The 72089-nt window shown below is 34.2% G+C and overlaps 1 protein-coding gene across 2 annotated transcripts; it reads left to right on the top strand.

Moving 5' to 3' along the window:
• Positions 1-27961: 27961 nt before the first annotated feature.
• On the top strand, positions 27962-63773 carry LOC129224422 (cytokine-like nuclear factor N-PAC). 2 transcript variants are annotated; one of them, XM_054858869.1, is made up of 6 exons: positions 27962-28021; positions 32125-32368; positions 40864-41378; positions 48398-48514; positions 53877-54160; positions 63055-63773. In XM_054858869.1, the coding sequence occupies exons 2-6, from the start codon at positions 32129-32131 to the stop codon at positions 63513-63515; spliced, it is 1617 nt and encodes a 538-aa protein (XP_054714844.1). In that variant the 5' UTR covers positions 27962-28021; positions 32125-32128; the 3' UTR covers positions 63516-63773. The 2 variants fall into 2 exon arrangements, with proteins under 2 accessions (XP_054714844.1, XP_054714845.1); XM_054858870.1 differs by lacking the exon at positions 27962-28021 and adding an exon at positions 28203-28221.
• The last annotated feature ends 8316 nt before the right edge of the window (positions 63774-72089 follow it).

Genomic DNA, 72089 nt, shown 5'->3' with positions numbered 1-72089 from the left:
TAAATTCACTGCAGAATAATATGATTTCGAGTATTGTTCTTACAGCACCAGAAGCAGATCAGTTGTCTCATAATCCTTGCAATCACACGGTCCCTGTACATTTCCTTTTCCAATTTCAGTGGTTAGAATATCCAATGAAAATTTCTTATACCATCACCATCATCAAACATACAAGTATACGATATGTAGTGCAACGTTACATACGGGAAGATTGTAATGATTAGTGGGAATTGTATGTTGATCTCTCTTGATCTGAAAATGAGATAAGCCATTTTATTTCAAGCCTCATAAAAACGAAAACAAATATTGCGTACTATTAATTTTCAAATTAAATAATACCTTTATGATATTTATTTAAAATAGATAGTTTTTTTTTTTAACCCGAACTAGGTCGGGACAGGTCTCTAGTAAAGCAATATTTTCGTTGAAATTTTTGAGATGAAATTTAAGATTTATTATTCGTTTTTTTTTTTAGAATTAATGTATTGATATTTTTATAAATTCCAAAACTAAGTTGAGGTGTCACCCACCAGATGGGTGTCACCCGGGAAGGGAGGGGGGAGACCGCCCTCTCTCAAGAAAAGTTTTTTTGATTTAGCAAAGATTTATTATTCTCTCTCAAGTTACTGCTTTAAAAAAATTGAAAGCACAGGATTAGATCAACATCTATTTGTTAAGCATTAAAACGGAGCTAAAAAAATAAATAGTTTTCTTTTTTTTTTAATAGAATTTTTAAGTAATTTCACTTTTATAATCACAACTCTTGGATAATTTGATTTCCAAATTGAATGTCTAACTTGTATGCATCTTAGGTTTACAATAAAATGCAAAGCGAAAATTTCATAAAAAGTAATTAATATTTCAATATTTGTTTAGGGGGTTTCCCCCTTCCCATGAGGGGGGGATGTGAAAAAATAAATAAATAAGTAAAAAAGCCGGAGTCGGACGCTTCAAAATCCAGGAGTCGGAGTCGGCCAATTTTCATCCTACTCCGCAGCCCTGGTCTTCTCCAATATGAAACTATCAAAGACTAGTATGAAATCATCAATAAGTGCTCAGACAGTCCTCGCCAAAGGTTTCGACAGTCTCCACCTTAAGAAACCAGCATAAAACCATCCACGAAATGTTCAGGCAGTCCGCAACAAAGATTTCGTTGCTGTCTCCACCTGTATAAAACCAGCATACACCAGCATAACATCATCAATGAAATGCTCAGCTAGTCCATGACAAAGATTTCGTTGGCGTCTCCGCCCCCCCCCCCCCTCCGGTAAGAAGATAACATAAACCAACATTGAAATGCTCAGGCAGTCAAAGACAAAGGTTCCATTGCTATCACCACCGGTATAAAACCAACATAAACCAGCATAAAACCATCAATGATGTGCTCAGACAGTACTCGGCAAAGATTTCATCACTGTCTCCACCGATATGAAACCAGCATAAACCAGCATGAAACCATCAATGATGTGCTCAGACAGTACACAGCAAAGATTTCGTCACAGTCTCCATCTGCATGAAACCAGCATGAAACAACCAATGATGTGCTCAGATAATACGTGGCAAAGATTTCGTCACCGTCTCCACCGGTATGAAACCAGCATAAAACCATGAATGATATGCTCAGAGGATCCACGGCAAAGATTTCGTTGCCATCTCCACCAGCATCAAACCAGCATAGGATATTACGCAAAAATATCAACGCATGAAAATAAAGTTCTCTAAATACCACCGATGTAATTAACCTCCTGCAATCTAAAATGCCGTTTAACATTAGCTCAACCGTAAGACATTACCTCTCAGCACAAGCAGTGAGTTTAATTGATTTCAGGCTTGTGAGAAATTGATGTGTAAATTCTTTCTCCCTCCGCTCTACTCAGAAATTCGTGCCCGAGAACTGAAAAGAAAAGAAAGCGAAAATGCATCCCTAACTATTCCAGGCATTTCTTCTCCTTCCATCCCGTGTGGAATATATTGATCGTTTTCGGGAGGGGTGCAATCAGTGGCGGATCATGGCATTGTGAGGCCCCAGGCGCAGCCTGATCCGAGGCCCTCTATTGACACAACAAAAACGATATAGTTTATTAATATTAACAATGCAGAAAATCATTTTTTTTTTTTTTTTTGAATAAAAAAAACAAGCTTTGGAGGAGGTGGGGGGCGCAATTACATTCTTATTTAAAAAGGAAAAAACGACATTTCTGACAAAAAAAAAACATTATATTTTTTCGTAATTTAGTCAGAGCAAGGGGAGATTTCCACCGAGCCCCGATTTCTGGCATTTAGCAAAATCTCAGTTTTACCTTGTTTTCCAATGCAAGTGTAATTCAGTGGCGCAACCAGAAAAAAGTTTTTGAAGGGCGGGGCACTTAATTAAAAAAAAAAGAGGAAACCTGTGGTCTGATAAGCGAAGGGTGGTCCGGGGGTTCTCCCCCGGAAAAATTTTGAAACTTGAAGTTTTAAAAACGTAATTTTAGACTTTCTTTGCTGATGTTTGGAGACAAAAAGGTGCAGGTGTCTCAGCGGAAAGTAATAGAAATTGAAGCCTTACAAACGCCATTATAGGCCATATTTATTTCCGTTAGGGTAAGGGATGGAGCCCAGAGAGTGACCCCGATCAATCTTTTTTACAAAATAGACCGAAATCAATTTCTCTCTCAACCCCCCCCCCTTCCCTTTTCGAAATTGAAGTTTCAAAAACGCAATTGTAGACAAACTTTACATGATAAACAATTTTTCAAGAAAGAGGTGCTGAAAAATTATGGCCCTAAAAGCTTCAGCAATTTTTTTTTTTTTTTTTTTTTTTTTACTCAGGGGCTATTCCACTTTTTTTCTAAGTGTAGTTCAAAAGATTTGATGTTTTTATAATATTAAAGGAAGGCAGTTCGGGGACCCTTGCTCGAATATTTCCTGAAATTTAAGTCTTAAAAAGGCGATTCTTAAGACCATATTTTGTAACATTAGGGCCAGTAATTTTTCGAGGGTCATTTAATAAGTCATCAATGAAGCCCTTTTATTTTCGTTCCTTTATTTATTTATTTTTTGACTTCAGTTGGATGATGAATTTCTTTCGTAGTACGTTTACAGAATGAAGAAAATATGAAAGAAACATCAAAATTTCTGAGTATCCAGATTTTTTGACAGTATTTTCCTGGAATTATTTATTTTCTTCTGAAATCCAAAATTCGAAAATCCTTATTCTGCAGAAGTTTTCAAGTAAACCTTAAAGTCTATGTTTTTCTTTTTTTAAATCATTACCATCATTTTTTTTTCGAAGCATTAAAACACGCTCTTTACCTGTGCAGAATATGGCATATATACACTCCTGAAGATAAAACTGAAGCACTTCTATAGTTGGGGAAAACCTAACCTGGCAGCTTTGTGAAAGCTACGCAGATCTAATTCTTAATTATAGCATTACGACGCTGTCAGGTTAGGTCTGCCCCAACTACAGTTTATGTACAGTGGCTCCTAAAAGTGTTCGTACACCTACGACTTTCAATGAAATAGGCCTCCATCCATTGGTTAGAATTAATATTTCGGAACAAGTATTTAATTATAAGGTCTATGATTTATTTTCAACAAAACTACATAAAATTATTTTTAAAAATATTAAAACTCAATTTTTTAAAAAGGAAAAACCAAAACGTGCCGGAAATTTTATTTCAAAGAAGTCTTCGTACACTTAAAAAAAATTCTATATATTATTGAATAATCTAACTTTTTATTAAGTTATTAATTAGTAGAATATCATGCAGTATCAACAACACCTTTTAAACGTCTGGGAATAGATTTCATTGTTTTTTCTTTCTTTTTTTGCGTAATTTCAGAGTAAGTGTTCAACCACACATCGAGTCTTACTGTTTCTAGCTCTACTTTCGTTTCAAAGCCGTATTTTCGTAATGTAGCCTCCAGATATCTCTAAATATGTTAGATTAAGTTTAAATCTGGAGATTGAGGGAGTATTTTCTAAACGTTAGGACAGTTTTCGAAGCACTAGACGGAAACGTTGAAAACCATGTGCTCCTTATAGTTAATTTGATAAAAATCAAAGTTGTTTCCGATAACCAAATTTTTGGCTTAGAGTTTAAAAATGGTTTTTAAAATATATTAAATGATTCATTATTTCATCAAAAAATTCCAAACTACTGAGTCCTGATGCTGATATGCACCCTCACACAAGAACACCTTCACCGCGTCCTGATTAACTGATTCAACTAAGTTCTCAAGATTAAGTTCCTCATTTTTTCTTCTATTTACAATTATGCAACAATTCAACCAAAAATGTTAAATTTATTTTCGTGTGTAAGTAAGACGTAATTCCAAAACGGTTTGAGCTTATTTATCATTGATTTCGCAACGAAAAGCATAAGCTTTCTGTTTTTCGCACGATCAAGAAAATTTCTGTGGGAAGAGGTCCCATTTAATCCAGCTAATCAGAGAACTTGGTGAACAATTTTAGGTGAAAATTAAATGTAAAATGTTTCATTTAACTCTGCAGAAGTTTTTACACTACTCAAATGGTGTATTTTTTCTTACATTTTTTAACTTGAAATCTTCGATCACGCTATTTGCAGGTTGACCTTTTCTTACCTTGTTTTCGGTCCGATTCCTTTCTTTAAAGCATTTTCATCAAGCACTTTACAATAGAATGGAATAAATTAACTAATTTAGAGACATTTCAAGCCAATTTACCGCTACTGTAAGGAAAAAATTCAAATTTCGAATGGTGTTTGTTGTTTTTTTTCCCGAATACCAGCCATTTTAAAGAAATAAGCACAATATTAAGGAATAAATAGACAAAAAAATTAAAGCCAAATGACTTTTAAGGGTCAGCACAATGCAAAAATAATAAAAACACAACATATGATAATTTTAATCATGAATTTAATCAAAAATATTTGAGTGTACGATGACTTTTGTGGCGCGTTATTTCTCTGTCTCTTCGTTTTTTGACCCATTTCAAAAAGAAGATCCGTCAATATTTTGAAAAAACTACTGGGTTGCAATTAGAATGACATAGGCATGATGTGAAAAAATATTGGACTTCATATTCGAATTCACTTTCGCGTTATTTTGGTTTTACTAAAAAATTTCAAAGTGTACGAACACTTTTGGGAGCCTATAAGACGTTTACCTTTAATGAGTAAATCCAGGGGTGCCCACAGGGGGGGGATTATGGCGCAAGTTGCGCCATCAAAATTTTTGGGGGGGATTTTTTTTCCCAGATGGTTTTTTATTTAGAAAATAAAAGTTTTGAATTTTGGAAAGAAAAAATATTTAAACTCATTCAACAAGAAATAGAAGCATTAATTATCCTTTTTCCGCGTACTTTTCAGGGCCGTCGCCTTACCAAGCCACCCCCTCTCCCCGTTTTTCAGAAGTGTGGCCGCCAATTTCATTTTAGCGATGCAACTGCAACTAACGAAGAAAAAGAAAAACTCTTCGTTGTTTTAAAAAATTAAAATAGTAATTATAAATGAACAAGTGAAATAATAGTGACAAAAAGGATTTTTTCTGTCAAATTTGAATAGAAAATGTAATTTTAAAATACAATTTAGGAACAACCATGATTCTCTTTTATCAAGAGTAAGTAAGGGCTGCGGAAATATACACTTCAAACATTTTTATTAACACACAAAAAAAGTATTCAGTACAGTACACTTCACTTCTCCGCAGAGTGCGTATATCTGCCAATTCGGAAACTATGGGTTCGGCTCGAATTAAAAACATTGTGCATAGAGTAAAATGTGAATAATGGGAGGAAGGACAGGCGACCAAACTAACATGTTCCACACCTTGTCTCTCGGCGACCCTGGTTGTACAAAACCATGCTTCATGGTTCTGCAGTTAAAAAAATAAAAATAAAAATACATAAGTAAATAGGACAGCCCATAGGATAGGGGTCGCCGAAACATTCCCATATGAATATACTTTTTTTTTGATGAAAAATGTTGTCCTGAAAATCATTGCTAAGTGGAGAAAAATGTATTGGTCGCCGAAACAAATTTGAAATAGAGAGATAGAGAGGAAAAAAAACAGTTAAATGCAAAAAGAGATTTGAAGTATTATAATGAGTACTCACATCAAAAGTTCTAAATGTTTGAATGTAAAAATCGTAAGTAAATCAAAGTTTGACCAAGAGATGCAGGTGGCACATTTAAAATAAAATGAAGTGGAATAGAGACCTAAGGTATCGCAGAAAATTACCACATCCGTTCAAAATGTTAAAAGTCCTTTTTATAAGGCCGCAAATGCTTGTATTGCAAGAAAACAAAAATATTGTGCGGGAAATTGAAAACTTTATTATGGAAAATCCAAGCAAATAATTGTGTTTGGTAAATGAAAATTGGGGAAAAAATATTACCACAATATGTTTATCAATTATTGAAATTTACAATGGAGATAGGAGGGACGTAGCCAAACTGAAAGGAAGAGTGGGGAACTCCAAACCTTTCTTTTTGCGTTCCCAAAGCTGGCCTGGAAGTGAGTTTTTAAAACTTAGGTTTTGAAAAATCCCGGGAAAACGTTCTCAAACCACATCCCTTACCATAACGTCATTAAAGATAGCCTTTACCTAAGTATTTAGGACTGCAATTTCGAAAAGCTGTGAGAGTGCTCCCAACGTAACTTCCGAGAAACGCCCTCTCAATTAACCATTCATCATCATTCAAGGTCGAATAAATTTCGTCTTTTGGACTTTAATTTTTAAAAAACTCCCTGGGGTGTCCCAAAACTGTCGTTCTCCAAATATTACCGACGATCCTCAAAAATTTCATAGTTAAGGCTTCAATTCAGAAATTTTTTCGGGGGGAGATCTCCAAAACCTTCTACTCCTCTAATAGTATTTAAAATCGTCTACGATTGCGTTGATTGAATTTAATTTTGAAAATTTGCTAGGGGAGGACTTCGAATCTCTCTACCCATTAACAATACCGAAAATCTTCTAAAACTGAGGTTTCAACAGACCGAATTTTTTCGAGAGGATTCTCCCTCCCCCCTCTCTCTATCTCTCTCTCGCCAGCATCATCGAAAAATGTCTTAAATCTCGCTTTTAGTGCTTCAATTACGAAACATTTCTGGTCTCAAGCCCCTTCAAAACTCCCCCTTTCATCGAAGGTTGCCTTAAATTGCGTTTTCGGAGCTTTAATTTCAAGAAACTGGCGGTGTGTTAAATTTTAGCAAAAAAAAAGCTTACAATCGCGTTTTAAGGCTTCAAAATTTCAAAAAATTTTCGCGGGGGAGGGCACATCTCTCTCCTCCTTAATATCAAAATAGATCATCTAAAACTGCATTTTTCAAACTACAATTTTCAGATTTTTCCCGGAGGAGAGCCCCCAGACCCCCTTTAGTATCACAATCACAAATAATTCACAATTGGGAATGCGTGCTTGAAGTTTGCATTTTGAAAAATTATAGAACGATGACCCCGAGTCTCTTCCTCCCTAACATCACCATAGGTCGTCTAAAACGGTGTATTTCAAATAACAATCTTGAAAATTCCCGGGGTTGAGTCCCAAACTCCCTCTTCTGAACATAATTAAATATAACGTACGGTTGTGTTGAGAATTTAAATTTGGAAAAATTATCGGGAGAGGCTATCCTGGACTTCCTCTCTCCCTTCCTCCCAAACTTAAAATATAGTCTAAAACTGCGTTTTTCTATCTTCAATTTCGAAAAAAATGCAAGAAGGTAGCCCTCCGACACCTCCTAATTCTGACTGAATATTATCCTTACGATTAAATTTATATTGCTAGTACTAAGGTCAAGTAATATGACTATCCCTACTAAACCAGAAGCCAAATCTCTCTCTCTGCATATTGGAACATGCGTTTGAAACAATTAACGGGCCGCCAAAAGCGTACTCCCCTCCCCTCCCCAGTTTTTTTGACCTAGCGACGGCCCTGGTACTCCCTTTCCAAAATTTAATGACCGTGTCTCTTTTTCAATGAAGGGAACATCACAGACGGCATGGAGTTAGTGTCCGTTTCAAAGCTGGATCAGACGATTTGATTTCTTTTCAATTTTTTAAATAAATTTTTATGGAAGTAGCACAATTCTGCATGATGAATGCGTGTGTAAAAATGATGAGAGGTAGAGAGGTCAAAAATGTTTTATTGTTTAATAATTCTGACCAGTATGCTCTAGTCCTCCGTTGATTCATTTGCACCTCGACAATCGTTAAGAACTAGTTTTGAAGTTTGCGATTAACATATTTTTTATCCCTCCAATTGACAATTAATATATTTTCTTCCATTAACGAGCTTAAGCTTGAGAAGAATTTTTCTCCTTTCACTTTACTCCCATCTTCTCTATCATTTTTAAACTAATTGTTTCAATTTATCATTAGATGATTTTTATTACAACTTTCAGTGATGTTTGTTCCAACAGTCTGTTCTTAAGGTGCTTAAACTATGTTTCGTAAATCATATTTACTTCCTTCTATATCTGATATGTATAGAAGGATATTTGAATCATTAAAATTCTCGAGTTCTGATTTTCGATGTGTGCTGAATAGCCGAATCCATTTTTAAGGATTTCCGAAACATATCTGTCACTGTGTCTGATCCATCTTTTTTGGATATGCAACTTCAATTTTGGAAAACTTCCAGGAGAGCGCCCCAGCCCCCACCCCCCCCCCCCCCCCCCCCCCCACTGTAGCGCCAGAATAACACCCTCTTTATCATCAAGAGTCATCTAAAACTGCGTTTGTCAAACTGCAATTTTGAAAAATTTATAGGAGAGAGTCCCTGATTTCCCCCCTCTTTCCTTAGCATGATCACACACAAGCCTAGAATTGCGTTTTTGGAGTATCAATTTCAAACAATTGCCGGGGGATTGGCACCGAAATTCACCTTCCACTAACATTATCCAAATCTATCAAAACTACGTTTTTAAAGCTACAAATTCGAAATTTTAAGTGGAACGCCCCTCCCCCCCTATTCTCATCATTATTATTCAAAAATAGTGTTGAATTTGATATTCTGGGCTTCAATTTCAAGAAAATTCCGGGAGAGCTTCCAAAAACTCGTTTTCTTAACGTCACAAAGGTCGGCTACAATTGCGGTTTTAGAGCTTCAATTTCAGAAAACTGCTTTTCCCCCAACAAATAATAGCATTATTTAAGACTTTAATTTTGAAAATTTTCCTGGGGCCTAGGATCTCTTCTTTCCCTAACATTACCACACATAGTCTACAACTGCGTTTTTAGAGCTACAATTTTGAAAATAAAGGAAAAGCTCTCTTTCACACAACGTTCAACTATCTACAATTGTGCTTTTAAAGTTTCAATATTGAAAAATTACCGGGAAGGGCACACTAAACATCTTATCCCCCAAACATCACCGAAGATCGTCTAAAACTGGTTTTTAAAACTACAATTTCGAAAATTTTCCGGAGAAGAAACCCCCGAACACCCTATATCTAAGTGACAATAAAATAAGATATATATTTTATAGATTCATATTGCATACATCTAGTAATGACTCCATCCCAAGCCAGAAAGTTGAATCCACTCCTCCAGTCATTGTTCATACGTTTAAAAAAAAAAATAAGGTGTAGCAAAATTCAGAGGTACCCAAAACTTGTTTACTCAAGGTGCACGTTGTAAAATTTGGGAAGGCAAGGCAGGTAAACAATTCAACAATATTTCAGTTCAGAGGCTATTTGTTAGCACTACCCACCCCCCCCATGAATTTGATTAGAAATTAAAACACTCTAAAAACTATTATATTTAACCCGATTCGAAAGCGCGAGAAGAATTTTGGGGGGGGGGGGGGGGGAATTTGCGCCATTGAGCTTGGGGGGGATGGGCACCCCTGAGTAAATCAATCTTTATGAAGTAGAAATTGTAAAACATATCATAAACAAATCACACCAGTGAAAGAAAGAGAAGACTCAAAATCAACTACTTTCGCAGCAGAGGCATTTAAAATTTTTATAGTAATTTTATAAAGCGTTTTTGCAATGAATTGACAGATTTTCTTTTTCTCTGTAATGGAAATATAATTTAAAAAAGAATGAACAGTATATATATATATATATATTAAATCTATTATATTCAAAACACCATATCATCATTTAACACCATGATAGCAGCATTATTCTAAAAATTAAAGTTCTTAAAACATATTATTAAACTTATCTCAAAAAGAATGGTCTTGTCGTTGATTGCAGACACAGAGCAAAGCACGTTCACGAGCAGGAGAGAATCAAAACAGCGACGAACGACGTTCTTCGTTCTTCCTCCAAAAAAAGAAAAAGAAAAAATTCCCGCCTTTTCCAAATTACTTATTTAACTAAATACGTCATAAAACTATCTTGTTACGGGTTGGTTTTACTGGTGGGAAAGCGGGAATCTTTGCAAAAAGTAAAGAAAGAAAACACAGCTGTGCCATTGTGCCGACAGCTTCGATCTGGACCCCCCACAGATCTGTCTGCTCCCTTCGGCTAACTTCTCCCTTCTAGATAAGGAAGGGCAATATAATTGTTCGTCAAGAAAAGTGACCATTCGAAGAGGTCGAATTACGTCAAGTTATATCCCATTTAGTAAGTCCTGCTTGCCTTAAAAACACAGACTCGGGATAATCGCACAAATGACGACTGGGATATTTTGAAGACGTCCTTGGCCAGGCCCGGATCTATAAATTTTGGGCCCCCCTGCATCAAAATCTGTAGGGCTCCTCCCCAGAGGTCAGCAGTATATATTTGTAACGTTAATAAGCATTAGTGCAAGTTTTTTTTTGTTTTTTTTTAATTTTTCCTTAAATTTCTTGGGCCGTTGGGCCCTTTATGGACGTGGGCCCCCTGCACTGCGGGATCTGCGAGTACGCAGATCCGGGCCTGTTCTTGGCTATTCCAATTAAATCAAATATCTTCATGATCAATAGTGTTTTTTTTTTTTTTTAAACAAGATGCATACTCTTTACTCAGCCGAGTAGTAAGTGGCTGAGTGTACAGAGTACTCGGCCAAAAATCTACTTAGAACGGTAAAAATTATTCTAGCAAGACTAACTGTGCATTTTATCGGAAAATACTAGATAGTTTTGTGGAGTATTTAAAAACAGACAATTTTGTACTAAAATTCTGGGAAGAATGAGGAAAATCCAAACTCCTGGGAAAATCTAAACATAGGCACCTGAAGTCTGGGGCCCCTTAAGACTCAGGGGGCCCTAGCTCTATCGGGAGCAATCATCCCGCGCCTAAAATCCATGATTATCTATCAATTTCCATAAGTTTTGAGGATTTACCATGGAAAACTATAATTTTGAGGGTGTGACACTTGGTGGCTCCGAGGCCCCCTACTTTGCTGGAGGCCCCAGCTATCGCCTCATGCGCCTATGCGGTGATCCGCCACTGGGTGCAATGCCATCGGTCCACTTCTCTTTTTCTCACCACCAGCATTGTTCCGAGGTCCGGTTTTTGTTTTTCTCAGTTTCACATTCATATTCTCTCTTTGCAGAAGCTGTACGAGATTAAATTTGAAAAACGTCTTATTTGTATGCAATTTGATCCGGTAGTTTTTGTGCAATTTTTCTCCATGTGTTTGTAAAAGTCAAAACTTAAAATTTTACTTTACATAAATCTAAAGATCACAGCACCCTCACCGTCTTCCGTAACAATCATACAGCGCACACGTTGCCTCTTTCCAACAAATACATCTTTTAAAAAGTAATAAATACTATAAAAGGTATTTTGTGTGTGTGTGTCTGTTTCGCACACCATAACTAGCGCTCCAGCGACGATGTTTCATGTGCTAAAAATTCAAAACAAGTCACTAAGACGACATTTCCAAACCCATTTAAAATCATCCTTTCGGATTGGTTAAAATTAAGTGATTTTGAAGCAAAATGTCTGGAGGTAGAATTTAGAAGGCAGTCAAATATTCAAGTTCTTTGGGACATTAAAGTTGTTGTAAAAGTCGGGAAAAAGGGAAAATAGATGGTGCAATGTCGGGCGAATATGGTTGGTGAGGCAACACACCGCATTGCATTGTTGCAACAGGACTCGTCTTGATCAGTGCAGTCTTGCGCAATAATGCTTTGGAATTGCGCCTTTTCTGTAGAAATTCACTGGAATACACTCACCTAGCATTGTAACATCAGATTTCCCTTTAGTCCAATTACTATGTGATAAGCAACCCGAAAATGTTGCTCATTTATAAAACGCCACCTTCAAAATCGATTGATTTTTATGGAGAAGGAATTGAGAAATTTGCACACCAGACTGCAAACGGCTGTTGAAAGGAACTAATTACGACATGTTATTGAAAATGAAAAAAAATTAAATTTATTTGTGTAAAAAAAAATAATAATAATAATAATAAACACTTTACTTTGCAGTCCAGGTCTTCCTTACAAAAAACAAAAACACGAAAGAAATCTAAAATTTGTGACAAACTAAATTAATGTAATCTAGCGATAAAATCCTGGTAAAATAAATGGAGCAATTCAAGGTAAAACGAACTAGATGATTTTCGGAAGCTATAAAATCTTTGCTGTATTTGAGGGAAAATCATCTATATCTCTATTAACGGGAAAATTGCCGAAACATTAACTTTATTACGTGAAAACAAGTGTGTACAGAAATGAGATTTTTGAATTGCGGGGATAACTGCCAATAATAAATCTCTGCTCATTGCAGGGAAGTCTTTTGAGGATTTTTCTAAGCCAACATTTTAGATGTCACTCGCTTACAATACCGCTTTTAAGAAGTTTATGATAGACCGAATAAATGCTTTCTGGTTTTCAGCGGCAGCCGACAAAAGTTACTTTTTCCAAAACGTATATAATCTTTTCTTACCAATTGCAAGGCTTGGTGTCAATTACGAGGGAATGTAATCGATTACGATTATGATTACGGGCATAAAAAAGGGGGATCACAATTACGATTACGATTATAATCCTCTGGCAAAACGTAATCGAGGGGCACGGCAGTGCCCCAGCCAAGTCGAGCGCGAAGCAAACACTGCCGTACCATCTTTACTGGAACCATTTCGTCGCATTTTCAGGCCCCTATTTGAGAACCTTATGATGAGACTAGAACGCAGAAATTTTCGTCATCCAGTAAGCTATAATCACATACTTAAAATCCGAAATTTCAAGTCTGTAGGTCATTTAGTTCCGAAGTTAAGCGAAAGCAAAGTTTCGCATTTATGACACTCACTCACTCATGATCATCAAAATAGAACTAGTACTTCCCATAAACTCCGAGAGGTGAAATTTGGTACAGAGTTAGGGTTTAATGGCTACATAAAGGGAAAACTATAAAAACTAGGCTAACCGCCTTTACAAAAAATATTCAACTTGGTGGGCCGCTTCATTTGATGTCAAAAATCGAAAGTCTGATGTATCTAATGAAGAACCCTCATCTGGTCTCAGCTGTATTAGATATGGTAATGCCCCCTTCTACTCTTGGTACATCAAAAAATCGACTGTCATTGCGAAAGTCCAGCGTAGTGAGACACATCTTCTAATTTAATCTAGCCTAACTTTAGTCTACTCGAACATCACACAAATTAAATGTTTCTACAAAAAGAAGTGAAATCCCACCAAAAACATTCTGTAAAAAACTAGCCAAGTCTCGATGGAGCTGTTTGTTTATGTCTACAAAGTAATGAAATCTAAACAAAGTCATGACAAGTCGAAGGTTCCTTACTGCGATTTCTTTATTGTTATAGTTAATGTTGTGTGACTTAGCCGTTAAAGAGTATACACAAGGGTACAAAACCAGATGCTCCATGACACGATTGCACCAATCTGTCGCCAGAACCGCTACCCATTGACGATGGAAAATTGCCACTTGGAAAACGTGTAAACAAATTTGACTTGTACCCACTAACGTATAAAGAATGTTTAACGGCCAAGTCACACAACATTAACTATAACAATAAAGAAATCGCACTAAGGAACCTTCGACTTGTCATGACTTTGTTTAGATTTCATTACTTTTTAGAGATAAACAAACAGCTCCATCGAGACTTGGCTAGTTTTTTACAGAATGTTTTTGGTGGGATTACGATTACAGCAACTATCCGATTATGTAGAAAATGTAATCGATTACGATTATAATATGCCGATTACGATTTTGATTACGGTTACAGACTTGTATTATAATGTATACATATATCACTTATTTGCATCAAAAACGTGATAGTTGAAAATTATGATTTTTGATTTAATATTAAAGAGATAATTGCTACTACCATGCAGAATAAACTTAAAGATTACTTATTTTGTATTATTGCGCTGCTGCAAGAAAATGAAAGGTAAAAAACATCTAGAAAATTTAAATTTTTACATTACACAATGCTACAATGACTGTACAGGTATAGGCACAAAATGTTTACACAGTGCATATTGTTTTTGACTCGGCTGTTCATTATTATTTTGCCATTACCGTAGTTCTGCCTTAGCCCTGGCTTAAGGGCATTAACTTATTGCTAAACTGCTCAACATTTTAGAGTTTATAATTTCTGAAAATTGTGTGGTATATTTCAGCATTGTGTTCTCAACTATTTAGTATATTATCAGTTAATTTGATGCGCAGGTATTTAAAAAAAAGAACCTCCTATGGTTTTTTATGCAGAAAAACTGCAATGTAATTAAATACGCAGAAAGTGTAAATAAAAGATACGGAACTAAACAATTGAAATTTTAAAAAAAGGAATTAAATGCATTTAAGAGTAATTAATACTTCAAAGACGTCTATTTTTTTTTTTTTTTCTCATTCTTTGAAAAGTGAAAAAATTTCCAGCAATGCTAGACAATCGTTGAACTTGAGCAGATGACGCAGAAATTAAAAAAAATACTTGGGTAATATTATTTTTAGCAAAAGGATACATATGAGTGTTAGACCCCTACAACTCTTTACAGGATCGATTTTATGATCATTTGATAAGCTATTTGCATATGCTTTGATTTCATTCTAGAATCAATCACTTACTAATGAAATTGCACTTTTACAAGTGCGAAAAGGTAATTAACGCTCATAAAAAGTAAGATTGGGCATAACATGTTTTGCTATGGTTTCCACTTTTTAGTCATTCAGCTTTTTTTTTTTTTTTTGCATAAATGTGTATTTTATAATAATATTTATATATCATTGTGATGTGCAATTTTTCTCACTTTAGAAATGTGGCTTGAAAAGATAATTAAATTTCAAAATTTGTGTTAATTCCCTGATACAATAAAACTTAAACAAATTTTATAAAATCTATCAATGCAAATTTTGTACTTTCATACATACTCATTAATTACAGATAATATCAGTTGTAAACATATAAACATACATTTAAGATGAAACGATGTGAGAAATTATTTTGAAAATATACAAAAAAAAAAAAAAATCTTATTCACCAGGGTTTAGATTAGATATCATGTAGTAAAAATTAATGCAATATGTGTAAAGGCAAGAGTGTTTAAAGAATCACTGAAACGATCTGTCTTCTTTTTTCAGTCATTCGCTACTTTCTCATGAAAGTATATATATATATAAAAAAAAGCTTTTTGTTGCGCGAAACTTAACTATTGATATCATGGTACTTTTTCTGCTAAAATACGATTTTGAGGCGGCAATGTGCTTCTGTTGATTGCCATACATTGACAGATGAAAGGGAAACTGATGAATGACCTATTGTAAGGATTTGGGAACACGTTCCCAAGAAGCCCTGAAACATTATCCTATCAAAAGCTCCAAATTGTACTAAACACTTAAGATAGGGCTCGATTTATGACTCTCGTTTGCAAACAGGGACGAGTGGGGACGAGCACTGAATAGTCGTTTAAAGAAAGAAGTTGCTTTTTTATGTTACTATTGAACTATGTTATCTTTCCATACATTACTAAAAAAACGGCTAAATTTTTTTTTACTTTTAGAAACTCAAGATTACATGATCACAAGGGGAAATTACGGATTATTTTACTTTGATTACAGTTACGATTACGCATAAAAATCCTGATTATGATTTCGATTACGATTACGGGAGTATCCCATCGTCAAATTACGATTATGATTATAATTACACAAAAACGTAATCGATTACTCAGATTACGATTACGTAATCGACGATTCGTCGTCATATAAGATAGCTACAAATTTCGTAATAACTATACTACTATGTAAAAGAAGCCGTCGAAAACTTTGTACAACGAAATGAGTAAAAATATGACAATGTGTAAACATGTTCAAATAAAGGCAATTAAAAAGAGTTAAAAAAACTGCAAACAGTTGTTTCGGGGTTATAAAACCAAACCCCTTCATCAGTGCATAAAAGAAAAATAAGACATGTATGAGTAAATGGACCTATTATGAGTACAGGTCCCACGAGAGATCATGTCAGCCTAGTCGGAATTTAGGGGCCCGGGGCTTGGGGAAGGGGGGGGGGGGCGAAACCAACATAAAAAATAAAAGAGCTGATGTGTGCATCACATGACTTCCTTTTACTCCAATTTAATGTCATTTCCCCATTATTGGTAGTTTTAATGTGATTCAATTGTTTACTTTCTAAACATCACCAACAGTGGCCAAATTAAAACCAAATTCAAAATTTAAAAAAAAAAAAATCGCCAAATTTGTCTCTAAGTGGGCGATAAAATTTGGCGACCAAAAGACTGCCGATATATCGCCAAATGTCCGACAAATTATAACACCACTTGAGTTTACATCGAAATTAACAATGATTTCCCCCCAAAAAGGGGCAAAAGACCCCCTTAGGAACATCCGAATGCAACCAAAAGAGAAGGTGCACAACTAGGCCCCACTAGGAGTCTACGTACCAAATTTCAACTTTCTAGGACATACTGTTTTTGAGTTATGCGAGATACATATACACATACACACACATACGTACATACATACGTACATACGGACGTCACGAGAAAATTCGTGGTAATTAACTCGGGGGTCATCAAAATGGATATTTCCGGTGTCTGTAGGTTCCTAGGCATATATCCACGTGTGGTTGGGTCGAAATAAAAACTCAACATTCATTCGGGGGTGAGAAAAATGGAAACTAAGGCCGATTTTTGAGTGAAAATTTTTTTGCGAATACAATACTTCCTTTTTTGTAAAAGGAAAGAAAGAAAGAAAGGAAAGGAAGAAAAAGGTGGGAGGGGAACTCCGAATAAGAGAAAAAGTAGAGATTAAGTAAAATTTACTTTTGATATTTCCTGTTGTGGCACTTAAAATAGAGTTAATTGTTTTCTAGTAAGCAGTTTTGATTCCCCCCCCCTCCTTTTTTTAATTCTTTTTTCTCTTTTCTTTCCCCCCCCCTTTTTTTCTTTTTCTTCTTCATTTTTTTTCGGGGGGGGGGTGCGGCGACATAACTGCCAAGGGGCCCGCCTTGGCTCCCTGCGGCCCTGTATGAGTAAGTAGACCATGGATGAGTAAATAGTTCTTACAGGTATAATTTACTCATCCATGTCTAATTTTTTTCTCGTTCGCTTGTCTGTTGTCGGACTTGTTTGTTCCTTCTTTCTTTTGTGCACTGAAGAAGGGGCTTTTTTCGGGGTATAACTCCGAAACAGCTGTTTGCATAGTTTTTTTTTCTAACTCTTTTTAAATTCACTTATTCTTACATGTATACACGTTGTCACATTTTTACTCAACTATACTATTAATATATTTACTGCTAAAGATGGTTTGCAAATTGGTTGGTCCACATTTCAACTCTAAATGATGTGTATCATTTTGCAGTTGAATAAATTCCGAGCATTTAATTCGAGTACAGTTGATGATAATGAAGAAATTAAAAAAAAAAAAAAAACACTGCTGCACGGATCCACGAATCAAAAAAAAAAAAAAGAGAAGCATTTTTTTGGGGGGGAAACTAATGTATTAGCTGCTTTGGCATTGTTTAAAAAGTACTCCTACTTTTTAGCCTACTTTCCTAGTAAAAGTCAGAAAAAGAAGAAAGCAGCATGAAAGAAGGCTTAATGTATCTTAAAAGTATCGCGAAAAACAAAGAAAAAAGTCAAAAATAAATAAAATAATTAAATAATATAAATAAATAAAATAAAAAATCTAAAGAGGCCTCAGCTAAAATTTTGAATCATAAAAATGCTCTTTTCCAAACGTTGACAAGAATTTTTACACTATTTTATTTTGCTTTTCAAGCCTGATTGTTGAGCATGCGGCACTTGGCACAACTTTTATTTTCGAGATAGACCGTGCAACTCCGGGCAACGCAGCTAGTACTAAAGGAAAATCATTGAAGGTTAAAATGCCATTGACATCCAAAGAAAAAGTTGCTAAGTTTCCTGCCGAAGTAAAAGATTTTCAATCAAAACAGGCGATATTTTGAGAATGAAAGAGTACGTGACACAAAAAAAAAGAAAGAAAAAAAAAAACAAATTAAAGGGGGGGGGGGAATGTTTTCTCAAAACATAGGGAGAAACTCGAAGCATAGGGAGCAGCAAAGAACAACACCTTTATGCCGTTTTCAAAAATTTGCTTAAGGTGTCTGTTACTGGTGATATTTTGAATACAGGCAATTTTGTATAGAAATTTCCCTATATACAAGCATACTATCAATAAAAAAGAGAGATACAGAACTCAAGTCACAGATGAGGATGAGGGTTTATTGGAACTGTATTTTTTGAAGAGGCAAGAGAAGGTGAAGGCTTTTTCTGAGGAAGATTCGTGAGAAACCAAAATTCAACTGATGTGGAATCTTCAATCTACAGTGATAAACACGAGAGGACATCTAATCTTCAAATGAATTTATTGGAAAACCTTTGTGCTGAAGGTTTTATGATCAGAGCTTACATATTTATAAAAAATATTTTAAAACAGTTGTGCACTTACTTTTTATCATGAATGTATATTGAAAATGTCGTACATGTCACACCCGTAACCGCAATCAAAAATTCATAAAATTCAATTTTTCATCAAACCTGCTTAGTTTTTTTTTTTTTTTAAAGTAAAATAAGACCTGAATAATAATGAAATCGTTTTAAAAATCCAGAAGATCATAATTACAATAGATTCACAGCAAAGTTGCATCGTTTCATGACATTCAAAAACCATGTCTTATTTTTTTTCTTGGTCACACTCGTATGGGGCCAATTATTAATTACGTAAGGATCTCGAGGGGGATGAAGGATTAGAAAAATCTCTACATACCCGAAGGGGGGTGTTCAAACCCATTCTTACGTAATACTTCAGGCCAATATTTTGTATTAGAAATCACGCGTCAGGTGGTTTGTCGGGGATCACATTTCATTTGCGTCTAGAAGATAAAAAACGTATTATTAACCGACTTCAAAAAAGGAGGTTATAATTTCGCCTTGCGGCTTTTTATGTATGTTTTCGTCTTACTCCAAGACTACTAGGCCGATTTGAAAAATTCTTTTTTTATTTGAAAAGGTATACTTCCCAGATGATCCATGGTAATTTGGTCTGGATCAGATAAGGATTCCCGGAGAAAACCAAGAAACTTTGAATTTCACACGTTGTGGATACGTAATCCAGCTTACGTCAGCGGGCGGAATACGTCACAGGTCATGGTTTTTCCGTGACTGGTGTATTTTCACAGCAAAGGTTTTGCCTTCGTCTTGAACGATAATTCTCGGGACATATGGATGATTAATTTTCGCCGCCTGTTAATTTGTACTTATAGGTGTTACTAATGTTTTACTGCATAGCAAAGCAGTAAATTGAATATATTGTGCTACTTTAATAGCTGAATCAATTACCTTGGTATTATTTTAAACTAAACTAATTGAGAAGGTTTAGTTTTGAAGACTTTCGCGTTTTGTTAAATAAGTGTTTAACTCAGGATATTTTGGGTTGTCAATTACATTAGGTAGTAGTTTATAGGAGACCCTAAATTCAAATGATTAGTAAAAATTAAGAGATCTTATACAATTAGTTAGGTATTAAAATAATTCATAGTATAGTAATAAATATCAGTGTTTATTTTATAATTGGGTGTTTAGTTGATTTTTGTACTGGAATTATAAAATAAATTTGATTTATACGTTTGGGTAGAATATCGTATGAAAGTAATTATTTTTACTTTTTAGTTCTTCTTTGTTTTTTGAAGTCGTTTCTTTTTTTTATTTGAAAATAATTTATTTTTTGCTTTTTAGTGGTGTAAATATAAAATAAGTACATAGGGTAGAGAATGTGGTACACTCCTTACGTACATCTCGAGTGAGAAAGCGTCGAGCACAGGAGTCTGAAAACAGCTAAGATGAGCAAAATAGAGAAAGAAGTAGAGTACAGCGTCTCGGAGACTTTCGAAGACTATGCAGGAAAACTTTTTCAAATACGCAATAATTTACAAAGAAAATTGTCTTCACCAACAGTTTAACTTTATCAAAGTATGCTTTCCAAAAAAAAAAAACACTAGTCACTAAAAAAACAACAGAAATCGCTATGACTTTGCCCATAGAATTTGAAGAGGTTTCGTGATTTTTCAAGGATCCCATCTTCAGACACTGACCTGATGATCATGGGATCACCTGGAAAGTATATACTTTCTCAAACGAGAAAAAAAAAAGGATTTTCCAAATTGGTCTATGCGTGTTTGAGTTTACGGGGGACATACACAAAAAGATTCCGATGAATTGAGAACGTCTTTTTGAAGTCGGTTAAAAAAAGAAAAAACCTTAATGCGCATAGCATCTTATACTATTGGCACGAAAAACTGTTCTTTGTTCCTCTCCAGGATTTATTTGTGTGCTAATTAAGTTAGAACCATTTAAGATTTAAATGTCAATGGTTTTCTTAACTACTTTATGTTTCACAATAATACGTATCATGTAACTTGTGAAAAAAAATCACATTTCTCTTTACTTGACTCCTTTATAGATCAACACCACACTAGAAACAGAGTATCTACTGTGATGTATATATGAAGATCAAAATACTACTAGAGCAATGAGATACTAAATGAATTTCTTGTTTGCTTCTGAGGAGTCTTTATTCGAAATTTGCGATATGACTACTAATGATTAATACAGGGGAAATATTTAAAGGGGCGGGGCACTCCCCCAAAACTAAATCCCACCCCTAAAAAGGAAAAATATCTCTCAAACCCCCCTCCCTCATCCTTACGAGGGCGACCCTGATTAATATTAATGTTTTATGGTGCTTTCTTTAACACTGAGAAAAGAAAGTACCTTTGTTTCATGGCACTTTCTTTAACACTGAGTACAGAAAGTACCTTTGTTTTATGGGCTCTTTCTTTAACAACGGATTTTATATTTAATCGTTTAATACTGAAATTAAATGAAGTTTATTGTTTTTGGTTTATAGCTTTTTTATAAAGAACAAATATGGTGAAGCAAAGGTTTGGGACCAAAGTTAGATCACTCATAAAAGTCGTTTCACTAAGTTAGACGCTATGAATTTACAAACAACAAAGTGCGAGTACGAAATTTGAAAAGTTTCCTCAATTTGGACCCCTCATACCCGGACTTGAAGATCATTAGACGACTGGGAGAAGTACCGTTTTAAACAGAAAAAGAATTTTCCTAATTGGTCCAGGCGTCTTCTTGTAATCGGGGATCACAGTGCATAAAAAAATTCCAACGAAGTCTGTTAATTAGTATTGCCATAACTGCAAATTTAACTGACGGCGTCATATGAAATATTAAATCTAGAATGCTTGTCAAACTTCAGAAATCGGATGCACGTTACGATACATTTTTTAAGGAATATAAACTTAATCATCAGAGGGGGTGGGGGGGGGGGTTTGTCTTCAATTCCCCTTAAATACTAAATATATTTCAAAACTAAGATATTTTTTTAATAAAAAAAATATAAAAAAGTTTTCAAAAACATGTTTTTTTTTTCTCATCCAAAAAAATTGAACTGAAAAGTTGAAAAAATTTTTATTTTATCACAAAAAATGTATCCTATATAACACATAAGTTAACATCAGACCTATTGTATTACGATTCGTTGAAATTATCATTTAAATTTCTAACCAAAAAAAAAATGCGCCAAAACCACGTGACTTGTGACGCATCGTACAGCGACAAAAGCTGATCTACGCGTAGCTGCAACGTATGAAATTTAAAGTTCCTTAGATTTCTTCGGTTATACCTCATCAGATCCAGACAAAATTAACATGGGACCATCTGGAAAGTATACCCTTAGAAACAAAAAAAGATGTTTTTCTTGGTATAATACGAAAACACATAAAAAGCCGCAAGACGAAATCACAACCTCCTTTTTCGAAGTCAGTTAATAAGGAACAATGGTTAAGATCATCTACCATTGTCGACAAAATCTGCAATATTACCAGGAAGACAATCAAAGCCCTTATTAGAGCTAAGTTGTAAAACTAACGAGTAACGAACTACGAGCGCTGTTGAAGAGATGCTGTTGGTATAAGCCAGTGCAGTACAGAAGTCCTTACCAACCGGAGCTACTAAAATTTTATTATATTATTCTCTATTTTATTCCCTATTTTACTATATTATTTCTCAAATAATCTAACTATTCCTGTGAAACAGACACCTCAAGAGGCTATCGCAATCTTTGTAGACAGAAAGACAGAGACTTCACTAGAAGGCATTGGAAAGTAATTTAACTGATAACAAAAGCATTTATCCCTTGCTGTTCTCTTGCAAGAAATGTTTAGAAGGAATGTTAACCAGATGAGGACTCAGAACGAGTGACAGATCCCTCTTTCTGAAATTCATCTTCAAGCACTGCTTGACCATAATGGGTTGAGACAGTATAAATAGATAGTACAGGTTCAGTAGGGTTGTTCAAAGATACATGTAAAAAGAAAGTTTCCCCTAGATAACAGGACACTCCTCAATATTTTTAGACTTGTTGATGGTAATATACTGGAAGAATTTTAGCTTCTTATTTCAACTGAAAGAGGGTGCTCAACATCCTCACTTTATAAGTATGGGGAGGGGTTTTAAAGTTACATTGAACTGAAAAAACAATGCTATATATTATAATATACACGAGTAATATGTATATACATTGCATTAAAATAATTATTTATAAAAAAAAAAAAGAAAAAAAGAAAAAGAAAAAGAAGAAGAAAGAGCTGGGGAAATTAAATGTTTCTAAATTTGTGACATTTTCTATGTTACGGCTGATGTTTAATTGAAAGGTTATTGAGCACCCTCTTAAAATTTGAGAGTAAGAAGCTAAAAATGTTACAGCATACTATTAGTAAGTCTAAAAAAAATAGGGATGTTCTGGACTCTAGCTGAAAAAAAGTTTTTTGAATCACCCTTAGGTACAGGTTGTAGAAACGTCTTCAGAGGATAAGAAGCAAAATATGATAATTTTATAAAAATATAGGGATGGTTGGTATTTTTATATGATGGATTCCAGCACACAGAGTTTGACCAAAACTTCAAAACGTTACCGAAAGCGATGCAAAACATCAGAGTTTACTTGCTCCTTTAGCTGTAATTATTAATGGGGAAGGGAATAAAATAACAAAACACTATTCCTATCCTCTATTAGATTTTGCCGAACTTTTTCGAGTATGGTTAGCATCCTATGCCTAAAAGTATATCTTAATTTTTGATGAATGGTGCTGAAGTTACATCACAAGCATTCCTACCAAGAGCTGAGTTTTCAGAGGAGAGCGCTAGAACCCACAATATGGCCCCGCCAGCATCACCGATTACATTTTTCACGAAAATGTTCACAAATGGATTGCAATAGGAGCATAATACACAGACACGAGTTAAATTCTAACTACTACGTAAGAAGTGGTGACAGACCCAAGCAGCTCTGAAAGCAAAGTTCCCTCGAAGCAGTAAATATGATGATTGCAAGCACGCAGTAATAAATCCCAGGTGAGCAATCATTTAATTGCGATATGTTAGAAGAGGGGCCGTGGTAGCCCGATCGGTAGAGTGTCGGATTCGGGGCCGGAGGGTCCTGAGTTCGAACCTCGATGATCGAAGACCCACCGTCGTCATTAAAGGGGACTGGGCGACGTTAAATATGCTCGTGGTCTCAATGTCCTCCAAGTGAAACGATACCTCTTGGGGTGCTAGCACCAGGTAGCTATTAGCTCCTGAACTAGTTCTAAATTCTCATTAACTATTCGATCCGGTGATGGTGCTGCCATCTATCGGTATATAAAATAATGGAGGCAAGGCACTTAGTATTCAGTCCTCGACATAAATACAGTTGTAGTCAGTTGTGACTCTGAATAGGAGAATAGGAAATGTTAGAAGAGGACAATGATAACTTTTTTAACAAATATCGTTTATTTATTTATTTATTAAATAAACACCTTTATTGTGATCGAGTAGCAAGCAGCATATTGCACTGCATTATATGACAAAAAACGCATCCAATAATTTTGTCCATTTTTTTTTAATACAAATACTCATATGCGGTTCTCAGAGATTTTTGCTAACCCGCGCGGAAATATATTCTGTTCTCAAAAACAGAAAACGTCATAATAATAAAGATAATATCCTATACGACCTCTTTTTCTAAAATTTTGTGATCCTTTTTCGTACTTTTATAAGATTTTTCAACCATATTTAGCATTTTATGTATAGTTATTGTGAGAAATGACTCCAAGCCATTGTTGGGATTAAGTGTTGACAGTCTTATGATTACACGAGGAAATACCATATTCACATATTACGCGTAAAAACGAAGATGAAAATACGAAATACGATGATCACATGATCCAACATTATTATAATGATTACTTATTTTATTTTAAACTAGTGGTACCCAGACGGCTTTGCCCGTAATAGAAAAATTAAAAGGTCTTTTGGTTCGCCTGTATATATACAAATAATGTATGGTGAATTTTCTCGCTAATTGACTTGTACCCATGTTACGGTTCCACGTTATGATAATTTCGTAATTTACTCGTCCATCTTATGACAGTTTTGTTCTTAAAATTGGAATAGAAAAAGAACCACATTGAAGTTTCATCGAATCGAAAAATCACTTCGAGATGCACACCCCCATGCTACAAACTAACTTTGTGCCAAATTTCATGAAAATCGGCCGAACGGTCTATGCGCTATGCGCGTCACAGAGATCCAGACATCCTCCGTACAGACTTTCAGTTTTATTATTAGTAAAGACATTCAAGTATTTTTTTGTAACAGGAATTTGACATTAAGGAAAACTTTGTGTTTAGTTATATCTTATAATATAATTCATTTTTTATTAATACCGTTAAAAAAAGGGAAGGAGCCCTCAACCGTTCGCAAAATGTTTGACAGACGCCGAGTTTTTTTTTTTTTTTAAATTTGCAAAGATGAAATGGGAAAAAATCTCACCAGTCTGAAAAAGAAATGCTCGTGTTACTAACGGTCCACAAGTATAAGATTTTTTTTTTTTTTTTGCAGAGAAGAAGAAGAAGGAAAAAAAGACTACCACATTGGTCTGTAAACTTTTTTCAGAAGCACTTGTCGTCAAGAACAACAACGTTTATCCAAAACGTAACAAGAATTTAAATTCCCTTAATCTCATTATAATTATTATTAAACTTTAGTTTTTTAGATTCAAAAAATTGCAGATTAGATGGAATCAATTAACCTTCTTCTGCTTGATTCTATAGACTATTTTGATAACTTTGAAAGCTCCCAATCTCAAGTTTTCTGGACAATTTGTAAGCTATATTCTGAATCTGCTTTAATTCTGCACAAATATTCGAGACATTATTTTATACTTTTTGGCCCGTTTTGAAAACGTGGTAATTTAAAGACTCTTTTTTTATTTCAATAATTATGTTTTAATGTATGAGTATTGAGACAGAAGCGTTGTCTCTTATTTGTTTTGTGTTTGATGATTAATACTATTCGCAGTCTGCTCTGTGTCAATTTTATGCGTGGAATTTTATTAACTTTAACGAGGATATAATCTAGCTTTTCTTGCTTTAGAATAGAAAATTTAATGCGAAATTATTGACTGATTGTGAACAGTAATGATAACAGATTGAAAAAAAGGTAATTTGCACAAAGTGAGTTGTGTTAAAACATATGAACAAGCTGGGGTTCCGACTCCCGGGGTTTCGTGCTAGCACCCCTTAAATATTTGTGGGGGTGCTGGGCACCATCAGCGTCAGTTGGCAGACGAAATCGCAACTCGATTAGGCAGGAGGAAAAGAAATAAAAATCCACTTCCTAATAAGGATGACCTTCAATTTAGAAGCGGCGACAGAAAGTTGTTTCATTTTTCCTCCCTGAGTCTTCCCCCCAGGGTTGGCCGGATTGGACCCAATTGGGTTGGACCCAATGGGTTCTTTTGAAAAAAACCATTTAAAAAAACCCATTATTTAGCCCACTTTTGGGTTTTTAAAAATTTTCTAAGAAGTTTTCCAAAAAATTAATTGATTTAAATATTTTCACAATTTAAACTTTCTTTTTATTTGTTTTTCACCACAGACAATGACATAAAAAATGAGTATTGAACTTTAGTAGTATTTCTTAACAGCATTAAAAAAATACTTCAAAGATTTTAAATAAATATATTTAACTTTTTTCTTTAACTGGTCAATAAATAACTCAAATTATCTTGACTAAGTCCTGTCACGTCTGATTTTCTCAATATTTGTAGATTGTACAGAGGAAACTACTCTAGCTAAAAGTCTTTCATGTGAAATATTTTCTGCAAACCAACACGTCACAAATCTCGAATATACAAGGTATATTCTTTAGAAATTAACAGGTTTTTACAGACGGTCGGACAGAAAACAGAACAGGATGTACAGTATTTTCATTATCTTACGAAAAATTTTAATATTTCTTACTCTGTACACAGAAATAGAAAAACAGGTAACATAAAATTTAAAGAAATGTCTTGATTAAGCTGGAATTCAGTAAAAAGGGATTTAAACTACTTGAGGTTTTACAGTAGTTTTGCATAACAAAATGAAATACAATAAAGTAAAACGCAAAAAAAAAAAAAAAAAAAAAAAAATTGTAGTAATTAAAATCGAACAATAGATTTTATCACTCGAGAAGTAACTTAACAGTTGGTAATCATGGAAACTAAAAAACCTGAAACTTCACCATTCTTGGGTTTTGATGTCTTTCATACTTTTCTTCAGAAAACGCTGAATTTTCCAGCTTTTTTTTACCCCAAGATAATTTTGTGCTTTGTCCATATACGTAAGCTACAATATGCTGCAAGTACCCCACATTTTCCCTAAAAAAGACAAAAAACCCACATTTCTTTTTAAAAAACCCAGCTTTAAAAAACCCCAGCTTTAAAAGCCCTATTTAAAAACCCAAAAAACCCTGGGTCCATGGGCTTTTTTAAAAAAACCCGGGTTTTTGCCAACCCTGCTTCCCCCCCTTTCACTTTAATGCCCCCCTTCCTTTAAATTTTAGAAACATAATGGAATTAGGCAATTTTGTTCATATTTTGTTGTTTTTTCCCTGTAAAATGTATTGAACGCAAGCCATTGTCCCAATAGAAAGTTTTGAAATGACGGGTCTACATTTCATTCAAGTCGTTTCTCGACTGTGCGCAGACTAGAGTCCAGGGACTCTAGCGCCGACCAAGTCAATAAACACGTGACTGCGGCCGTTCTAGTATATTTTCATGGGGTGCGTTCGACGAACCTCACCGGTTAACCAGTAAGTAACCGGTTACTTACCGCAGCGTTCTATGATCAACCGGTTACCTCACTGGTTACCATTCTAAGCAGTTGATTGGTTGATTGGAGCACGTGATCATTAGTTGTCACGTGATTAATTAACCGGTCACTCTCGGTCGTGCTCATCGAACGCAACCACAGAAACCATCACTCGGTTAGGTTTAAAAAGTGTAGGTTTGCATTCGACGAGCCTCACCGGTCTACCGGTAAGTAACTAGTCACAAACCGCAGCGCTCTATCATCTATTGGTTGCCTCACTGGTTACCATTTTAAGCTGTTGATTGGTGGATTGGAGCACGTGATCATTAGCTGTCACGTGATTAATTAACCGGGCACTACCGGTCGAGCTCGCCGAACGTACGCTTAGTGTCTCGCTGTTTTTAGAATTTCAGAACTGGCAACCCTACTCTCGGAAGAGGATTTTTGTACTGTTGTTTTGTCAAATATTTTTGAAAAGTGAGTTATAATTGTTTTTTAATCGTATACTATATTGCGATACTTTTATTCTTTAATTATATAATGATGTGCATTAATGTACTCGATTCAGATTACTTTCTGTTGCAATATTGTGTTACAAATCTTCAGTTTTCATGTGTTTGAAAAAATGGCTTTACATCTGTTTCTGTTTTGAAGTTGTCCACAAATGATGATACATGGTCCGATTTTTGTTTATAGCTATGTCTCGCTGCTAAATGCTTCATGTTTCTAAATTCTATCAAAATTTGTTTCGTATTTCTTGTGCTTGTCTGTGTAGTTTGATGTGACAAAATATAAATTCAAAATTTAAAAAAAAGGAAAATGTTAATCATGAGACTTTTTTTTTTAATTTTCATTTTTTTTTCAGAGTTTGTTTTTTTAAAGAGATATTCGTTAAAAGTAAATATTTATGCCATCAGACATTATGTGAAGAATTTATATTCATACTAAAAATGGACTTGGGCAGGCCCTTTGCCCTGATTTTCATAAAGAGAGGGGTTTTGAAGCTTCTACATCCTGATCTGGGGGAGGGCGAAAGTCGATTCCCTCACAAACTTTAGTTTTACATGAAATTGCTGATCCCAGTATGACACTTATACACTTTAAAGACTGCTGCCCTCCCTACACACACACACACACACACCCTAAAGGATAATTCTGGCTGCACAAGTGGTGGCAGTATCCCTTCATTTTGAAGTTTTTTTTTCAAACCTTTTTGTTTCTTTAAAAACCTTGTTTATTTTTTCCCAATCAAATCTACTTACAATGCAGAATTTGCGGTAAAATATTTAAAAAGCTGTCTACAAGTCATTTTAAATGTAGCATGTGTGTATCAGACTTCATATTCTGAAATAATGCTTAATGTATTGGAGAAGAAAGAGCTTATTGCAGATGTAAATTACATTACCAAACAGAAAAATTCATACAGACAAATCATTCAGCGGTTCTTCCGCTAGTTTTTCTAAAATATTATTGTGCTTGGTGAAGCTCTAACAGTCGTAAACTACGGAAAACTTCAGAGAAAAAGTTTTATTTCTTTTTCCTTTTTTCAAAGTCGCGGCACACAAAATTTTCACATTAGTATCTAATAAAAACCAAATACACATTTTCTTCATTTGACTTATTATTTTTCCCCCAATGGGAGGGATTTAACCCTAAAACCCTCGCCTTGGACACGACCCTGGACTATTCAAAGTGAAGCAGAATTTAATTCGTTTTTAATGTACTAATGTTTAAATACCTCTTGAATATCCGTTTTAAAAAGTTTTTTTCAAGAAAGTGTATTTAGTTGAGATGCATTTTATATCTTATTATATTATTTCTCTAGCATGTTTTTCTGTTGCTAATCGAGATCGTTCTTGTTCCTTAATCAAATTCCTTGATTTACCCCTCATTTTAAAGCTTAATGACAAAAAATAGACATACAGAGAGAAAAAAATTCTTTAAACATAAGTTTTTTATTTTGTTTTTCTTACACATTACTTCAATAAATAGCATCTGAAAATGAAGACGCATGGGCTTGGTTGGATAGAGTGCCTTACTTCTAACAAGAAGGGTTTAAGTTTGAATCCAGGCCGAAAAATATTGTTTTATTTTGTGTAGAGTAACCCAAGTTTTCATTAAGATGTAATACAATTACCACCACAGGTGTCACCCATGCTAGGTACTCCACGGACATAATAACTTTTGGACTTGCACCTTACTTCAAATTTCTCCTTATAAAAGGATATTTTTAAAATCATTCTTTGTAATTAGTGATGTAAAATACCCGGTTATTTATTTTTAGGGTAAATACCCAGGTTATATACCCGGGTAAATACCCAAAATGGGTATTTTCCTGGGTATTTATTTCAAAAATTTATATTCAACTAAGGTACAGATGTGATATACCCCCCCCCCCCCTTGGCGAGGATAGAATTTTTAGCTCATTTCGAAAATCGCCAACATTGGCGATAAAACTTTTTCCGGTAGCCCTAGTAACCCTGCGGAATATACCTGGGAAGTACAGATGTGAACTAATTCTTTTCGCACGTGTGTCCGTGGAGGTAGGTGCACATATGTTCCGCTCTTAGGGGGATTTTACGACGTGGTGTTGTTTCGTGCAATATACCTTACAGGAATGCTTATTTTGTGTTAGTTTAAATTCAGTAGTTGTGTTTTGAAGTAAAAACATTAGAAAATGCCAGTTTCTTCAAACTTGAAGGTTAATTAAAAGTTAACTCCAACATGGTGTGTATCTGTAACGTGCCATTGTCGTATGATGTATTGTTTTAGACTGAGTGTGAATATTTATAACCATATAAAAAGGTAAGTTCTTTATTTTAGAATTCAGAAAAAACCTCTCACTTCCAAAATTCTTTGTTTTTACAAATCCTTGAGGGGTTCTTGTAGTATACATAACTGTGATCATACTCCGACTGTAATGTATATTAACAGTCGGAGGGATAACGGACCGAGCGAAGCGAGGTCCTGGCAAGCCAGAGGTCTCATAGTACTTTCGTAATGAGACCGAGGCAGGGCCGGCGAGCCGAGGTTTCATTACGAAAGTACTATGAGACCGAGGGCTCGTATCCCGGAGAAATGATGAAAAAAAAATTAATGCATTAATTTCGACTTGTAATTAATACAATAATTTATTTCATTGTATTTTAATATGTTTACAAAAAAACCCCGGCCCTGTACATTTTTGAAGCATATATTCGTGATGTTTTTTGTTGTGCTTTTATGTTAAAAACGAAATTTTTGTTTTTATATATATTGTGTTCTGAAGTGCTTTGGAGATGGGTTTGATCATGTTTTCTTATCTGATTTTTTTTCCTGTTGGCACTAAAAAAGCATCGCTAAGAACGATGTATGACATATGTCGTCATACATCGAATCAAAATAAATAAATTTTCGATTGGCGACGCTTTCTTGGCGCCAACAGGATTCTCATATCCAATCTAAAAAGTCGCCAAGGGTGAAAAAGGGGTATATCACATCAGTTCCTCAACTAAAATACTTTTCTGTATATATTCCACTATATGTATATATACAGGGTCTATTCACACTTTTCTCATCGCTAAATCTTGAGTAATGCAAAACACAGCAGTAGACGACATGTTCAGTTCATTTGCAACCATCTTGTTAGTCAATCGAGGGTCAAAGTCCAACAGTTGAGGAACACGAACCACGTTGAGGAACACGAACCACGTTTTTGTTGGTTTTGCTGGTTGACGGCCACCCAGAGCATTGTTCATCTTGAAACTTCCCGGTTCTCTTTAGAGGTCTTTAACCACCTCAAAACTTGTGAATAGGATAGAGAAGAGTCCCCGTAAGCCTCATGAATAATTTTTTTCCCCCTCCTCAAGAGATTTTGTTAGTTAATCAACAAAACTTAATTGCCTATCATTTTTCCCGTGACACGGTCGATGTGCAGAGGTTAACATTAACTTACGTCCAGTCACTTCCGCTGCCCCATTAACCCTGAGACTGGTTTTCCGGAAAACCTTAGCCCCCCCCCCCCCCCCCCCCACCTAAACCAAGTAGTTCGATTCTACTTCGACCAATAATAGTGGCCTGGAAAAACCATCGCATTACTTTCGTAATACACTTTGTACAACCAACCATATACAAAACAATAAAATTTTGCCTAAAAAGTGTATTTGATCTCATATTTAAAGAATTATTGTGGGAAGCAACTTAGCAATCTAATATGATATTCACATTAAATGTGTTGGATATGCTAAATCAATGTTGATAGCCAACTTTCAGATTAAATTAAATTCAAAACTACCCATAGTTTCTAAGTATTTTAATGTTTTCAAACATTTTTTGTTCCCATTTTATTTGGCTTGTGCCCCTTCTGAAATAAATTTCCACATTCTCTCCTGGAACTTTTCTTATCTGTGGACAACTGTGCCTAAAGTTTCTCATTATATTTTTAAGCTTCAATCGTGTTAAATGTTATGATCAAAACATTGAAAAACCATTCTTTAAAAATTTTGTCAAAAATAGTAGAAATTAAATACTTTTAAATGTGTTGTTTGATAATCCTTTTTAAGCAATATCATTTTGTTTTACTAATATTGAGTTTGTTTTAGAATCATGGTGGCAAACGGTTTTTGTTCTGGAGACCTTGTCTGGGCGAAGATGAAAGGCTATCCATTTTGGCCAGGAAAAGTTGTGGATCCTCCTACAAATGCTAAAAATCTTCCAAAACAGACAAAGAACAAACATTATATTTTCTTTTTTGGTTCAGAAAACCATGCTTGGATCACAGATGATAACATCATGCCTCATTCAGAAAAAATGTTGCCGGTCAGCATGAAAAAAAAGTCGGCTCAAGTAAGCTACATAGAATATATTATATGCATCTTGGTAGTTTTTGTCACCTTAATGATCACATTATTATTCAGTATACATGGTTGGTACAAATAAAAAATTTTCTTTTCCAGTCCTTGGGAAGATGAAAATGCACACATTATCTGTCCTTAAATTTCGTGATTTGTTTTGAAAAGCTACATTTAAAACACTTTTTTGCCGTGGCTTCTTGTGAAGTTTCCTCCGTTCTATTTGTATACAGTCGGGCGCGCTTAATGGAATAGCAGGGTGACGACAATTCAGGGAAAAGTCAGGGAACTTCATTGGTCAGGGAAATATTGGAATTTCGAAAAAATAATAAAAATTCAGGGAAAATTGATCAAATGATTTTTTTTTTTTATTGCTTTGCAAAATTAAATACTTTTTCCTGTGCATTTTTTGCCTATTATCTCTTTAAATAAAAGTAAGGTTTCAAAGAAATTCTGGAAGGAAGTCTGGCGGGCCTGCATCCAGGAGACCCATAGCACCTACAGCCTTGAAATTTTGTATAAAATTACAGTAGAGAACCAATTATCCGGGAAGTTCGGGACCATAGCTATCCCGGGTATCTGAATTTCCCGGTTTTCTGGATCGCTAAAAAGAGCTTTTGGCCGATTGTTTATAATACTTAAATTACTATAATAAATAGTAATACGTATTAAAATAAGAAGAAAACAGTTCAGAAATGCTTATCAATATCGAAACATTAAAAACTACTAGTGAGAGAACAATTTAAACACCAAAAACCTTAAGTTATTTAATAAGACCTGAGACCCTCACACTCATTTTAAAAGGAAAGAAAAACACCAATTTTCGATGTTTTAAAATGAAAGAGAATGAAGGGAAGGGCAATAAACAAGTTTTTGAACGTAAATGTGCGATTCTTCTACTATAGTGCAAAAGAGAGTTTTTTTTCATGAACGCGTTTTTTTTTCTTTTTTTTTTTTTCACTTTTTTTTAAAGGTTTAGCGTTAGCGATTATTGATAACTACTGCTTTTGCATTAAGTTAACACCAATTGAAATTTAATTTACGTGCTCCTGCAGCCTTATTACAGTCTTGCGTTTAACGATTTCTAGATTCCACCATCAACTATCCGGAAAATTCGAGAATCGCGGCGTTTCACACGCTTTAGCGACGTCACTTCCGCTCTAAACAGTTTTAATTAAAGGTCATTCAATAAAATACTGCATTATAATGTAACAATATTCATTTCTTTAGTTTTCAGTTGGAATAAAACACAAAAATTTCAGACTTACATTTGTACTTTTTAGTTCAACAAAATATACCGGTAATTTTCCCCACGCGTTAAAGACAACCCTTTGAAGTTCATTTTTGTAAACATTTTCCCGAGTTATAGATGAGTAATATGGTATTTATTAAGAAACCGCTCATTTTCTTTTAGGTATTTTTAAAAAAAATTAAAAAAAACCTTAGTTTTTCGAAAATTGCTGAAAATGCGTATTTTTAAAAAATGGCGGGAAAATCAGCAAAAGGTTGCCGGTTTTCTGGTTTCCCGGTTTTTTGGTTCCCGGATAAAAGGTTCTGCACTGTACTTCGAGCCCCAGGGATGTGCACCTCATGTTTTGTTATTTAAAATTTGAATTAGGTTTTTTTTAATAAATTTTTTAAGTTTAAATTGCCTATTAAAAGGGTGCAAAATTACTTGCACATATTAATATTGTATATCTTTGGAAAAGGTAGAATTTTCTACGTTCTATGCTATGTGTTTCAATGCTTTTTACGCTTAGCTAAAATTTAGGCCCTATTTTCTTCATTAAATCTATCAGTAAAAAGCGAAGGAATTGTCCCACATTTTTCTTTTTGACACCATTGAAAAAAGCGAAATTTTTTGCTCCAGATATAACTGAAATTGAACTTCTATCTCCAAAGGAAAAAAAGTTACAAGCCTTTAAAAATCAAGTTAGAATAATCGTCCCGACTTACGCGAGGGATGCATTCCAAGACCCCCTCGCGTAAGTCGAAATTTTGCATTGTGGAAAAGGGTACTTGTGAAAACTTTTATAAACATAACCAATCATTTTAGACACCACCTTAAACAGTTAAAAACCTTTTCCTAACGATACATTACTGTTTCTTACTTAAAGAACTGAATTTTTATTTGTGTTTTTTTTTAAACCGTTTTATTCAACATAAAATACTACTATGATGCACAAAAACAACGATCAATGGGAAAGAAAGACATAAAATAAACCAGTACCATATGTACAGCATGTAGTAAGGAAAACAAATGCCCTATTTTTGTACTGTACAGTTTATCAGTAATGATATTTGTAACTTAAAAAAGTGAAATTGATGATGATTTATACTACATGATCAAACCGTTATACTAATATATTTTTAAATACAGTTGCTTCATTGGTTCTTTTATAAAGTTTCCATCTATGGCATTACCTCTCTTCCTGGTTTCTTTAATTTACAATAAAGAGCAGCTTCCATTTTCATAATTTTTGCATTTTGCTTGGGTACTATTACTTGTTGAACTTTTATGGATTTCCTTTTCTTGACATTTAATTGTACGTATGCAGGGTTGCCACGCACCGGGAAAACCTGAAATTGTCAGGGAAAATGAAAATGGCCGAAAATCAGGGAAATGTCAGGGAAAATGAAAAATTGCATATTTCCGATCGTGATCGTTCTTAGCGCGGCCGGCGGTCTATGACATCAAAAAAAAAAAAACTCAGCCTTGTTGTTTTTGCCGCCATTCCCTCCCCATTCGTCGTTTGGTCGCTCCCTTCTTTCTTCTTCCCCCTGCAGTTCTTTTTATCAACTCTGCCATTGGAGCGTGTGCACCATAGCAGTCGGCGGCGGACATGCGCAGAAGATACTTCTTTTCTTCCTCGTTTGAGCGGGCTCTGTTTAAACGCTGCTTGTTTACGTCAGCAGTTCTGAAGTTATGATTCACAGGGACTGAAGTTTTTAATGAGCTGCAATAATCTTTTCATATTTTATATTATTTCTTTAAATTAATTAATGAAATCATATTATTCTAAACAATTTTGTGCTGTAAATTTAGTTCATTAGACAATTTTAAACTTAGAAAGTTTCTTTTTTACAGAAGTATCGCTAATCTTTTAGTATTTTGGTAGTGATCTTTAAAGACTTCCAATGCGCTTCTTTCTTTCAAAATAAAAGTAATCCGATTAAAAAAAAAATCTGCACATCAGAGAAGTTTCTGATCAATGCTCAAAATTTAACTTTATGACAGGGTGCCCACAGGAGTGATTATGGTGCAAGTTATGCCATCAAAAATTTGGGGGGGGGGGATTTTTTAATTATTTATTTTACTTTATTTTTATTCAAATTATTTACTCATATTATTTTACTTTATTATTTTCATCTGTGTGTGTGTATTTTATTGGGGAGCGAGCACACTTTTCTTTCAAAACAATAATTAAAAATAAATAAATAGGTAAAAAAAAATAAATAAAAAAGAGGGTTAAAAATAAAAAAAGCGCTAAGGCGTTCAGAAATATTGGGGGGGGGGGGGGAGCACCTCTGTTTTATGAGCAACAAACAGGGGAAATATGTGAAGCTAACAGATGCATGATTTTTTTACAGGCCAAAGTCTAAAAGTGCTTTGAGTTCAATGGATTGGAGGAGTAGAAGGCAATAATTGAAAAAGTTTAGGTTTCGTAAGTTTCTAGTTCAGATTATTTTAGCAATTAACTTTATTTTTGTGATACAGATGTCACAATTGTTAATTTTGCAATTCTTTCACTTGATGTAAGGCATTGGCTCCTCGCTATTGAAAATTAGATATGCTACATTTACATTAATTGTTTATTACAGTGATTTGCTTCACATGTGTTAGTACATTAGGGTAGTTCATAAATACACTTTAAAAAAAAGGTTTCTCCTAGAAAACAGGACACCACTCAATGTTTTCAGACTTGTGGATAGTAAAATACTGGAATAATTTTAACTTCCTATTCCAACTGAAAGAGGGTGTTTGACCCCCTCCCTCAAACTTCATTAGTATGAAGAGGGGGTTAAAAAAATACATTGAACTGAAAAAACAATGTTACATACTATAATCTACACGAGTTATATGCATATTCATTGCAATAAAATAATTACTTACATAAAAAAACAGCTGGGAAAATTAAATGTTTCTAAATTTGTGATTTTTTCTATGCTAGAGCTAATGTTAAATTAAGGGGTCATTGAGCACCCTCTTAAAATTTGAGTAAGAAGCTAAAACTTTTACAGCACAATATTATTAGTAAGTCAAAAAATAAGGGGTGTCTTGGACTCGAGCTGAGAGAAAAAAAAATTGAGCCACCCTTAGTACATATTTTGGATTATTTCAGCTTGAGTAAATTAAATTTGGTAACCATTGTTTGTAAAGTTTGAAAATGAGGTAAGTTTTATCAAAATTTGAGATGTATATATATTAATGTTGCAAAATGAAGGTGGAGATCGATAACCTGGAATTTTCTCAAAACCACCTGGAAATGTCAGGGAATTTCATTCTTGAACTTCCGTGGCAACCCTGCGTATGGAAGAATTACTTATACCGTCATACCTAATTGTTGTGCTACCCTTCGAAGCATTTTTTGGTTCAGCTTCAGCGTTTCGAGAAGCTTCACCTTTCCTTTAATTGTCAGAAACGTTCTGTATTTTTTCTATCTTCAACTTTAGATGAAACAGCGCTCTTAGGTGTCGTTATATTTCGTTAACTTTCGCATTTAGCATGAAAAAAATTAATGGAAAATGAGAAATAATTATTTGTATAAGTGATAAAAGACTAGTACGCGGTGTGGGTACTTCTGCTCTCAGTGATGCTAAAGGGATGAAGGTCCATTCACGAAAAAAACTTACACACCGCGGTTCCCTTCCGAAAATTTTCATGTTGCGGGCGAGGAATTCACACTAGCTCAAAAATTCTTTACTGTTGAAAAAATCGCGTTATAGCCATTTCTCGTAAGTCGGATCACGCTGTAGCGGGAATCAACTGTATTGATGTTTTATTTGCCGTTGCCTGGTTACGTCTTTTCGTTTCGCATATTTCTTCTTTCTTATTCACAAACCTTAAGGGTTTCGATTTTAATGGAAAATCTTAGGTTTAACTAAATTCAAGCCCCGAGCTAAAGAGCAAAATACATTACTCAAGACCACGAATATGAAAGCGACTTTTCAAACGTACAAAACTGCAGTTTTGCAATTGTCAGGAGCCCCTTAGCCCTTACAGTTTTGAAGTTGGTACAAGTTATTTTAAAACCCAGGGAAGGGGTGCTTTTTGATCTAAAGGGAGCTTATAGTGCCTTTTTAATCTGTTTCTTTCTAATTGACCATTTAAATCTTAGCGAATCAAATAAGATTTGCAAAGCAATTTTCCGGGGTTGGTGAGCATTAGCGAGCAGGGAACAGAGCCTCCTAGTTTGTTAAAAAAAGTAAAATTAGTGATGTGCACTGATGATACACTGATGCATATTTGTGCACCTTTTTTGCTCAAGTTCGAAGTATTGAATCTTAAGTTATTAAACACAGGATGAACATCCCTAACTTCTGTGTCTGTCAAGTTGTTTATTTTAAGTAACTTGAATTTTTCTGCCATGCGCTCCATGCTACGTAAAATAAACAACCCTATAGGCAAAGAAAACGTCACCGTTAATGACTTGACTCCTTTGCTTTTACTCATTGTCTTGAAGTTATTAGCATACTGTAATCGCGATTTCAAGAAAAAGTCTTTGTTTTTCTAAATTGATACTGCTAAAAGCTTAAAAGCTATTATTTAGCGTTTTTGATTTAATTGCTAAAATTGAATGTTAAATGAAAATCAACTTTTTTTTTCTATTGTGTGTTGTTGTTAAAACCACCCTTTGTAAAATCTGAGGCTGTCTCCTCAGGTTTTTAAAGGGTGTTTTTTTTTTTTTTCGGTCTTGAAAGTTCTTTTATTTTAAAACCAATTTATGTACGATATATTTTGAAATTAAGAATTGTTTTTTGCAACAAAAGGTTAAAAAAAAATTTTTTTCGACCAATAATGAAATCATTTGAAAGTGAGTTGTGTACATAAGTAAATATTTTTACTACTTTTTAATAGTTAAAATGCTGTATTCCTTCATTAAAACCTAAGTTCTTGATCAAAGAACTTAGTTAACAGTTTAAAATGTTTTAAGCACTGCATTTTATTTAATATGCAATGGTTTTCAGGTAATGTAAAGGACGGAAACCATTATCATTGGTAACGTAAATCAGGGATATTCAGTGAACTTAATCAGGGAAAAGTCAGGGAACTTTGTTTCGCAGTTCCTGTCGCCACCCTGAATAGCCAATTTTCCTTTGGAAAATTATTTTCAGAAGCAGGATGTTCTATTAAACAGGATTAAAATAATAGACATCAGCAGTTTGGTACATTGAAAATGTATTACATTAAACAAGACATTCTTTTAACTGATATTTTAATAAGCGGGCTTGACTCTGCTTAAAAAATCCAACCCCCCCCACCCCATCCCCAAGGACTGATTAATTTGAAAAGCTTTTTTTTTTCTTTTTTTTTTTTTCTTGAAAAACTGGCAGCCAATTTATTGCTTTGAAAGCAGTTGACATATTTAAGACTTTCGTTTAAATGAATTTCAATTACAATTGAAAACTCACTTAACAAAAATCTAAATTTTAAAAACTTGACACTATCAAGCTTGTACCTTGCTGAAAATTGCATGCATCTCATAAAATTTTTAATGAATATGTCAATTTTGCAATTAATTTATTCGTTTTTTTTTCCCAAAAGTTCCGATATTTTTGCATTTTGAAATCCAATTCTATCTGCCCCACCTCTGTTAAACTCGATTTTCCTTTTATATGAGACAGTGAGAAGCAAAGGGATGTAAGTGGACATTTTCAGGTTTTGAGTAAAACATGTTTAATCCTAGGTAGGGTTTCATTAAAAAAAATCTCTTAATCATGCTGTATAGCAACAACTACCAGGGCTACTAGTACCATCTCTTGCCCCAAGACAAAGGAGAGGTTCACCTACTGTGTGGACATTGTTAATTTTATGTTTATACCATTATTTTTTCTTCTTTTTTGTATTGTCCTGTAATATGAGGACTTACACGATCCTCATTTAGCTATGCCCACTCCAATATATCTTATATCTATACAGTGTTTAACTTAAGTTCATAATGTTTTTTAGAAAATAAATAATAAAATTGGTCAAAAATTAGATGTTTAGAATGGGGATGGAATATTGAAGTACGGGAGTTATGGCTGTAAAATTACATGCAAAGTCAGAAAATGTTACAAGTTCATCAAATTCTTAATTTTGGAATTTGAATGATCTGATACGAAATCACCAGTTAATTTAATTAATAGCTACTTTAGCCTTATCAACCTTTTTGCACTCTTTTTTAAGCATAATTTTTATTTTTGTACTAAATTAAACTTATGTGAATATTCAATCGGATGATAAAGTAGTGATTAGGTCAAAATTCTGTTGATGGCAAGTTTCAAAAGTTGGCACGTCTGTTTCCTCTATCTTTACAGTATTGTGCTAAAATTATGAAATCTTACTTTCCTAATGAAAACAAACAAATATTTGTCAAATAATACTGTGTTCCAAGCATGAAAACTAATTGTAGATGACTTTAAACGCATAAATAAAAAAATGTAGATGTTTTTTATTGAAAAATTACAAGAACAGAAAATCTTTTTAATATAATATACACAATGATTAAAAAAAGTCATTCTTCTCACATTTATTTTCTTCATCTTAAAGTAATAGTTGGAATTTACTTCTGATTTAAGACTCTTGCAGTTGTAGCGTTTCATTAGGAAACTAAACACAATTGCCTTGCTAAACACTTGTATCGCATTAACATATATAATCCCGACTGCAATTTATGTAATGAAAATATACGGATGAACAGAAAACATCTGCTCAAATGATCTTCGTTGAGCGAAGAAAATCTATGACAGATATTGGCTTGCCAGGGAAATGATGATACCAACATATAGTTACTGAATTCTTTTGTATTTTGTGTATTTGTATAATTTTTCTTCTTTTAATGGTTGTACATGTTTTTAGTGTTGATAATTTTACTGTTTTATACAGTTTTTAATTTGTTATCGTTTCTATAATTCAATTTTTATCTCCATACGTGAAGGTGCGTGATGTACATATGAGGCAGTGAGAAACAAAGGGATGTAAGTGGCAAGATTAAAAACTTGGAGATAACTAGTACAAAGAGTAGATTAACATCTCCTCTGTGTTGCAGCAAGAGATAGAATTAGTAGCCCTGGTAGGAGCTGCTGTACAGCATGATTTATAAAAAAAATTCAATGAAAGCCTTCCTAAGATGTTATCTTCAAATGCGTTTTACTCAAATCTTGAAAATGCCCTCATACATCCCTTTGCTTCTCACTGCCTCATATCAAGTGCTTTTGCAATTTTAAAAAAAACTTGTGATTTAAGAACACTCTGTGCTCTTTATTAAAGTATTTTCAATTTTCTAGTTTCAGGCTGCTGTAGACATCATTGTAAATGAAGGTAAGAAACATGTTAAGAAAGAAAAACCCGAAGAAAAAGTCAAAGAAAAACAAAGTAGTGAAAAAATTGTTTCTAAGAAAAAAGTAGCTCGAGTCAGTAGCGTCGCTGAGAAGGTAGACAAGTCATATTCATCTACTAGCAGTGCCAGTTCTGAAAAATTGAAGACCGAACCACACAAGAAGCGTCCCCAAAAACGGTCCTACTCCGAAGTGGAGATAGATGTGGAGACTGTTGACACATATAAACAAGAGAAGGTGGAAGAAGAAGACGATCCCTTGCAAGCTCTTTACTTAACCTGTCCTACTGAGTCATACCACAATGGTGAAGCGTCCTGCAGTTCTCAATCACAGCCATCTCCCTCAGTTGCGGGAACCTCACGTAAAAAGCGTTCAGAATCACCTAGCCTAGATATTGAGAACATTTGTGAAATATTGAAAAATAAACAGTCTAGACCAAGTGATATAAAGGTTGGCTTTTTAGGGTATGTGTTTTTTTTTCTTTTTTTTTAATGCAACTAGGGGGCTCTGCCCCCTGCTCGCTAACGCTCATCAACCCCCGAAGATTGCTTTTCAATCTAATTTGATTCGCAAAGATATAAATCGTCAATTAGAAAGAAGCAGATTAAAAACACATTATGAGCTCCCTTTGGAACAAAAAGCAGATCTTCCCCGGGTTTCAAAAAAACTTATTCCAACTTGCAGATCCATAAGAGCTAAAGGGCTCCTGAGCATTACAAAACTGCAGTTTTGTACATTTGAAATGTCGCTTTCATATTCGTGGTCCCCAGTAATGTATTTTGCTCTTTAGCTTTGGGCTTGAATTGAGTTGAGCCTAAGATTTTCGGTTAAAATCGAAACCCTTAAAGTTTGTATAGAAAAGAAGAAACAAGCGAATCAAAAAAAGTAACTATGGCAAAGCCAAATAAATCATCAATTGGGATCAATTAATAGAGTTGAGATTATTCGAACTTGATTTTTAACAGCTTGTAAATTTTTCCTTTGGGGATAGAAGCTTAGTTTTTTCGACCATAAGTCGAGTTAGATCTGGAGTAAAAAAAAGCCGTTCTTTCCAGTGGTGTCAAAAGAAAACTGTGGGACAATTCCTTTGCTTTTTACTGATATATTTAATGAAGAAAGTAGTGCCTAAATTTTAGCTAAGCCTAAAAAAGTTGGAGCTAAAAGTGCAAATAACTCTCGCCCTATTGAAGTTAGACCATTGAAACAAATTGCATAGAACGTGGAAAATCCTACTCTTTCCAACCGTATATAATATTAACATGTACAAGTAATTTTTCACCCCTTTAATAGGCAATATTGGACAATTTACACAAAATTTGAGCTTAAAAAATTAATTACAAAAAAAACTAATTCGAATTTTAAAAAACAAATCCACAGGGACTCAAAGTAATTTTATACAAAATTTCAAGGCTGTAAGTGCTATGGGATCTCCTGGTCTCCTGGATGTAGGCCCGCCACAGACTTACTTCCAGAATTTCTTTGAAAACTTTACTTTTGTTTACTATAAAGAGATAATATTTACAGAACATTATGTATTCATTCAAAATATCTTTGGCAATTGAAGCCTTTAATTATTTGTGTATACATTTTTAAACTTATTTAATGCAGTTTTAAGAGGTAAGCCAAATAGATATTTCATATTCCGGCCATATGTTAGACAAAGGAGTACAGTAGAACCTCGTTTTAAAGTTGAATCCCAGTGGCAGAAACTTTCTATCCAGTGTGCGACACTATTTTGGGCAGTTGAAAAAAATCTGCAGCATTATTATCAGTTTTATTTTGAGTTTTCATAAAATACATAAGTAAAGGTCAAGACTTAGAAATTTTCCAACTGGCCAGTGGCAGTTAGACCTGAAAAACTTAGCCACCACTGTCGCCGAGTTTTAAAGTTTAAAAAAAGGGAGGGGAGGGGGCAGTTTTTTCATTACTTTCATAAAAATAAATAGAACTCTGCACACTATGAAAAGCAATTATTCAATACATATTTATTTAAGTATGGAAAATTTAAGTTAAAATAGGTTTTTTAATTTTTTTTAAATGAATAAATAAATAAGTTAATAAATTAGAAGCTGCTGGAAACTGCATTTTAGATGAATGTTTTAGTTTAGCAAAGCTTCCAAAGCAGATGCAACTCTGTGCAAGTAATAATCAACATTTTTTATGAAAATCATTTAAAAAGGAACATGATTTATTGAACATTTTATGTAATCTTCATTAGTTTGTATTGAGGTAAACATTAAATTCTGTTTTTGGAAACTTAGGGAAGTAATAGTCTCGTCTATTTCCATCTTGTGAATGACCAAACATGGCGTCTGCCCGAAAAAGGCGTGATTCTAATTAGATTTTTGTATTTGTTACATTAAAGTAGAAATAAATTCAAAATCCTTAGAAAACTACGATTTAGATAAAATAGTCAGTTTTTAGCACTTTAGCCGCTAAAGCAATGAAGGTAAGATAAAATTTTGCACTTTATAAGACAATAATTAAGAATTATCCAAAAATAATGACACATTTTACATAATTTTCATTAGTTTGCATTGCAATAAACATCCAATTCCGTTTATGAAAATGTAGGCACTTAAAGTGCCGCATGCCAACATCTTGGGAATGACCAAACATGGCGACTATGCCGAAAATTAAGATATAAATTTTTGAATTTGTCGCAAAAAAATAATTTAAATGTAAAAATCTTCATGTGGTTACATTTTAGTTGAAAAGCTTTTAGCACTTTTGTGTCCAAAGCAATGAAGATAAGGTGAAATTTTAAATATAAAACTTTTCATTCCTCAAGAAAATTACTTTAAAAAATTAAAAATAAAAGAAAACGATTTGCTGCACATTTTAAGTTATTTTCATCAGTTTGCAGTAAAACATCCAATTCTGCTTTGTTTTTGAAAACTTGCACTTAAACAGTGTTGCCAGATGTTCAAATCCAGATTTCCCCAATTTCCTTCCAACGTTTCCCCAAAAAGCGATGTTTTCTCTAAAAATTCCCCAAATTCAAAAATTATTTTTCCACTAATATTTTCATAAAATGAGTCGACTTCCTCTGATATTTTTGTCTCTTGAAATTTTTTTTTTTTCCCAAATAGCCAAATTTTCTTATAAAATTCCCCAACTTTTTTTTTCTTCCCATTTTCGCTTTTTTTTTATCTTTATCTTTTTTTATCTTTACTAATGATAAAGCTGAAAGTCTCTCTGTCTGGATCTCTCTCTCTGTCAGGATCTCTGTGACACGCATAGCACCTAGACCGTTTGACCGATTTTCATGAAATTTGGCAAAGAGTTTGTAGCATGGGGGCAGGGGCGGCAAATAGGGGGGTCAAGAGGGGGCGGTCACACCCCCAAATTTTTTGAGCAGAATGATAGAAAATGAGTGAATTCAATTTATGTAAGTCGGAAACCAATGTTCATTAAAGGAAATCTCGCTTGTTCTCAACAACTATTTGATGAAACTCGACACATTCTCAGACTAGAAAAAGTGTTTTTCGTTATTTGGATGATGACTTAGAAATTCATGAAGTATTTTCGGCTTTTTCAAAACATAGAAAACTGATAGAGAACCATGGTTAATTTTAACTAAAGAAGACATTGCCTCATATAGGCTAAATATTTTACACTTGTGTGCCCAGTGTAACGATGGTATGTCCAATATGAGAGGCTCGTGAAAAGTGATGTGACAGCGACAGCATGGTTTTCACGAGAAAATTCCTTGATATTTTACATTAACTTTTACGCTCATTTTCTAAGTGTATATTTATTTAATGAGTGTTCATCGCTTTCTTCTGCTAGAAACACGTTTCAGCTGCTCAATACATTATAATGCATTCATAGAAACTTCTTAAAAATGCATGTGATTATTGAATAAAAAAAGATAATAGATTTTTTATAGATGTATATTTCAATTAATCGTGAAATTTAAAAAAAAATTCTTCCTCCTAGTTAATTTTAAAAAGGCGCAAAAAAAAAAAAAAAAAGTGACAAAAACTCACATGATGATGTGAAGTCAAACATTGATTTTTGAATATTTTGTATGAAGTAATAGTTTCAGTTTCGAATGAAATTAACACAAGATTTGATGATAATTATTTTTCTGTATGGTTGGCTGAGATTATAGTTATTTGGATTGGATTTTGAAAACAAAAAATAAAATGTTTCAACAGTGAATAAAGTTTTTAGCTTGAGCCAAGAAAAATTACAAGCAATATACCGACAGAATGGTTTTCACATCCAGATACTGCAGTTTCGTCTTTGTAATGGACTCATCAGTCTGGATTAGTGAATAACAGAGCTGGAGGCAGATGATATCTCACTGAAGCTGAGAGCGCCAACATGACTAGATTATTCAATGATGAAAAGTTTAAGCCCCTCGCAGTTTTTGAAGTAGCCTAGGTGATTTTGAAGAGCAAGATATAAAAAGTGTTTTCATACATAACTTTGTGTTACTTCAATTATTTTTAAACTATTACAATCAGCTCAGCTAGAAGAGAAAGATTTTTTTTATGTCTCAGGAGATTAGAGAAATATTTTCGAAGCACAAAGGGGAAAAAAAACCTTTTCCATTTAGCTGAACTGACAAAACAGCATGACATTGAGCACTGATAGATTAGTAACACGATTCCCAGCTCTTCCGAATTCTCAAAATCATGCATAATAACTTTTCCAAAAGGTATAAAAACTTAAGTAGCGAGATGTTTTGTATGATAACTTTTTAGTCAATGAATCAAAATTTTAATTGTTTCTAAACACTAATTTTATTTATACTAAACCGATTTTATGACAACTTCTTGTTAGCTAATGTGTGTTTGGTTTTGGTTTTTGGTTATACATATTTAAGAAACTCGACCCCCCAAATGAAATGGTGAAATGCCGCCCCTGCATGGGGGTGTGCACCTTTAAGCACTTTTTCAAAAATTCAATTTTGTTCTTTTTCTATTCCAATTTTTAGAACATTTTCCCGAGCAAAATTATCATAAGATGAACGACTAAATTACTAAGTTATCATAATGTGGAACAGTAACATGGGCAAGCCAATTGGCGAGAAATTCATCATGCATTATTTGTAAATATACAGTGGAACCAAAATACCTTTTAATTTTCTACTACGGACAAAGCCGTGCTGGTGCCACTAGTCATAAATACAAGCACCTGACCGAGAGATAAGAAACAACCAAATATTTTTTTTCTACTCGCATTTACTACTTTGCTTCTGTATGTACATTTAAACTATGATTTTTGTATATATTTATCCAAGAACATTCTTCATCACACTTATTTTTGCCTGTTTTACGTATCAACTAGTTAATCATGCAGAACTATTAATGCAAATTCTACAGCATAATATTCCACATAATGCGAAATGCGAATTTCATAAAGTCGAGCAAAGCTAAACCAACGCTGTTTGATACAAACAATGTAACTACCAGATGTCAAGACACAAAATTAAATATGAAAAAAAAAAAATCCAGAGGTTTTTCTTTCTCCCCAAGTTTTCCCCAAGAAAAAAAATTTTCCCCGAAGAATTCCCCTCAAAACCCATTTCCCCAGAAAGCACTAGATTTGCTCGAAATGGGGAAATTTCCCCCAATCTGGCAACACTGCACTTAAGCATCTTATCTACTTCGATGTTGTGAATGACCAAATTTGGCGACTATGTTTCTAGCTGAAATGCTGAAAGCATCCATCACCTTTCCGGCCAAAAAACGATCTCTAAATGATCTTTGCAAAGTTGTAATTATTTTTTTGTCTTTTATTTATTTTTCTTTCTTTTTGTTATTTTATAAAATTGTCTGCAGGTCGCTGAAAAATCTGCGACGCATGTCTCGCGTCTCGCAGTTTCTGCTACCGGGGCGGGGATTATGTTTCCACGGGCCCCGTAAATTAAGATTTAATATTAATATCAAAATAGGGTTTAGGTTCATTCGGTGAAAAAAATAATTTTATGATAAGATTTTATGAAATGTGAATAAGTACTTAAGTAATATAGGTGCATCACTTGGATTTAAACCTGTAAAATATTTTTCATGTTACTTATTGCTGCTGTGTTTGGTCAAAGTTATACAGAAACCAGTGTTAGAAATAAGAATTTTAATTTAGCCGTCTTGATGATGCCTAAGGTAAGTTTCTAGGTGTCAAAATGTAGGTGCCAGCTAAAATGAAGTCCAGTAGCATATTTAAATATATCACATGACAGCCTTTCTTGAGCACAAGATTTTTAATGTGATTTATGTTTTGTATTATTGCATTAATTAAGCCTTTTTTAGGTGCCAGAAAAATAGCAAAATTCAACAACCCTTGTTGTGGCAATTATCACCAAAATTGCATGAGTGCTTGTTTTCATGTAGGTTCACATTTATTCCAAATTTCATCTAAAACATAGCTTTACTTCTTGAGATATAGTGCTTGCAGTGAACAGGAAAGAACGTTCAATTGCATCACCCCCTTTTGAGCTGTTTGTGCAAAAATCGAATCCACTCTTATACCTTCTAAGGCAGCGGTCTTGAGCTGGTGGATTGTGACCCAAATCCGGAGTGCTCAAAATTACACAACTAAATTATTTTTAAATATTTTTATGTTGGAACAGTATCTTTAATCTCCAATTGTATCTTTTTTTTTTTTTGCATTTGTAAGTAATAACAGAGTGATTCAAGTGTTTAATGGTTAGTGTAGAATATGAGTTTTTTCTGGATCTCGACATTATTTTCAAAAGTATCCAGACCTTAACTAAAATTACTTGCGGACCCCTGTCCCTGCTCTGAGGTCTACCTGTTAATCTATTTTTTGAACAGTACAGCAATATTGCTGACAATTTCTTCTTTTTTATTTATTTATTTATTCCTAATGTTTCTTATTAGATCTAGGTGCATGCTCTTTTATTATTTTATCATTTTGGTAAATTTGCAGTTTCAATCGGTAAACTGGTTTTAGTTCAATATAACTTAGAAGTTCTAACAAAAATTATATCAGATATAGAAAAATTCACTTTCCATTGGTGCTAATAATTTTTGTTGTGCAGTTAAGTTTACATTACCGAAATTGCAAAAGAATTCTAATTTGGATTTTGCTTAATATCTCTGTTAGTTAAGATTTTAGAAGTACTTAACAAAACATGTTTTTTTGATCAATTACAGCACTTAAAATCTTCCCCTTTTTTCTCCCTTGAAACTTAAGCACAATCTCCAGTTTTTTACTTTTCATAAGATTGACAGGTCTGCAATTGGAGTGCCTCCTTATTCCCCAGACACTCTGAAGTTTATTATACAAACTTTCACTTGAAATGTATATTTTCATTAAGGTTTGCTAATTGTTTTCTGTATCCTATTAGTTATAATTATCCCTTTTATTTACATTAGTTTTTTCAAGTTGCATTTGCCTAAAATTGCATCTACTTGTAATGATTATGAACTATTTTCATGCTTTGATAATCGATTTAGGTCAATGTATATGTGCTTAAAGATGCTCTAATAGCTTGTTATTATTTTAGGCTTGGTAAAATGGGGCAAGGCCTGGTGAAAAATCTGCTGAGAAGTGGCCATTATGTTACTATGTGGAACCGCACCACAGAAAAATGTGATCCCTTTATTAGTGAAGGAGCAAATAGGTAAGCATTGATATTATGCTGATGTAATTATGCACTAAACTTTTTTTCTTTATTTAGGGTTTACTCTAGGGCATGAAACTGTGCAGTTCTCACAACTTTTTCTAAAATCATACTCAATAAAAATCCCTTTTCATGCTGATCCCCCTGTTCTCCAATTTTTAGTTATCCCTGAAGTCCCACTTGTCAGGGGAACTCCCCGATATTTAAAACAGATGAACCATAAAAATGGTAGGTTGGGGGACTTCTGGGTGTCATGTCATATCTAGGACTCGACCGATGCATCGGTGCCGATGGTTCAACAATTTAGCCATCGGCATCGGCAGCCGATGCTAACTTGCGGGAAACATCGGCCCATCGGCTTTAAAAACATCGGAAAACCGATGGAATTGGCCGATGTTTTCGAAGAAAAAAAAGACCTTTGCTGTTTTACTTTTTAATGCAAAGAAAAGGGAGTTATTGTTTCATATAAAATTGTTTACTTAAACTTCAGTATGAATTTCTATTTTAGTCACCCCTGAAAGAGTTTTTAATACTTCATTCAGGTACCAAATGAGTTAATTATTGCGTTGTTTCTTGCGGCTGGATGTACGTGTGTATTGCTCATAACTCAAAAATGGTAACCTGTAGAAGGTTAAAATTTCGCATGAGGGGTGTGCGTGCGTTCCAGTTGTGCACTTCCCTTTTTGTTTTCGGTCGGGTGTTCTAAAAAGCCTATTTACTCATTTTTTTTGTGGCTAGTAATTACTTATTTCAATTCAAAACTAATATAGCGTCTCAGACTGACCATCATTTGGTGATACACTCTATAACAAAGAAATCGACGCACCAAGAAGGAGTGATCCGATTGAGACGAAAATTGGTGGATAGGAAGGTAATACAGAGAATAGTAAATGATTAAATTCTTAGAACAATTGAATTATGTCAGAGTTACAGTAACAAGTACAATAAGGTATTGACCCGCCTCTAGCCTAGATACAAGTTGAAGCACGACGTGGGAAACACCGATAAAGCTCCCGGAGGTTGTCCGGTATTTCTGGCTAAATTCGCTCCAATTGTCAGACGAGGTTATCAACATTCCTTGCCAGATGCAATCGCCATCCCATCATATCCCAGACATGCTCGATGTGAGAGAGATCTGACAATCTAGCAGGCCACGAAAGAGTTTGACAAGCTTGCAGACAGTTCATAGCAACACATACCGTATGTTATCTGGCATTGTCCTACTGAAAACCAGCCGAGGGTACTGCAAGAGGAACGGCAACAAAACAAGGCTTAGGATGTCGTCGACGTACCACTGTGCAGCAAGTGTACCTCTAATTACGACCAAAGGGGGCCAGTTATCAAAGGAAATGGCACCCCAGACCATAATGCCTTGTTGAAAGCCGGCGTGGCATGCAAAAGTGAAGCCAGGATTCCTCCTCTGCCCTGGGTGTCTCCAAACACGTTTTCGATGATCGTCATGACACAGTTGGAAGCGGGCTTCGTCGCTAAAGACTATACATCCCCAGTAGGCACCATTCCAACCTGATCGAGCCATGCACCACTGTAATCTGGCTCGGCAGTGTGTAGGCGTCAGTGGCAGGTGGCGTAACGGTTGGCGCGAGCGTAGATTTCATTGTGTTAACCGTCTGTAAATGGTCATGATGGACACTGGTGTTTGGGTTGAACGTCTGATGGTTCATAGAAATGAAGAAAGCGCTGTGACAGCTGATCTGACAATCACTCTGTCATCGCTCTCTATTGCTACCCTAGGTTAACCGCTACAATCCTGACGCTGAATTCTGTCATTTTCCACCCATCTTTGCCAGCATCTTCGAATCGCCGCATCACTTCGACTCAAATGACGAGCGATTCTCCGATTTGACCAACTGGCTTCTTTCAATCAAATGATATGACCTCATTTAAACTCTGACAGTTGCTCGTAATGAGCACAAATCATGCGGCGAGGCATTTTTAAGTTGTTGAAAGGTAATCTGAATCGCAATCAAACCGAAAGTTTTAACAACTGTTGAAGAACTGCTCTTTATATACTTCTCCTGGATGCGCAGTTTTGATGCGCTGGAGATCAAACTATTTATTCATTGGGCCCCAAATTTTAATCACTTGCACATCTGGTCAAAACAATCATTTATACAAAATTTCAAAGCAATCGGATGATTGCTTCTTGATGAGTCGATTTTTTTGTTATAGAGTGTATATTGCTGAATTGGAAACCATGGAAACAAATATGAGATGGCGAAACCGGTTTTTGTATCATTTTGTTAGATTCCCGTTGAACCGATGTTTTTTTTAGAACACTTGCGTGCCCCCCCCCCCTCTCCCTCCCTATATTTCTGAAATTAAACTCTAGTTGCACTTCCGAGTTGTTTAAAACTAACACCACTCATAAAAATAGTCAAAAAAGAGAAGCATAACTTCATCCTATATAGATTGTACGCATTACAATCCAAAATTTCGGGGACAAGCTGTATAAAACTTTACCCAGAATAGTTCACATTACCGAAGCAATTCGCCTTCAAAGAGTCACCTTGAGGGACAATGTACTTCTGCCAGTGTTCATATAACTTTTGGAAACACTCCTGGAAGCCTTTTTTGCAACTACTATGAAGCAGCTTTATCTTCTCCTTCTCCTGACGGAAGAAAAAGGCGTCCACGTTGAACGTTTTCGTTGAAATTTTATTGATGAAATATAATTTAAAATATATTTGCAAAAATTTTCTGAATTAAAGTATTTATATTTTTTATAAACTCTGAAATTAACTTTGGGTGTCATCTACTTGATGGGTGTCACCCGAGGCAAACCACCCCTCTCAAGAACTTGGATTTAGGAAAAAAGCTTTTTTTCTCTGAAGTTACAGCTTTCAAAAATTGAAAGCACACGATTTGATCAATATCTATTTGTAAAACATTAAAGGGGGACAAATTACAGATAATCCTTTTCAAATTTTTTAAAAGGGATTTTTAAGTCATCTCACTTTTTAACTCGTAACTATTGGAAAATTTGATTTTTAAATTTGAATTTCTAACGTATGCGTCTTGGGTTTAAAATAAAAAATAAAATGCGAAATTTTCATAAAAAGGAATTAATATATCAATCTCTGTTTAGAGGTTTTCCTCCTTCCCCTAAAGGGAGAAAGGGAGTGGAAAAAATACAATTAGAAAAATTTTTTAAAAATCCGGAGTTGGGCGTTTAGAAATCCAGGAGTCGGCCATTTTCCTTCCGACTCCGCAGCCCTGGTGTACTGCCATCTTGGGAATGACCAAATATGGCGGCTATGACAAAAATTAAGAAATAATTTTTTGAATTTGTAGTATGAAAATAATTTAAAAATAATAAATCTTCGTGAAACTACAATTCAGTTGAAAAAGTTTTTAGCACATTTGCATCCAAGGCAATGAGGATAAGATTAAGTTTTAAGAACAAAATTTTTTCATTTCTTAAAAAAATTATATTTGAAATAAAATTTAAAAAAACCCTGTGACCCACTTCCAACAATCAACTCTAATTTGAATTCTGAAACTTTGAATTCAAATTATGTTTTTCGCAATCACGAGTTGCGATAATACCCTACTCATTAGAGTTATTGTTTCTAGAAACGGCTCCCCCCCTCTCAAGCATGTCCCTCCTCCTAAGTGGTAATTGTGTATATGTGTAAAAGCGCGTGCATAGGCGAGTGTGTATGAACATGTGTGTGTGACATGGATGCCACCGTCCAGCAGAAGTGGATTCTGGAGGACTGCTCAGGACGAGAGGAGCCGCGCTGGTGGGTGGTGGTGCTGCTGGTCCAAGCTGAAAAAGGAACCACAACATCAAGGACTGTCAAATGAGAACAATAAGCAATCGTGATTGCTCAAAAAAAAAAAAAAAAGTCGCAACACATTTTGTGTTGTTTTCATTAGTTTTCAGTTAAAGAAAACATTCAATTCTGCTTTGTTTTTGGAAACTTAGGCATTTAAGCATCGTGTCTACTTCCAGCTTATGAATGACCAAAAATGGCGAGTATGTTTCATTCGTAGCTGAAAAGACTTTTCAATTAAAAAACGATTTTCCCAATTGACCCTACCATCCGCAAGCTTGTGCTTTAGATGCAGGAAAATGTTCTGCTCCCGTTAAATTTGTGCATAATTCCTGTTCACCCTAGGAATTTTTTTCTTTGGAACTATTGAGGAGCAAAAATGGCGTCCGCGAACCTTTTTTTTGGGGGGGGGGCGCTTTTTTTATTTTATTGCCAGCGTCATTTTGCTTCAAAACTTTTACATTTTTTTTTCAGGAAACATCGATAAAAACGAAGATTAGAACTCAAGGTACAAAATTCCCTCGGGAAAAAAAGTTTTGGGGCAAAATTTGAAATTTCCCTGTGTTTTTTTAAATATGTCATTTTCCCTGATAATTCCAGGTTTTCCCGGAGCATACGAACCCTGTAAATTAATAACCGTATTATCCGCGGGCGGCCTATAATCTGCAGTTTCTAAAATGAGCCTGAATAAAAAAAAAACTTCGTATAATCCGAGGCCGTGAAAAATACGATGTAAAAAAATAAAGTTTGAATTTAATATGCCATTTGAGCAACTAAACTAAAAACGTGCAAAGGTAATTACTTTGAAGGCATAATCAAAATTAATCTGAAATATAATCTAAAATATAATGATTTCTTCTTGAAATCAAGATTATAGTACTTGAAAAACAGTCAAGACAAAGGAGCAAACGCTCTAATCTTGTGCAAATGGCTTCCTAATTCACTGTATTCCTGCTTATTTTACATGGCCTGAATCGCGTAAGAGGAACATTCAAGCAACGTAAAATAACCAACATACAAGCAGGCATTGAAAAACAACATGCAAGCTTTGTAAAATAAACAACATTCAGTCGGAGTGCGGTCTTTATCTGTGAATCGTACTGATGCATCTGTGGAGTGGTGTGGAATTCTTTTCTTAGGATCTAAAATAAAAATAACCCCCCCAAAAAGTTGGCCACTGTAGAAATTTTTTGGGGTCGACAATTAATTTTGAAAACTGAGTCACCACGTGACGAGTGGAGACCGTAAACTTGACCTTTACAATGAGGGTGTTTTCTTTTTTTTTTTTTTTTGGTTGCTGGATTTTTTAGGAAACTGCTGGATTTTAAAAAAATGAAATGTTGGATTATATTTGTTTTTAAAAGTTTGCTTTAGGTTTGAAAAACCAAGTTGTAGTTTCAGTTGGCGTGAAATGACACTATTGAAAAATTTTCACTTATTTAAGTTTCACTTTCTCAAATTCATACAAGCCATGTATTATGCAACTTTGATGAAAAACTGAATTTAAAAAAAAACATGCTTCATTTATAGTTAAATTTATTTTTCTTAATAATGTTTATAAATAGGGCACTAACACCTGCTGATGTTGTGGCATGGTCTGATGTCACATTCTGCTGTGTTTCTGACTCAGAGGCATGCAAGTTGGTTGTTTTCGGGCGTTCGGGTGTTCTGGAGGGTTTAGAGAGATGCGGTGGCCAAAGAGGTTATGTTGAAATGACAAGCATTGATGCAGAAACTTCTCATGAAATTTCCGAAGCCATCACTGGTAAAGGAGGGACTTTTTTGGAGGCTCACATCAATGGATCCATTATGAATGCCGAGGAGGGAACACTTTTCATATTGGTGGCAGGTTAGTTCTTATTTTCTAAGTTAGTAACTGATTCAAAGTTGACATTTAAACCTTTTTGAGTGCCTGTATAGTATGGTTGCAGAGTTGCCAATTTGTAGGATTTTCCATGCAATGTGCAAATTTTTATTTCATTGTTTGACTGCTCATTTTGAATTGATTTTGAATATTTCATGATGAATGCTAGTCAACCGTAAAGAAGAATTATAATTTCTGCATTTTAATACTACATTTTTGATCGTTTTTAACAGCTGAGCTGAAAAGAAATGGCACCACAAGCACATATCTATTTGTGCTAAATCTGATACATATTTTCTCTAAGTTTAAAGTCCTGCATAAAAATTATTACCTTTGTGTAATTTAAGAGCTTTAGTATTGTGACTTTTGAGTCATTTCATGGTGGCTGATGTCACAATTTTACTCTATTTTTAACTTATACATTCAGCACTGTCTTAATTTTATTTTTTCTGAAATGGATTTAAAATATCATGATATGGTAAAATACCATGATATCATCACTGTCCCCGCACTTGTTTTCAAACAAGAGGAAATCTTTTTTGTGTGAAATGAAGGGGAATAAAGAAATGATGGATGTTACTCAGAAGGAACATTTAGGAAATTGGCTAATTTGAAATTCTCTTCAAACTAATAAAGTAAAATCTAATAAGGTTTCTTCCCCTAAAAATAGAGATTTTAGAGTTAATGAAAACACTTCGTTTTATTTAAAAAACTTAAAAAGCGAAAGTATAGAAAACTTTTAATACCATGACTGATGTTAAAGATTTTCTGACTGATGTTACATTTACAATAAATTGCTGCGATTATAAATTACTTCTCCTTAAAAAAAATATTAGCTTATGTTTTGTTCAAAAGTTATTTTTAATATATTTTATGAAATAAAAAGTCCTTGTGCATCTACTACATCTAGTGCTTTAAGTATTTTATTACTTTTTCATGTGAATAATGAATTTCATCCACATCATGAGGCTATTTTCAATGTTTTCCTGCTTGAATCTTGACACTTATTAAATACTCCTGGTTTTAAATAGCTCTAAAATCTCGTGATAGAATTGTACATCATATTCTACAAGAACCCCTTCTCCAGTTGTGGCAAACAATTTCCCTCCGTTACCTTAAAAAAGTAATGTTGCTAAATATCTATTACAGCTTCTGAATTAGAAATAAGTATCACTCAAATTCATCCTTTTATATATATATATATATATATATATATATATATATATATATATATATATATATATATATATATATACAGGGTTTGTACAAATCATGGAAATCCTGGAAAGTCATGAGAATTTTAAATTAGAAATTTATTTAGAGTCATGGAAAAATGTCCTGGGCAAAGAGAAAGTAACAGTAGCTAAAAGAGCTTGAGAAATCTTTAGTGATTTAACATTATTGCACATTAAAGCTATTAAAAGCAGCCACTCATCTTTTTTTTGCAATGTGCTTCAGGGTTGTTTGGTTTAAACCAAGTGGTTTTTAAAATTAAAAAAAACGTGGGTTTTTTTTTTTTTCCTAAAATGTTTTTTTTTTTTTTTTGAAAAGCTTCAACATTTTCCCCATAATGTTTTCATACAGTTTACATATTATTACAAAGAGTAAAATCTAATTAATGCAAAGTAACTAGCAATGCTTTATAGATAAATTACAAATTTAAGAAATCAATGCAGCTTTCCTATTAGGTACATAAATATATAAGACAGACCAACTAAGTTTTTCTAAAATTACATGGAGAAAAAATCCATGTAGCTCTTTTTTTATTTGTTCAATTATTATTCTTCAGTCTTTTGCATTTCAAAATAGTCCAAAAAGCATATTTCTACCAAAACTTCATATACTACCTAATATGCTAGATTGCTTAAGATTTATTGAGATAGATTATGTAGTATTGAAGCAATGCATAGTGTACAAATTTCTAAGTTTTTAATACATAAATTCAACTATTGAGCAATTCCACATAGCTCACGTTACCATTTGATGAAGTTTTGCAAAAATTAATGGCATATATTTTAAAGAGATACCGTACCTGACTTAAAGTTCTTTACAATCATCTGAGATACAGTAAGAAGCTAAGGATGCCAATATTTTTAATTTTAATGCAAACAGATGATATTTAACAGGGTTCGTACAAGTCATGGAAATCCTGGAAAGTCATGGGAAAAAAATAAACGAATTTCAGAAATGGAAGAGTCATGGTAAATTGAAATTTTCATTGAAAGTCATAGAAAGTTATTTCAAGTCATGGAAAAATGTCCTGGACAAAGTAAGTAACAGTAACTAAAAGAGCATTAAAAATCTTCAGTGATTTAGCAGTACAGCACATAAAAGCTATTAAAAGTGTAAAATTGAACGATCCCAAAATCAAATCTGAATTTTGAAATCCTATTGCATCCACTTCTGTCGCAGCTACTTGCCTTTTTTTGCAATGTGATTTTACTGCTTGGACATCATCACTTCTTAGTTTTGCCATGCCCACTCAAAAAAAGCAATTCAATTACATCCGAGTTTGATTCCATCACTCGTAAGAACTATATTATCAAATTTATCAGAGTTTATCTTAATTTTTGATGGTTTTAGAAAATAAAGATCTTCACTCAGGCGATAGAATACAGAAAAAGAGGAATTCTAACACTCTAAAACCGTAGTGCCCAGCATATACATACAGCCCGCAAAAAACTAATCCATGCAATCCACTGCTGCCCTCAATGTTAGGATTCAAACATGTTCTGGAATTTCTGAACCTATTAATTTATATGCATTTGAAAATGTGTAAATAAGTAAACAAAACAAGTATACTTTTGAATCAGAAGATTGATTCATTACTGAATGGTTTTTTTCAAAAAAGATGTGGTGAAAGATCTGGTTTAGAAACATGAAGAACTAAAGTATGTGGTTTTACTTTAATGAACCAAAATACTGTCAAGTTACGTGCTTGATTACGTGGATGATTAAATGCTCTGTTGACACTGAAAGGCAACTTTTGAAGCAAATTTATTGAAACATATTGATGACTCATTCAACATTTGTCCCATTCAATATCATTCTGCCTGTTTATAAAAAAAAAGTTAGACATTTAAGCATCATCATATTCGTTTCACTGCATTTTTACTTTACTTAAATTTATATGATGAAGACAAATAAAAATAGTTTAGGTTTTTAAGTGTACACTTACATGTTTTCCATTACGAGTAAGTGCTTCAATGAAGCTGTGGCGTTTGTAGACGTTTTGCTAATGCTCATTTCCAAAAATTAGCAAGTTTGAGAAGTGCTATTCTCTTCGTGTAACAAGGTCATGAAATTTTTCATTGAAGTCATGAAAAAGTCTTGGAAAAGTCATGGAATTTTTTCATCCAATTAAAGTATGAACCCTGATTTAAACCAGAATTTGGCTCCGTGACTCACGTTACAAAAAAGTTTTGTGGATTACTAAAAACTTAAAATTTCTGCTCTTTCAGAATAAAAATATCCAAAAAAAAAAGTATTTCATGAAACAAAATACCTTTCTAAGTTTTGATGTATACAAAAGTTTCATTTATTCTGCAGTTGTTGATTGTGTTAACCAATATTTTGAGTGTGACTCACGTTATACTGTTTCGTGACTCGCGTTACTTTTTCCAATTAAGTATTTGATGTTCAGGTATTACTGATTTCAAAACATCTTTTTTTGTAAATTTTGATGCAATTTCACTTGATTTCAATGTAAGTTAATGCTTAATTGCCTGTTTTAATAAGTAAACAAATTTTAAAAAATTAATTTTGAATTAAAAGTTACTAAACGTTAAAGTATGTTAAGGCTAATAAAAATCACTTAAATAAAAAAAAGTTATTCTGTAGGAAGAGCAGTAGTACAAATGTGAAATATCATCTTGAATTTAGAAAAAGTTGAGATTCTAGTGTATGAATCAGTTCATAGGCTAAAATATTTTTTCCTTGTTTTCATGCCATTTCAGTATTTTTCTGTTGTTTGCATGTAGTGATTTCAAATTCAGTGTTGATCTTGATACAACTGGCAACTTAAACAGGTTACAATACATCAACAATTATTACATTCCAGATAATTCTAGTCATCACATTTAATATTGAGCAATGGTTGTAGTCAAGGCCGTAGCCAGGAATTTTTTTCGAGGGGGGGGGGACATGGTCAGACGCAGGGGGGGATAGGGTTCAAAGTTGCATTTATTTGGAATTTGCAGAATCAAACTAAAAGTAATAAAAAATTAGTTTAAAATAACTTTTTTTATTAACTTATTATAAAGCCATGCGATGAGAAATTTTAGAAAACTTTTCTGCTACTTTTTCGGGACAAACGGGAATATCCCGAAATACACTTAATAAAGTGAGCCCCGTCAAACGCTCTTCTTTCGTCGCATTTCTCGTAGCTATAGTTGCATTTAAAATGCTTGTTTTAAATGAATGCATTGATAATTCTTCCACCAAAAATATACTTGAAATACCCCCAAAAATATATCTACTGATCAACTACATACCTGATTTTACTTTTAAATATGTATGAACGTGAAATTTATCATTACTCAACTATATATGCGTTATCCTAAAAAATGAAATATAGCTTGAAAAGCTATGTTGACAATGAGTAAAGAGTCAGCATTTACCAAACGCACAAAGCGATGATACCAAATGCTAAAAAGCTATTTTTAGGGGGTGTTTAGGCAGTGAAATCAATGAAACATTCAACCCACCACGAAACTTGATGGTCCATCAAAGGACAGAGGGGACCCCAATCCCCCTCTACTTTTGAAAGAGAAAATGGAAGATGAACCAGTCTAAGACATTCCCTATTTCAAACAATGACCCCTGTCCACTGCGCATTTTTTGTGCGGGGAGGGGGGAAGTCAGAGAAGGGGTCTGACTGAAAGGAAGAAGTAACAAGGTCAAGGTGAAGGGGAAACGTTTTGATTAAAGGATTCAGAGTCTTGGTTGTTTCTTTTCTTTTTTCTTTTCAATGGAGAAGGAAAAACTAAAAAAAGGGAAGGACTAAAAAGTTTGTGTCCTAGAATTTCGTGGGGGGGGGGGGGGGATTTGTCCCGACGGGTCCCCACCCTGTCTACGTCCCTGGTTATAGTAATTGTTGGCTGTTAAGTAGTCTTCTTCAAAGAGTTTACTTTTCTCAATTACAACTAATGAAGAATGAATTTTAAACAGCTCAAATAGGAATAAATGAGGTGTCAAGCTTGCTTCTTCAAGTTTTAACATCCTACATCTTTTCTCAATTAAACTAATTTGGTTAAACCATTCTTTTCATAAAATTCTTAAACTAAGCTAGATTTTGTTGGGATAAAGAATTTTCTTTGGATGAGTTTTTCTGGGCACTGAAACATTCTTCTGAAACCCATATTGCATTTACTGCTGAATAACATTCTCGCAACTACAGCTTTGCGATGAGGCTAGTTGAACAAATTTTGCTTTGCTTTGGCCTGTGCATTTCCTTGTGTACTTGTTGAGGCGATTTTAAAGAACTCTGAATTAAGCCATTTTTTTTCCCTTGAAAGTTTTCTTCCTTTACTTTTCAACTCATCTTCATTTGCTCGCTGTAACTTCTTTAGTGTTTTTCATTTTTCCTCTTCCTATAGCTCATTCCTTCAGAGGAAATGTTTCTGTTAACATAATTAAGATCTTTTCGGCACCTTTTCTGACATTCTGCTGTTACTGATGCCTTAGTTTAAAAACTTATTTTTTATTGTCAGAAAAAGCCCTTTAGAACTACAGAAGATAAAAATGTTGATGTGTAACATATTAGAAATCTGAGGGCCAAAAAATTGACTCTTGCAATAATTAAAACATTATAAAACAATTGACTAAATGAATTTATGCCATTAAATTAATGTTAGTAGGCGTGTGTGTAAATGCTAACCTCCTATTAGCTCCTAGAATACGGATACATTATATACCATTAAGAAGTCAATGTTATCTTGTATTGGCTGTGACCCACATTTTGCGTGACTCGCATTACAAGATAAATATGCTTATTTTCAAAATAGAAAATGAAAAAAAAAAAAAATTTGCTACACATTTATTTTTTTAGTTACATAAATGAGTAAAAGAAACAGTTGAATTGTTTTAATTTATAAGCTATGATATTTATAAAAATTTAAAAAATTACTTTTTCGTGACTCACGTTACATAGAATTCAATGATTTAACAATCAACTTTTTTCAAATATTTTAAGGAGAAATTTTAAAACATACTGCAATAATTATTGTCTTCTTATGGAATGAATCTTTTAGAAAAATTGTAATTATTTAGCAGAAACAGGCTAAAACAAAAATAATATGCTCATTTAAAATTGATTCTAGCAGAGAGAAAATTCACCCAAATATGAGGTCCTAAAACAAGCTCTCTTACGAACAAAAAATGGTACACTTGGAGTTACCTGATACTAACTTGTAAACTTCAGTTTATACAGAGAACATGCGAAAAAAGTTAGATCATTTTTTTCAAGATTTTTTTAACACCTAGTTCTTATGTTTTGTGGAATTGCCCTGTTTCTAAATATTTAATGGATGAATATTAACCTGTTTGGGACAAACAACGCAAGTTTGCGTCAGCGGCAGCTGCTCGTCCCATCCGAATCACACTTACCTTCGTTGGGGCAAATGTTACTCAAGAATCCGAACTATGCTCATGTACGGCTTGGTTTTGGAACGAAATTTTTATTATTAGATAGCATCACTTTTCCATGTTATGTCCAAATGATTGGTCTCAAACATTAGTAGTTATCATAGACTAAGAATAAGAGTAGACCGAGCTTTTCCAGACTTGCTGATGAAAAAATTGGTTCATGGATACATCATGTGACTGGTGGGAGACTTGGCCAAAACATTGCCTCATGGTTGCTAGATGGCAAGATTATCTATAGTTTGGCACTCGACATGTATTTTAAGACGTAATGTGTTTTCATTATAATTTTTTTTCCAGGTGCAGAAATTGAACTGTTTTTCTTTTAGTTATGCATTATTTTAACATTAGTAATTAGTTTTTGATCACAGTTTTCAGTAACTTTTATTTCATTTGGAATTGCTACGTCAGCGTTGGCATAAACGTTTGCGTTAACGCAAAAATGTATTAATCGGTATCTTAAATTGAAATTGTAGGCAAAAAATCTTACTGTTTGGCGATTCTTTTTGGGCGCTTGCATCTTTAATTGCTTATAGAGTTATTGAAATTGAATAAAGGAAATGCACGATACTATCTAAACAAAAAACTCACTATATTAACAAAATATTTACAATTTAGAATAACAAATTTACAAATCGGACGCCCTAAAAGATAATTCTTCCGTGTTCCATCAATTCTATTTATTTTATTTCTCACCGTCGTTGATCGTCTGCTACGATCAACGCCCGCTGTTGCTAGGATATCCACCAGTCACATGGTTTGGTTTATGAGCAGCAAAAGGGTTGGCATAGCTCGGTCTATTCTTATTATTAGTCTATGGTAGTTATCTTTCTGACTTCAGAATGCGGTCCGTCAAGTGTCTGTGATTCATTGGATTTCATGAAAGAAAATATAAACATGTGCTAGCAAGTGAAAAGGGAAAAATATACTCATTTTGAAGTGGTTGATTCTAGTTTCAGTTCCATTTTAAAATGTGATTCCATGTTAGATATTCTAGCAAGGGGTTTTACTTTTAGAATCACTTGTGTAGACATAGTGAGCATGTTATCTTTCCGAGGAGGAAATGTCTAAATTTATGACTGATCCATCTATGGATCTTTCGGGCGACAGTGAAACAACTATAAATTATTTGGTGCATGCTGTAGTTACTTTCCATAATCATATGCTGAAAAAGAAAGCAAGGAACCTAGATGGAGATGTGTAGTTTACTCAAAGCATCGAATTTAATGTATCGCAATCCCAGCAAATTTCCTTGTTCATTACATAGAAAAATTGTTTCTATATATGGAAAAAATCTCTATATATCGAGAGAAAAAAAATCAAGACATTCGCGGATTTTTTTTTTCACTTAGACTGTTTGTCTCAGGAAAAATGGTTCGGGGGAATATTATGTTCACTAAAGGTTGCTACGAAACTCACAAGGAATTTGGGGTTAAGGGTGTGTAGGTAGGTCATTGTTCCATTCTGGAGCTCTAAATTCCCTCAAGTTTATTTCAAATCTTAGTTGCAACCAGTAATACAGTAAAATCAGTTTCAAGTTATCCCTACTGTGTGTTGATTATCATTCCTAGTCTTTTTAGCTTCAGTGAAAATCATTCAAGTTAAGTAGATTGATTTTTTACTTTTCTCTCAATTACATTGCCTGCTATTATGAGAAATCGGAAAGCCGTAATAAAAGTACTGAAACTTAGTGGCAACTTTCACTCAAAAACATAATACAGCATTGCAGTTGGTTTTTTAGAAAATTATGCAGTGCTCAGTAAGTGTTTCACATTCATTTTTTTAGTTATTAACTTTCATTTAGTCCGATGCTCGTGTAAATTAGAAATCTGGTTTCACACGAAAATTAGCTTTAATTTTAATGTTTTAGGAGATTTTCGTGACAAACTAAGATTGTTTCTATGTATCGAAATTTCTACATATCAAATTTTTTCCACCAATTTGCTACTTCGATGTATGGAGGTCGAACTGTATTTTCTAAAATCCCAATCAACATCCATTTGTAGGCAGCTCCAACTACTCAGCCGGTCCCACTAACATTATAGCTATATTGAGCAATCTCCCCTTTTATATTTTCATACTGTGAACTCTAGATTTTATTCACACTCAATATTGATTATTCGCATGTTTTTTTATAATCTTCAACTTTGATTGTATGATTTTATCAGTTCTTTTTCTTGTGCATTCTGGCCATTTATTGCAGAGAGACTCTAAAAATGTCATGTATATATTTTCAGGAAACAGGAGCCTCTTTGCAAACTGCTCATCATGTTTCAAAGCTATCAGCAAAAATGCCTACTATATTGGTCCTAAAGTAGGCACCGGGGCCCAAATGAACCTGATTTTAAAAATGCTTCACGGAATTTTTTATGCTGCTCTTGGAGAAGCTATGGCACTAACTGATCGATTGAAACTTTCTCAAAATGACCTGACAGAAGTTCTGGAGCTGAGTTCCTTGAACTGTCCTGGTTTAAATGAAAAATGTCAAGCTATTGTCCTCAAAGATTTTTCAACACGTACTACGTTACAGCATTTGCAGAAAGATATGAACATGGCGATAGCTATGAGTGATCAGTGTGATCAACCTACACCTTTGGCGAGTGGTGCAAATGAGATGTTCAAACTCGCTAAGCTCTTAAAACATGCCGAAAGTGATGTTAGTGCTGTTTATCAAGCTTCCAGGTACTGGATGCAGTGATACCTCTCATATAAAAATGTTGCATTTATTGTAGTGACCAAACTTCAAATATGTGCAGTTAATAAATGAAACCATTTTGAATAAGTGGTGGATAATCACGAAAGTCCTGTGTTTAAAAAATTTTGGAAGTTGTAAGAGAATCATTGTTTTCTCACATATGTTTGTGTGTGGTTTATATATCATTGTTGAAGAAGAAATGTTACAGTTCTAATGAAATTCTGTGCGTTAATTCCATGGTTCATTAAAAGTTTAATGTGCTTTCAATGTGTTTTTTATTTCAGTTTTTGTGTAGTAGATTTGTTCTTAGCTTGGTCTTAAAAATTCAGGTATGGCACTTAAAATGTGATCGAAAGTGCAGGAGTTTTGAATTATATCAGGCATGCAATTTTGTGAAAAGTTATTGTCTGTTCCAGAAATCCCATTTAGTCTCAAAAAAAAAAAAGAAGGATGAAATGAAAAACGAAACTGTGTAAATTTTTTGTGTAAGTGCAAACTTGGTAGTTTACCGGGGGTCTTTTTAGAGGCGGGGGGGGGGGGGGTATTTTTCTCTTTTTGGAGGGAATCTCACCGCTGGAGGAGATATTTAGGGGGGGGGGCATTGGACACCCTGAGTTCAAACACTTTTTCTTTCTCTTTATTTGTCTATTTTTAGTATCTATTTAATTTCATCTTTTTCTCACTTTTCAATTATCAGTTCAGGGGTCTCCAACCTTTTTTACTCGAGTGCCGCATTGTGAATTTTTGAAGGCGAAGCAGGCCAGCAGTCCAACAACATTGGTACAAATGGTTTTGTCAGTGTTTGTACCCCCCCCCCCCCCCCCACAACTTTTTTTTTTTTGAATAAGTGCATGGGTGCTGCCAGCATTCACGTTAAGGAGGGGCAAACCAGGGCTCAACAAGATGGGGTTTTTTTTCGCTGCCTCCTCATGCCAAAACATAGATATCAAAAGTTATAAGTACTCAAAAGTTTAGACTTAGTTCTTTAAATTAGAAGAAGGACAGAGATAGGTGGATCAAGTGATGTCTCCCAAAAAAATTTCCGAATTGAAGCCTTAAAAACGCAGTTTTAGTCGATCTTTGCAGGTGTTAGAGTTGGTCAGAGGACCAGTTTCAGACTTCACCTAAAGAGAAAATTTCAAAATTCATATAAAACTTCCCATTTTTAGGCGATTTTAGTAGAAGGGAAAGAGGAATTGCAACTTACTCCTCCAATTATTTTTCAAAAATGAAATCAACTTAAGGTTATCTTTGGTGACGTCAAAAGCTTTTTCCCTTGCAAATTAGTTTCAAAAACTCAATTTTAGACTATCTTTGGTGATTTGTGATTTTAAAGAAATGAAGTTCTAGAAACACATTTCTGGACATCTTTAATGATGTTAAAAGAACAGTCGAGCTGTCTCGAAAAATTTTTAATATTGAACTTTCAAAAACACAATTTCAAGCGAATACACTTGTATTTTGAGCCGTTCGGGAAGAAGTTGGCGGCTATTCCCGGAAATCGTTTGGAATTCGTCCCATAATTTTTTTAAATTGAAGTTCCAGAAATGCAATGTAGAACTATCTTTGGTGACTTTAGGGAGGAAAATGAAATTTTGACTCTCCTCAAAGGAAGCACAGTTACCCCTCGCCTCTGGCTACACTCATGCTAAGCTCAGTAGTGGTTTTCGATATTTTTTGGGCTAAGTTTTCTTTTGAATTGTTTGAAAGAAAATATACTCTCAAATTAATATATATTGTTACAAATTCTGTAAATAGTAATTATTGTAGTAACGTAACCTGTAAATAGTTTCCCGTAATGAATATACAGCCCCTATACATTCGGCTGAAGTATACGATCCCCTATTTTTCATTGATAAGATTCGTGAATGAATAAAAAGAAGAAACAAAATAATGGTCTACTATTTTCGAGAAGCATTTGGAAACTTGTGGAATATTTGAGAGTTTTCTTTCGGTGTGTATAAAAAGCGTTATGCATGGTAAAAAGTTTAGTTTCAATTGAGAATTCGTACTGAGAGTGTATTAGCTCTGATTATTGCGAGGCATTTCGCTGTGTTTTTCGTATTTGAAAGTAAATACGTGTGTAACTGTTGAGTTTACGGTGTTGTGTGATATTTGCTTAATTGCTGATGATTAATTTAGTAGTTGTTGACGATCTTCTCTGTACGTAGTGTAAATAAATTTCCTGTATTCTTAATCAAGAACTGTGTCGTCCTTTCAAGAAAGTTGGAAGTCGCACTGGATCCGTTACAATATATATATACACACATGTTTTCCAGTTTCTGAGCTTCCCGCGAGCCAGTTAAAATCTGTTCGCGGGCAGTACGTTGGAGACCCCTGATCTACTTCATTTTCAGTATGTGCACAGAGCTATGTTCAATCCTTTTGCATATCTAGTAAAGTTGGGCGGCTAAAAACCGGTGTGTATCTTACATCGTTAAACCAGTTAATAATTTTTTTCTAAACCTATGCATTGATACTGTTCTGATTTACAGACTCTGGTCCATGACTGTCGCCATTTTAATCTCTAATGTTTTCACACAAAGATTAGCAATGCATCAATCTAATCTGGCTTAACAACGAAGGCATAAAGCTTAGACCATCACTTCTACCAAAACATGAACAAAATGCACATTTATTTTTTGGACAGAAAATTTTGGATGATCATAAAAATCAATAATTAAAAAAAAAAATTGAACAACAAAATTGCAGACATGTCTTATGGTGTTTCAAAATGTCGAGTTCCTAGCGCAGTTGTCAACCCCCCCCCCCCCCCTCCCAAAGAAAAAGAACTTTTAATGTTCTTTTTCTTTGAAAAAGAATTTGAAAACATTCCAAAAACTATTTTAACCCATTTCTGAACTTCCTATTACTGAATTTAAACATAGAGAACTGATTTTTTTTTTCTTCAATAATGCAGCACTACAATAGTACTGTACAGTAGATACAGTAATTATATTCGATGCACGTTTTAGTTGTTCAAGCATGTCTTATATCTATATATTTCTTTAGTTGTCAGAGACTTTCTATTTTTCCTTTTATTTTCAAAATTTAGATAAACCACTCGCTTATGTGAAATTATGTTTCATCAACTTCATATTTAGAATGAAAAAGATGCGGAGTGGCGATTTGTGAACTAACAAAGCGATGTCTCAACCACATTGAGAGTACAGTGTGGTCGACTTCCGCTTTCAGTGAAACTACTAATTAAAAGGAACATGAACGAAACTAATACAGTACCCAAAAGAAGGTGATACTCAAGCTTTGCGGTTCCCTTCTAAAAAAATTTTGTGTTGCAGTGTAAGGAATTCGCGTCAGCTCCAAAATTCGTTACTCGAGAAAAACTCGCTTTTTAGCCATTTTGCATAAGTTGAATTACGTTGTACAGCACGAATCCACTGTACTCTCAATGTGCAAAAAAAAGCGTAGTTTTAATTAAAATTTGCTTTAACTTTTGAAAAATGAAATAAATCAAATAATGCGTCATGTTATATGAACATTTTTTTTTAAACATTTAGTACATGATTTTCCTACTTTAATATCTTATTATAACATTTTTAAAATTATCAATTTAGTAAAATCGTTTGTTCACTTCATTATTAAAAACTGAAACTTATAATTAATTTTGCAAAAAAAGTTTGTTATAATTTTAAAAGATGTAAATACCTTACAAAAATAAAACCCTTAAGATGTCATGAAATAATAATGAAAATGAAACATTTCTAGTAAAAATATGTACTTTAAATCTTATAGGCAGGGTGTCCGCGCACCTGGAAAGTCATGGATTTTGACTATGATCAAAAATAGTCGTGGAAAATTATGATTTTTAAGCAAGAATGCTCAAAAGTCATGGAAACTGACAACTGGTCATGGATTTTGAGTTCAAGAACATGCATATTTATCGAATTGTAGAGATTAGGTGCAAAATTTACGCATCTTGTCCGTTTCTTACTCTTTTACGCTTCAGTCCCGATTTTTCAGCCGCTTCAAAATCCGGTTGCATCTACATTTATAACAGTCACTCACATAGGCGGATTTATGGGGAGCAATTCCGCCCCCCCCCCCCCAATTTTGCGAGGACTTTATGCAGTAACACATCTTCCAATTTTGTTTTTTTTTTAAATCATTTTTTTTTTCTTTTCTTTTTGCATGGGTGGATTTATAGAAGGGAGGGGGGGAGGCATAGGGGGAAATGCCTTCTAGTTTTAGGAGGACTTTATATAGTAACAACACATCTTACGAAATCTTAAAACAAAAATATCATTATTTTTTTCTTTTTTGAATAGTTCAATGAAAATGAAAAGAATAGCAAATGTCCTTTTCTAACGGGAGAAAAGAAAGAACATTAAATACAAATAGTACAGCTGGGTGCTAAAAATATGTCTGAATTCACTATTTTGGACTGAAAACCATTTGGGCATGTACATGAAAATATAGGATAAACGACCTATGCATTCAGCTGCAACACTTATAATAATAGACGATTATTTTTACAAATTAGAACCTAAAACAAAGAGAACCCCCTTCCCCCATTTGCACTAACAGAACAATCTACTCATTATGATTTATTTTCTTTCTTTTCAGAATGTTCATTTTCAATTTGCATGATTTAAAAAACTAGATATTTTGTGTTGTTACAGATGAATAATTTTGAAGAACCTTCTGGATTCACACGTTCAGATTGGTAAAATTGTAAAAATTCCTTAACCGTAAAAACTGCCGAATGTTCGTAAAAATTACAAAAATCTGCAGGTAAGAGTGAATTACATACAGGGCCGGAGCCTGTAAGATAATCAAGCCATAGCTTAGGGCCACTACTTTGAATTAGGCCCATTACTCGCAAAAAATTGCATGAGTCGTTCCTTAAAAAATGGAAAGTGCTTGAAAAAACTAATTCCAATTTCAAGTGCTTGAATATTTGAAAACATGTGGCTACAAACTTTAAAATTTCTAACAAATGGTAGGGGGCGGAATGCCAAAATATCAAATTTAGCTCCTTGCTACATCCTGCATCAAAAATAACTAGTATGTTGTGGCCATCACGAAACTTTCTTCTATATTTTTCTTTTTTTTTTCTGATCCCTCCCCATGCTTGACGAGGAAGCAATATTCTCAACAAAAACAAAATTACACATGCAAAAACTTGACTACCATCCCAATGTCTGAATTATTTTAAAAGCAAAGCAAAGAGCGAAAATTGAAAGTTATTTTAAAAGCCTTGCTTGAATTAATTACAAATATTTTATTTGTTAACAAACATAAGATGGCAACAGTTAAACATTTTAAATCATTGAGATAATATTTCCGATCATTTCCATTCAATTAAAATCACGAGAAATACGCAGACGACAATCTATTACGATTTATCTTTCTTATTGTTGCATTAATAAAGCTATTTTTATTCAAAAAAAAAAAAAAAAAAATCAACACCTCTTGGAGCGATTGGCGTCAAAATTGAACCAATGCCTGTTTACGTATGGATTCACATATATTCCAAATTTCAACCAGAACGCAGCATTACTTCTTGAGATAGGGCACTCACAATGGAAAAAAAGAACGGGCGATTGCGCTACCCCCCTTTTTAGCTGTTGACACCAAAATAAAATCAGCTCTTATACCCACTAAGGACTACTTGCCGATAAATTTTTCTTTCATTCTGTTCATTATTTCTTGAGATACAGCAGTCACAATCGACGACAAAAAACGTTCTATAGCTCAACCCCCGTTTGAGTTATTGACACTAAAATTGAATCAGCACCTGTTCCTGTTAATGACAACATATGGACCAAATTTTGTCTGATTCCGCCAGTTACTTCCTGAGGAATAGCAAGCACGCGTAACTCAAAAAACGTCCCATTGCTCCACCCCCCTTGGAGGAATTCGCGCCAAAAACCAATGGGCACAAGTTCACATAGGGGCACATATGTGTACCAAATTTCGTTCGATTTCATGCGGTAGTTTTTGCTGTAGAGCGGCCACAAAAAACTGGTCACACACAGACGTGACACACACACATACATACACACACACACACACACAGACAGACAGACATTTTCCAAACATAGTCGAAATGGACTCAGCACACCTCAAAACGTTCGAATCCGTCAAAATTCGAAGTTCGAAAATTTGCACGAATCCAATACTTTCTTCTATGTATTAGATATAGAAGAAAGTAAAAATCATGGTTCTTAGGTTTGTAACATATTACTTGTAATAAATTTTTGTGACTCACATGTTTCATATCTTGCTATTTATTACTTTCTTCTATATCTAATATATAGAAGAAAGTATTGGATTCGTGCAAATTTTCGAATTTCGAATTTTGACGGATTCGAACGTTTTGAGGTGTGCTGAGTCCATTTCGACCATTTTTGGAAAATGTCTGTCTGTCTGTGTGTGTGTATGTATGTGTGTGTGTGTGTGTGTATGTATGTGTGTCACGTCTGTGTGTGACCAGTTTTTTGTGGCCGCTCTACAACAAAAACTACCGCATGAAATCGAACGAAATTTAGTACACATATGTGCCCCTATGTGAACTTGTGCCCATTAGTTTTTGGCGCGAATTCCTCCAAGGGGGGTGGAGCAATGGGACGTTTTTCGAGTTACGCGTGCTTGCTATTCCTCAGGAAGTTACTGGCGGAATCAAACAAAATTTGGTCCATATGTTGGTATTAACAGGAACAGGTGCTGATTCAATTTTGGTGTCAATAACTCAAACGGGGGTTGAGCTATAGAACGTTTTTTGTCGTCAATTGTGACTGCTGTATCTCAAGAAATAATGAACGGAATGAAAGAAAAATTTATCGGCAAGTAGCCCTTAGTGGGTATAAGAACTGATTTTATTTTTGTGTCAACAGCTAAAAAGGAGGGTAGCGCAATCACCCGTTCTTTTTTTCCATTTTGAGTGCCCTATCTCAAGAAGTAATGCTACGTTCTGGTTGAAATTTGGAATATATGTGAATCCATATGTAAACAGGCTTTGGTTCTATTTTGACGCCGATCGCTCCAAGAGGTGTTGATTTTTTTTTTTTTTTTTTTTTTTTTTGCGAATAAAAATATTTTTATTAATGCAACAATAAGAAAGATAAATCGTAATAGATTGTCGTCTGCGTATTTCTCGTGATTTTAATTGTATGGAAATGATAGGAAATATTATCTCAATGATTTAAAATTTTTAACTGTTGCCATCTTATGTTTGTTAACAAATAAAATATTTGTAATTCATTCAAGCAAGGCTTTTAAAATAACTTTCAATTTTCGCTCTTTGCTTTGCTTTTGCAATAATTCAGACATTGGGATAGTCGTCAAGTTTTTGCATGTGTCATTTTGTTTTTGTTGGGAATATTGCTTCCTCGTCAAGCATGGGGAGGGATCAGAAAAAAAAAAAAAAAAAGAAAAATATAGAAGAAAGTTTCGTGATGGCCACAACATACTAGTTTAATCCCGAATGCAGTATTTTGGAAATTCTTTTGTATTGATTGCTTTTATCTTTCTTCAACTGCATATTGTTAATCTGTTTAGCCCAGAAAAAAAGGATACACAACCTCTATTCCTTTTCGTTTTCTGCACTGCTCATAATTTAAAAAAAGGTTGTTGTAATGAGAATTCTATAGTTTGTTTGTTTTTTAAACTTAAAATAGCTGTTTTTACTTTCTTCTATATCTAATATATAGAAGAAAGTATTGGATTCGTGCAAATTTTCGAATTTCGAATTTTGACGGATTCGAACGTTTTGAGGTGTGCTGAGTCCATTTCGACCATTTTTGGAAAATGTCTGTCTGTATGTGTGTGTGTGTGTATGTATGTATGTATGTGTGTATGTATGTGTGTGTGTATGTATGTGTGTCACGTCTGTGTGTGACCAGTTTTTTGTGGCCGCTCTACAACAAAAACTACCGCATGAAATCGAACGAAATTTAGTACACATATTTGCCCCTATGTGAACTTGTGCCCATTAGTTTTTGGCGCGAATTCCTCCAAGGGGGGTGGAGCAATGGGACGTTTTTCGAGTTACGCGTGCTTGCTATTCCTCAGGAAGTTACTGGCGGAATCAAACAAAATTTGGTCCATATGTTGGTATTAACAGGAACAGGTGCTGATTCAATTTTGGTGTCAATAACTCAAACGGGTGTTGAGCTATAGAACGTTTTTTGTCGCCAATTGTGACTGCTGTATCTCAAGAAATAATGAACGGAATGAAAGAAAAATTTATCGGCAAGTAGCCCTTAGTGGGTATAAGAACTGATTTTATTTTTGTGTCAACAGCTAAAAAGGGGGTAGCGCAATCACCCGTTCTTTTTTTCCATTTTGAGTGCCCTATCTCAAGAAGTAATGCTACGTTCTGGTTGAAATTTGGAATATATGTGAATCCATATGTAAACAGGCTTTGGTTCTATTTTGACGCCAATCGCTCCAAGAGGTGTTGATTTTTTTTTTTTTTTCTTTTTTTTTTTTTGCGAATAAAAATATTTTTATTAATGCAACAATAAGAAAGATAAATCGTAATAGAATGTCGTCTGCGTATTTCTCGTGATTTTAATTGTATGGAAATGGTAGGAAATATTATCTCAATGATTT

The sequence above is a fragment of the Uloborus diversus genome, chromosome 6, assembly GCF_026930045.1.
Source record: "Uloborus diversus isolate 005 chromosome 6, Udiv.v.3.1, whole genome shotgun sequence".
In the NCBI taxonomy this organism is placed as follows: domain Eukaryota; kingdom Metazoa; phylum Arthropoda; class Arachnida; order Araneae; family Uloboridae; genus Uloborus; species Uloborus diversus.
The sequence above is the reverse complement of the archived record's forward strand: the minus strand, read 5'-3'. Positions and strand labels throughout refer to the sequence as shown.

Bases quoted from the DNA above. Each gene is read 5' to 3' on its own strand.
- LOC129224422 (XM_054858869.1), top strand. From the start codon at position 32,129: ATGGTGGCAAACGGTTTTTGTTCTGGAGACCTTGTCTGGGCGAAGATG. The intron at 32,369-40,863 runs GTAAGCTACATA...TCAATTTTCTAG, and splicing joins TGAAAAAAAAGTCGGCTCAA to TTTCAGGCTGCTGTAGACAT. The intron at 48,515-53,876 runs GTAAGCATTGAT...GTTTATAAATAG, and splicing joins ATTAGTGAAGGAGCAAATAG to GGCACTAACACCTGCTGATG.